Below are 72,089 nucleotides of genomic sequence, written 5' to 3'. Positions count from 1 at the left end.
ATCACATTATCCGCGACAGAATGGGAGGATTTCCTTGTTTAGGTCATCAATCACATTACAATCATAATTCAGTTCACAATCAAGTCATTCGTGATGTAAAGTACATTTTGGGTTCAATGTATATTGATTTCCAAAATATCCTTGACGAAAAAATTCAGGCCGGTCAGTGTGGTTAATAATGGAGAGGAGGAATATTGATGTAGCTAATGAAGTAACAGATGAACAGTCATGATATTGTAATTAATACTTCACAAGCATGGCCAATAAATGTCAGAATCAAGCCTGCTTCTTTAATTTTTATTATTATCAATCAAAAAATATTGACCACGACTCTACTGTTGCATGCATGTGTTTATGTAATGTGTGTACATACTGTGAATATGACATTCTAATCAGCAGCAGCAGCAGCAGCTAGGAAGATGCATTTGCGACCTTAGAAATCACTGCTGTGATGTGCAACTATGGTGATGATTTTGTGTATATGGACCATCATTAGAGTGGTCCTAGAAATCAATCTCTGCTGTAGGTTGCAGGCTGCAGCTTCTTTCTTCTATGCCAAAAGCTTTGACTATGTTTTGTCGCATTTTCTGTTCGTACTGATTGTTGGATAAGGCCATCCGGGAATCGACTTTCCTGATGAGTATTCAAGTGTGTCATCGATTAGTCACGTTACAGTGTTTTACCAAAACAAGACTAGTTTTTCAAAATTTATTACAGTGTTTTTCATTTTTACTTTTATTAATTGAAAGATTATTAGAGATGAAAAGGTTTCTACAGAGAGACCAAGAAAAACTCAATTTTACAATGTCTTTCCAATGAATTTAAACGTGAGAAATATAATTGTTTCCTAGCATCATGAGCTTGGCAGTTTCTCTTCGTCCATGTTTTTCACGTAATGGCATAAGATAAGAATTGACAAGTAACAGTGAGAATCATCAAGTAGTATGATGGTTCCCAAGCATCGTCCCATAGGGGGTCTAATGGTTCTCCAGCTTCCTCCCATTAGGGGAGGGTGGGGATCGAATCCGTGTAATAGCAGAAGTCCTAAGTTAATACCTTAGGTGTAGTTCTAGGGACCACTGTTCTAACCTATCGGGAAAAAAATAATATAAGAATTGACCAGACTGTTTTTTGACTGCCCGCCAATCTAATAACATGCAAGCTTCCGGTCGTTGTTTTACCTCACCAACTTAAACCTAATGAATATGAATAAAAAAAGAGGAGAATGGATGAGCTATCACAACCAAATTTTGAAAGCTAATTTTGCATAAGACGATATTATCGTAATACAGTGATAAAGTTTTTACCGATGATACAAATGATCTGAATTCGAAATTCGGTAACAATATGAAGCAACACCAAAAGTTATATCCATAAAATAAATAAATAAATAAATAAATAAATAGAATCTCTTTTTCTTTTGAAAGTGATAAACAAATACAATCAAATTTCTTTTATACCAAAGTTTACTAGCATATTTAGTTTAGTCTAAAATCAAATTTAGTGAAATTTAGAAGCGATTTGAAAACACTTTCATAAATAACTTGTTGCCTCCGGCAAACAAACAAGAAAACCAAAAAATATATTACGAATTTTTTTTAACTAGTGGCGGAGACAGTAAAAAGTAATGTAAAGAAAGGGTTAGCCAATAAGTCAGTGGCGGAGACGGTAAAAAGTAAAGTTTCAAATTTTGGGAGGCAGTTAACTGCACTCCCTGCCAAACTGACTCCAAACCCTAAATTTGTACAAATTTTGAGCTTATAAGCCCATTTTTACTATCTTGCACCCCTTAATGCTTCACCTTTATAGAATTTCGAGCTCCACCCCTGTTCATACTGATCGGATTAACGTCTGAGGCTCGAGTACAAGGTATCTCCTGCGACCATATCATCGTATCGGTGCCAGTATAACGGTTCCACTGGAGTTGGAACTAACAACTAGCCACCACGTGTCAAACAATGATTCGAATATCTCTTGAATATGCTAGCTAGCCCCACCCTAGTGGAACAAGATACTGTCTAGCTAGGCCTCTAGGGACTAGGAATAGGACGGCACTATTTCCACTTAAAGCCGTTAGATAAGGTTCTAATCATGGTAAGTCGACATCATTAGGGACCATCTAAACGTTCTAAATTACCCTTTGGATCCTCTTAATTACGTGCGCTGTATGTAATTACGAAAATCCGCACGTGCGTGTCGGCACAAGTAGTGGAGTCGTGTTTCCGGTCAACCAAACAAAAAGTATGAGAAATCACTTTCGGTCAAATGTACGAGGAGGAAAGAGGAGGAGGAGGATAAATGTAATGTATGTGGCTACTCTGAAAGAGCCAGGATGATGTTGATGATGAGAACAAATGGTATGTATAGTGAGCCTAATACAGTGAATTGGAGTGCAATAGTGATGACAGTGTGACCATTTTTGGTTTTGAAACTAGGAATTTTAGTTTTGTGTTTTGCCTCTTTTTTTTTTTTTTTTACTATTTTTTTTGTGACCGTACGCAGTAAAAACATAGAATATAAGAAAACAGTGGAAGTTTTAGTGGAATGTATTTTTAATTTATCTTTTGACTTGATAGAAACAATAATCGTATCCAATGTTGCTAAGAAAACATAAGTTTTACCATGCATAGGAAGATGGGTGGTGGTGTTTCTAATGCCGTTGGGTGATGGGGGAAGTATCTTCTACATTGTTTATCCCGCCAAGAAAGTGTCACAACTTTTTGTAATAGGGTAGTGTTTAACCGAGGATAAGATAATTTAGATTTGATAAGCACTTTTAAATATCTTAATTAGAATACTTTAGCGATAATGTAGAAAACTCTAACCCAAAACTTAATAAAATCTAGAGCCACCAATCAGAAACATTTTTTGGGTCTCCAGAAATCGTAGTTACATGATTTCCTACGACTACACCCCGATTTATCTAAAACCACAAATCAAGCAATCATAATGAATCTTGTATTAATTTTCAAAGATTATAATTGGATATATTGATTTTAGAATGACCTTACAATGACTTACTTGCTCTCCAAATAACTTTCTCTCTCTTAATTTCTTGTCTAACAGTTATTAAAAGATCTCTCTTTTTCGTGATGACTTCTTTCCTTTATATAGTGATTCCTCATAGTGGATGACAGCTAAGAGATCCACTATTTTCGGAATCACTGTGCGATACATTCGCTCATTTACAATCACTCACTCTCGCACAAACTATTCCTCGCATAGAACATCACAATTTACTCGTGATTTTGCTGACGTCAACCAATAGGTCACTTCAATCTTGCCATGTGCGATAATCCTCGCGTACATTGAATAATTCTTACTTCGCCTACTTATACATATGCGATATTCCGTTCCTACATTTTTTTCTCTTCTCATTTCGCTTACATTATGGAGTGAGCGATATGAGAAATTTCCATCCTATAATATCGCATATGTATATCTTTTCATATTCTTCTTTGCCGACATTCCTCCGGAATTCCAGTTCATTTATTCACACGCGTTGATTCTTCTCTTTTTTATTGTCTCAAACCGTTTATAACCAGTCATCTCTTTACCTATTTATTGATTTCTTTTTAAGAAGAGTAGAATTTTCCTTTATTCTCCACTAAAGTTTCTCTTTCCTCCGCTCGTTTGTTTCATTCCTGCTGTAATTGTTCTTCTTCTTCTTCTACCGCTGTCGTTCTTCTGCTACTGCTGCCATGGATAAAGATGCAAAGTTTGTTTTCCTCTTTTTATTCTTATGATAATCATGATTCTTGATTGTCACTGTTATCTTTTTAATTAACCCAATTCCCATACTTTTCCAGGAAAAATTCTTCTTTAAGCGCTTTAAGGATAATCGTTCCAAACCCTAATTCTTCCTCAGAAGATAAAGAATCTCACAAAAGGAAAGCTTCGCACAACAAAGAAGTAAGAAATATCCAATTTTAATTAAACGATATTGTTGCCTCTATTTCTTATCTACTTTGTTTTCGCAGGTTCCTGATTGTGAGATGGGTGGGGTCAAGAAACTGAAGGTTAAGAAATCTCGCAAGCCCCCAACAATAAAGTCAAATCTTTCTATTCTTGACTTTGATGTTGCAAACATCACCCCTCTAGCAACAATGCGAACTTCTGATACTAATGTCTCTATCACTCCGATTCAACCTTCGGATACAAATATGTTTGTCACCTTTGAAGAAATTTTTCCTGGTGAAAAAGAAACTGCTGTTAATCATGGGACAAATGATATCCTTACTAATGCCTCTGCAAATTCATCAGATGCAAACCAGATTTCTTCTTCATTCATCCATACTGAGTCTCAACCAAATTCTGCTAATGTATCCTTCCCTAAAGATTTTACTATTCCTTCTCCTCCTATATCCATCCCTTCTTCTTCATCTTCTTCTCTGTTATTAAATTCCCTTTCTCTTAGCAAAAAAGCTTTGGATAGTGTGAACTTTGCTTCCCAAACTCTGTCCGACATTATTAACTCTGCTCAATCCTCTACTAATGATCCTTTCAAACTTCACATTTGCTCTGCTTTAAGTAAACTTATGTGCGAATTTCCCTCTGATAGAGCTGCAAGAGATGAGATCCATTCTCAAATTGATCCCAGCTTCCATACTGCTCTAGATGTCTTGGTAAGTCCTTTTTTTCATGTTTTGCCTCAATTTTAATATCTTAACCTCTTATCCTTATCTTCTTTCTTCTTTAGGATTCTCATCGTCGAATGATTCTTGCCGAAAGGTGTTTTGAATCTAACTGCTCTCAATTGGAACTTTCGCAACAAAATGCTTCTTTGGAGAATGAAGTCAATAGGTTGAAAGTGGAACTTCAAGAGGTCCAGAAATTGAGGGGAGAACTTCATGTTGCAAATCTCGAGGCTGAAAACCTTCGCAACCAAAACCAAAAACCTAGAGGTAACTTTTTGTCCTTTACTTATTGTACCCTATGATATATTTCTTCGCTTACCAACATTCCTTAAATCTCTTCATGCATTTATTAAGATGTAAACCAGAAGCGAGTTTTGGAGAGATATACTTTTCAATTTCTTGCTGAGGATACTCAAGTGAATAACGAGAAGTTGCAGACTCAGTTAAACCAACTAAACAATTAACATTCATATCCACTTGATCAGATTAATAATCTAACCCATGAAAATAACCTTCTCATTCAAGAAATTAAATAGTCAAATATCCCATTTTTCTAAATTGTCACGTAATGCCGATATAATGTATGAAACATTTTGTCAGAAGAAAATCATACTCTTTCTAGGGAGAAACAATCTTTCTTAAGCAAAGAAGCAATGTTTTCGCACCAATATTCAATTCTTCAGAAAATAAACGAAGATCAAGCGCGAGCTCTTCGTTCACTTGAAGTACTGCATGAGGCATCGCTTAAGGAATTAAAGACCCAGAATGAAAAAATCATTCAAAGTATAAAATAAATTTGTATGTGAAGAAGAATCAGCTTCAAGAACGATATAATCAATTAAAGCAATCTCATGATGCTCTTAAGAAAAAGAATAAATCTCTCTCTACTGATGAAAAGAAGATTCGCTCCCGTCTTAATGATTCAGTTGGTGATGATTTTGATAAAGCTATGGAAAGTATGAAGAATAACAACCTTCTTTTTTCTAAATTCTACGAAGGTAGTCAGCTAGAGTTGACTGCCTTGTTGTTGTTTAACTATTTCTTTGAATTTCATTTATGCGAGTTTGATAGTTTATTATTTTTCGCAGATTCTGAAAAGTCACATCAATCTACTATGGCTCAGTTGAGATCTGATTTATCCAAAGTTCGCAAGGAGCATTTGAGTTTGGAAGTATCTCATACAAACCTTGAACTTTCTCTTTATACTTATAGAGACAGAGCGCGAAGAAGACTCGCACATCAACAATCTTTTTTAGAGATCAATTCTATCTAGAAACCTTGAAAAGGCAGCTATTCGCAAGGCTCATGCTAGTGCTCAATCTGTGGTTAATGGAATTCTTCCAAGTAACTCTCTTCTTGCAGTAAGGATTCCTCCTTTTAATATAAGCGAACATTAAGAGTACCCTGAACCAGATAGTGATTATGAGTTTGTAAGTGATGACGAGAAGGACCAAGAGGATGAAGAAGATCACATTGAGAAGGACAACCTGTTGATAAGACTGATGCTGAAAAGTCTTTGATTGAATAATATGCAGCTGCTGAACATGTTTAATTTTCTTTTCATCTAGTAACTCTCCTCTTTGTTTTGATACATTTTGAACTTGTTTGTTACAAGGAAGATAATATTTTATTATTTCAATTCCCATACTTTCCTTTTATTATATTTCTTGTATAAAACAAGTATGCGGTCTAATGAATTTTGAATTTCATTCAAAACAGTCATTAGTTTATATATATTCTTTCTCATGAGGTCTTATCTTGCCTTCCTATGTAAAGGTCTTACCTTGCCTTATTTCTGTGCGATGAGATTGCAGGCGGTCTTTACACTGTAGTGTATCAACCCATTGATCTCATCTTATCCTTTTCTTGTATTATTTCCTCTTCAGGTTTTATCGCATAAATATGATAAGTCTTAATACTCTCTGGAGTAAAAAGTTTTATGACATTTACGTCTTTTGACACAATTCAGCTCCCTAACGGAGGGTGCCGTCCTTATCTTCCCCCTGATTGCCCCTTCAAGGAAGCTTACCTCTACCGGGTTAAGGTTATGACTTTTCCCATCCAGTTAATGAAATAACCAGTTGATTTCGCAGTCTCACATCCCATTACCGATGAGTTTTATGGATGCGAAACCGCACCCTAGGTGGGGTATCTTTGGACCGAGTGCATCAAAGTCAGGACTTGTCAAGAGTGGCAAGGTACGCTCCAGAAGCCTCGGGCACTCTTGACTCAACCGTGTACCTCGGTGCCCTGATCGAGTTTCTGCACTCCTTAGGAGAGACTTTCTCACCTTAGTCTCTCAATCTAAGATTACTATCTTAGACTCAAAATTTAAGGTACCTCTCCCGAATGGGCATTTTCGTTTGTTCTCACCCCAAATGTTCATGACTCAAGTTCCAGGGTCGGTGTTGCTTTCCCTTGAGTCATGCTTTCTAGGTTTTTCCGACTATGACGTGTGATAGGTCTTACTTTTTTTCCTCTTGCATGTATGTGAACTAGGTTGTACGCCATATTCGAATTCCTAGTCTATCTGATTAAAAATCACTTCTGATGCCTTTTATTGAGGTCTTATTCTGAGGTCTTACATTTGCCTTTTTCTTAAAAAATAATTTCTTATGAGCGAACTTTTCAAACTTGTTTATTGAATCAAATACTAAATTCTTGTTCAAATATGAGGATTCATATTGATGAGTCCTAAAAAGTGCATATTTCTATATCTTTTTGTTGGCATTTAACTCATCGTTTGTGCATTAATTCTACATTTTATCCCATATTCTGTATTTTCTTTGTTTTCAAGAATAAATATTTTTCTTACTTAATCTTGCATTTTTAGGTAATAAATAAAGTCTGGATGACTTGCGGAGCGGAAAAGAGCTGAAGAGTGGTGAAAAGCCGGAAGAAATTACGCAAGGAAGCCGCAAAGAATGGAGCGCACGTCCAAAAAGCTAGGAATGGGCTCAAGAAGGAAGAATTGTTCTTAAAGAAGATATGGGCTTGGCATACCCAAGGCCCAAAACCCTTACCCAAACCCATTTTCTATATCCATACCCGCCTCCACTCTCAACCGTTAGATCGGATCCATCTCATCATCCAATGGTCGATCCTTCGTAGAGCATCAAAATCTGAAGTCTCTGCAAAACACCATAGTACCTAAATTCCAAGCCTTCAGATTAGATCACATTTAGATCCTACGGTCGCTTCTTTGCCTGCGCATCAAATCTCGATACTTCCGCTAAACACTACAGCACCTAACCTCGATCTCGCACCGTAGACTTCGTTGTATTTTACATCCTACGGTCGCTACAAGCTGCTTCTTCCTTATCCGTCCGATCCACCTACCATCTCCATATCCAGCGGCTTCAGATCGCGGTACACCCATCTTGATACACCCGCCTAACACACTAATACTCGAACCCTATACCCTAAACCAAACAGCACCTAATCTCTTCTCCATCGACTCCATCTTCCCCCCCCCCTCTCTGCAACAGAACCACCTCTCCCTGCCACCTTCCATACCTGCCACAGCCACCAAATGTCGCCATATTTACCACCATCACCTACCCTCCCTTTTTCCCCCTCTCTCTAGCCCCTTATTTCACTGATTTCTCACCATTCCTTTCTCTGAAACCCTAGGTGAGAAATCAGTAAAATAAGTGAGTCTATAGACGAATTCGAAGCGTGCAGGAAGGCTAGAAGGAGGCGAAGTACAAGCATGGGTCGAAGTGAGGGAGCAGTTATCAGAGAAATTAGGTAAAAAATTGTGTAACCCTAATTTTACTGTTTTGGGGATTTTTTGGGGAAGAACATATGGAACCCTAATTCATATTTTTGGGTATAAATAGAGGGGGTGTTGTATGTGTAGGGGGTGTTCTTGGTTAGCCGAGATACCCCCTAATTGGGTTAATTTCAGTTTAATTCCAACGTCAATTTACTGTTAATTTAGGGTTAATTTTTAATTTGCAATTTCAATTAATCTTTATGTTTATCATGTCATCAATTACTGTCAACATGTTCTAGATCATCAGTTGGGGCTTAGATGAAGCCTGAAGACCTTGTTGGGTAGAAAAAAAACTTAGTGAACACTCTTGTAGGTATAACTGAATTAGGATGTTAGTGTTCTTGGTGATCGAAGTCACCTGTGATTGAGTGTGCTGTAAGAAGACACTCAATGCTAGGGGTGAACTAGAGAATTTAGGGACTTAACCATCCACATTTAACTGAAATAGGGAAGTAATGAAGTTTAGGGATCAAACATCACCTGTGATTGAGTGTGCCTTAAACAGACACTCAATGCTAGGGGTGATGCTAGTGAATTAAGCTAATTATCTTCCACTAATGCAGCCCTGGACCATAGGCAGGCTTGAACCTTAACCTAGGTCCATTAGGGACAAGAGTTTAGTTCACAAGTAACACTGCCTAGATAGGTTAGATGGTGGAATCAAATCCCTAGTGTTCTTTAGTATTATACCTCATCTTTGTTTAATTCTCTTTCACTGCCTTTGATTATTTGCTCACTGTCCATGCCCTTGGCTCACTGCCTTGGTCTTTCTCTTTGCTTCATTTTTATTGCTTCTGTAAATACCATTTTCACTGCCCCTGTAAACACCATCTTATTCATGTTTCATTGCTTTACTTCATTGCTTTGTCTCTTAACTTCACTGCCTGTCACTAGCTCAGACTAGCTAGAAAACTTCAATAGCTCCCTCCGAGTCCCTGTGGACAAACCCTTTCTTACTCCACCTATCTACAACAACCCTGTATACTTGCAGGTGAAGTTGTAGGTTGTTTTCAAAACCCACCAAGTTTTTGGCGCCGCTGCCGGGGACTACCAAGTTTTTGGCGCCGCTGCCGGGGACTACCAAGTTTTTGGCGCCGCTGCCGGGGACTCGGTTAGCGGCGCTGTTGTTGTTTCTTTTTTGAATTTTGGTTTTTTCTTTGTTCTACCTTAGTTTGCTTGTTTTCTGCTTGTTTCCTGTTTTCTGTCTTGTTTTTGCTTCACTACCTTGCACTGCTGCAAGTGCTTGTTTGCTGCTGTTGGTGTGCAAGTGCTTGTTTGCTGCTGCTTGTTTTCTGCTGTTGGTGTGCACTACCTTGCACTGCTGCAAGTGCAAGTGCTGCTGCTGTGCTGCTGCAAGTGTTGCTGAAGCTGCTGTGAAGCTGCTGCTGTGAAGCTGCAGTTTCTGCTGGTGCTGTGCTGTGCAGCTGCTGCCAAAGCCAAAGCCTGCTTTCTCTGCTGCTGGGCTTGTGCCAACTCTCTGCTGCTGGACTTGTGCCAACTCTCTGCTGCTGGGCTCTGAACCAATTAAGCTGGGCTTGAACCAACTGAGCTGGGCTTCGCTGCAGATTCTGCTGGGCTCTGCTCCACCTTTGCTGCTGGGCTTGAACCAACTGAGCTGCTTAGGACGATCCTAAAGCCCAACTGGGCCTGTGCAACTAAAAAGGGATAAAAAGCCCAAATTTGGGCTCCCTCCAAAATCAAGTAAGCCTAACCCATGAGCTAACCCAACTGGGCCTCATTAAATTTATCTGGGCTTGTATTTAAGTGTTTATATTTGGGCCTGTAATAATTTTTATTTTTCTTTTTCTTTATTTTCTATTTGGGCTTGTAATAATTTTTATTTTTCTTTTTCTTTTTCTTTTTCTTTTTCTTTTATATGCTTGTAATTATTTGTTTGTTATTTTTCTTTTCTTTGTGGGCTTGCATTTTATTTTGGACTATAGGTTTATACCCCAATCATTGGGCTCCTAACCTTACAAAAAAAAAAAAAAAAAATTTACTTGCTCCCAAATTCAAAAAACCAAATTTTATTCTGCTCCCACATTAAAAACCAAAATTTTTCTTTTTCCCATTAAAACCAAATGTCTCCCGCCAAAACCAAATGTTACCCATAAAAACCAAATTCTTCCCAAAAATCCAAACCCATTAAAAACCAAATTCTGAGCTTTGTACATTCTTTACTTAGCTTTTGAGCCAATCATGTCTAGATCTTGGTCTACAGTTGGGGAATACAACAAATCCCTTAGAGAACTTGCGTGTGGACAAACTTCACGTTATGAACCTCCCATAGACCATGATGTCAATAGTCATAGGAATTATTATGGACATTTTCAAAGTCCCGAGCCTCAATACATGAACCCTAATGACTATTCACACATGCATCATTCGCCACAACGTGAAAATGAACATTTTGCTAATGCCTCACTCACACAATCATCTCTTGTGGATCAATTAGAAGCTCGAATCGCAGCTTTAGAAATGCAATCACATGAGGAATCTGTCACATCTAATTTTCTTAGGCAACCTAAAATCTATGCATGTCCCGCATGTGGTAGTTTAGACCACCCTGTTGAGAATTGTCATATTTTGCATAATTTTAGGCAATCTAGAGAAAATACAAGGTATGAAATGCCCATAAATTGTGAGAATGGTAGTCATTGGGACCATAATCAATCCTTTGAGGGTTGCGATCAATCTTTTATAAACCCTAATGACCATGCACACATGTACCAATCACCACAATTTGAACATGAAGAATTTTGTACTCCCATGAATTTAGACTCCACCACAGAAGCTTTCAGACTTAGTGAGCAAAACTTCGATAGATCTACATCACGAATTCAGGCATATTTAGATCAGATTTTGCTTCACCTACAAAAGGAGGAAATTCATGAGGAAATGGTCATGTTGTCCCTAATGAAGTGTCTAGACCCATTCATGTAAACGATGTTGAATATGAACCTAATTTAGAGGAACATGAATCGACTAATGACCACCACTGTTAATGAGGACCAATATGCATGCTACCATGATGATGATTATGATGATTATATGATATGGTTAGAAGAACATGAAAATATTGTGGAACCTGTTGGTTCAAAACATATGGCTTCTCGCCCTCGACCTTCATGAATGTTGTTTTTTCTAATACTCATTGTAATTCATATGATTTTGATATTGACATGGGATTCGTACAATTATTCTGTGAAGATGAACATGACATAGGAATAGTTGAATCTTCTGTAGACACTAATATGCATGAAAATATATTTGATGTGTCTGATTCTCTACCTAGGTCACATTGTGATATTTCTCCTGATTTGCCAATGCATGAGAATGAATCTGTTAATGATGTTGATGACTCTGATTGTGATCTTGCCAATTTGTTTGATGATTGTGAGCATGTTGTGACACTTGTAGAAGACTTAGGAGATGTTGATGTGATTAGTAATGATGTGCCTATCCTCCTACACGAGTCACAATCTGATGGCCTTCCACCCAACCTAGATTTGGTTTGTACCAATATTGTAAAACCAATTTTTCTGAGAATGCCCAACCTAGGTTTGGAACTGTGTGCTTCCCAAGTCCTCTTGGACTATTTTGCTTCTAAGTATAATACATTTGAGGAACCACAGTTGGAATTAGCATGTTTGCCCGTCCCTAGCACAGTTCACTTTGAGCTAGACCTTGTACATGATGAACCCCCAAAACTGCGAGATTTTGTTTCCAAAATTTTATCCGTTGAAAAATCCAGGTTTGGGGGTAGCTCATTTTGTTTCACAGTTTCACTTGCGTTTCTTCCTATTATTATGTGTGAAGCTGTTGAAACCTTTACACTTTGTCTTTTGGGTTGATCCTCAACTCTTTAGATTGTTAGTGTATGGTGAATTTTTTTGTATATAATCCAGTAGATAAAATTTTAAAAACCCTTTTGTTCCTTTTGTATATATTTTGCTAATCCAATATGATCTCGGCTGAAATATGTTGGATTTTTGCCTTGAATAACGGAGTTTTAATTCTGCTTTCGCCGAAATCGGGTATTCTCTCTCCTTTTACTCTACTCAGCATGTCCCTTTCCATATGTTGCATTTTAATTCTTTCCATATTTTGAAACATTGAGGACAATGTTTAGTTTAGGTTTGGGGGTATAGAGTAGATGCCACGATAAATGCATAAAAAAACAAACCTTCTTCTTTTTGAAAAAATTGAAAAAAAAAAAAAATTAAAAAAATCAAAATTCAAAAAACAATTAAAAAATGAAAAAATCATAAAAATGGAGCTCATTTACCGTGAAATGTTGACTCTTGTGCAAATATGTATTTTTATTAGGAGTCTTAGTCTAGATATTTAGGCACCCTGATTCTAGCACAATTCACATAGTGATAAGAAATTTGCACGCGCACGATCTACCAATACATGTATGGCCTCGATCTTCAAGGTGTTTGATAGGAAGTTACGATTGCCAATCACTTTAGAATACTGAACGAAACTTGACTAGCTTGTTCTTTGGTTGGTTGGGATAGAAGGTGGAGGTTACATTAAGAAAGACAACCATCGAATTTAACTGGGTGCATCAAAAAGGGCTACCTCTTGCAAAGTGTCATGTAATTTTTGTTTCCGTATATGTATCAAAAGTGTTGCTTAAAAAAAAAAAAAAAAAAAAAAAAAAAAAGTATCAAAAAAAAAAAAAAATATCAAAAAAAAAAATACAAAAAAAATCAAGTATTTATCAATTCCATCATCTCTTGTTCAAAAATAAAAAGAGAATAGTCAATGTAAATAAGAGTCATGTAAAGAGTCATTTTGTTGTTTCATTGTAATAAGCAAGGAGGGTGTATGCCATTGATGTACAACGCGAGTAATTGTGAAATACCTCCAACTCATTCACAATTCTCGTAAAGTCCGGACAGCTAGCTAGATTTCGACCTCAGTTCTTAGCCTGAGAAACTATCTCTTGGTGATTAGTAGTCATAACTTCAGATCTTTCTTTACACATGTGTAGATACACTTTACACTCTTATCACATGTCTTTTTTTTTATCAGTGCTAGGATTGTGCCTTCGATAGCTAGATTGACATCTCCATTTTGCTGTGAGCTTAAACTGTTTTGCACATGTCACGTTTGATGGAATCTGAGCTTATATTTTGACCTAGAACTTTGTAGGTACGTTCTAAGCAAACCTTCACGAGACTTCAACTCGTCCACTAGGGACACTTAGTGGTTTAAAAGGCTTAGTGCATACGCTAAATGCATTCGAGAGACCAGCGACAGTGGTATAGTTAGGATTTCCTTAGTTTTGTTTTACTTGAGGACAAGTAAAATTCAGGTTTGGGGGTATTTGATGAGTCCTAAAAAGTGCATATTTCTATATCTTTTTGTTGGCATTTAACTCATCTTTGTGCATTAATTCTACATTTTATCCCATATTCTGTATTTTCTTGTTTTCAAGAATAAATATTTTCTTACTTAATCTTGCATTTTTAGGTAATAAATAAAGTCTGGATGACTTGCGGAGCGGAAAAGAGCTGAAGAGTGGTGAAAAGCCGGAAGAAATTACGCAAGGAAGCCGCAAAGAATGGAGCGCACGTCCAAAAAGCTAGGAATGGGCTCAAGAAGGAAGAATTGTTCTTAAAGAAGATATGGGCTTGGCATACCCAAGGCCCAAAACCCTTACCCAAACCCATTTTCTATATCCATACCCGCCTCCACTCTCAACCGTTAGATCGGATCCATCTCATCATCCAATGGTCGATCCTTCGTAGAGCATCAAAATCTGAAGTCTCTGCAAAACACCATAGTACCTAAATTCCAAGCCTTCAGATTAGATCACATTTAGATCCTACGGTCGCTTCTTTGCCTGCGCATCAAATCTCGATACTTCCGCTAAACACTACAGCACCTAACCTCGATCTCGCACCGTAGACTTCGTTGTATTTTACATCCTACGGTCGCTACAAGCTGCTTCTTCCTTATCCGTCCGATCCACCTACCATCTCCATATCCAGCGGCTTCAGATCGCGGTACACCCATCTTGATACACCCGCCTAACACACTAATACTCGAACCCTATACCCTAAACCAAACAGCACCTAATCTCTTCTCCATCGACTCCATCTTCCCCCCCCCTCTTTGCAACAGAACCACCTCTCCCTGCCACCCTCTGCCCAGCCACCTTCCATACCTGCCACAGCCACCAAATGTCGCCATATCTACCACCATCACCTACCCTCCCTTTTCCCCCCTCTCTCTAGCCCCTTATTTCACTGATTTCTCACCATTCCTTTCTCTGAAACCCTAGGTGAGAAATCAGTAAAATAAGTGAGTCTACAGACGAATTCGAAGCGTGCAGGAAGGCTAGAAGGAGGCGAAGTACAAGCATGGGTCGAAGTGAGGGAGCAGTTATCAGAGAAATTAGGTAAAAAATTGTGTAACCCTAATTTTACTGTTTTGGGGATTTTTTGGGGAAGAACATATGGAACCCTAATTCATATTTTTGGGTATAAATAGAGGGGGTGTTGTATGTGTAGGGGGTGTTCTTGGTTAGCCGATATACCCCCTAATTGGGTTAATTTCAGTTTAATTCCAACGTCAATTTACTGTTAATTTAGGGTTAATTTTTAATTTGCAATTTCAATTAATCTTTATGTTTATCATGTCATCAATTACTGTCAACATGTTCTAGATCATCAGTTGGGGCTTAGATGAAGCCTGAAGACCTTGTTGGGTAGAAAAAAACTTAGTGAACACTCTTGTAGGTATAACTGAATTAGGATGTTAGTGTTCTTGGTGATCGAAGTCACCTGTGATTGAGTGTGCTGTAAGAAGACACTCAATGCTAGGGTGAACTAGAGAATTTAGGGACTTAACCATCCACATTTAACTGAAATAGGGAAGTAATGAAGTTTAGGGATCAAACATCACCTGTGATTGAGTGTGCCTTAAACAGACACTCAATGCTAGGGGTGATGCTAGTGAATTAAGCTAATTATCTTCCACTAATGCAGCCCTGGACCATAGGCAGGCTTGAACCTTAACCTAGGTCCATTAGGGACAAGAGTTTAGTTCACAAGTAACACTGCCTAGATAGGTTAGATGGTGGAATCAAATCCCTAGTGTTCTTTAGTATTATACCTCATCTTTGTTTAATTCTCTTTCACTGCCTTTGATTATTTGCTCACTGTCCATGCCCTTGGCTCACTGCCTTGGTCTTTCTCTTTGCTTCATTTTTATTGCTTCTGTAAATACCATTTTCACTGCCCCTGTAAACACCATCTTATTCATGTTTCATTGCTTTACTTCATTGCTTTGTCTCTTAACTTCACTGCCTGTCACTAGCTCAGACTAGCTAGAAAACTTCAATAGCTCCCTCCGAGTCCCTGTGGACAAACCCTTTCTTACTCCACCTATCTACAACAACCCTGTATACTTGCAGGTGAAGTTGTAGGTTGTTTTCAAAACCCACCACATATGCTTAACTTCGCACATGTGTTAACTTGTGCGAAGAAATTCACAAATTTCTATGGATAATATTTCTTCAAATATTGTCTATTCCAAGGGCGATCTAATCTTCGACCCATATCTCGCCCTTCTGGATCCATTAGCTCATAAGCTCCATTTCCAACTATCCTTTTTATTATATAGGATCCATCCCACTTCTTTTCCAATTTCCCATCTCCCCCTTTCTGATAAATTGGGATTTCTCGCAACACCAATTCCCCTGGTTGAAATTCTCTTATTTTAACACGCTTATTGTATTCTCGAGCTAGTCTCTGTTGGTAATTTTCCATATGTTTCAAAGCGACCTCTCTTACTTCTTCTAAGTCATCAAGTTTTGCTAGAATTAGATCTGCATTTAGATTCTTCTCCCAAGCTTCTTTCTTTGTTGTTGGGATGATAACTTCTGTTGGTAACACATCCTCTACCCCATATGTTAAACAGAAAGGTGACATCCCTGTTGCTTCTCTCCTTGTTGTCCTATAATCCCATACGACATTATGTACTTGTTCGCACCATCCTTTGTTGTGCCCTTCTAACTTCTTCTTCAAGTTGTCTGCGATCGTTTTATTTGTTGCTTCTACTTGTCCATTGCTTTGTGGATATAAAGGAGTAGATTTTTCACTTTGAATTTTGAACGCGTTCAGTAATATTTCTATGTTCTCACCCTCGAATGGCTTTCCGTTATCAGATACTAACTGTGCAGGAATACCAAATCTACATATAATATTCTCAAAGATGAATGTGAATATGTCTTTATCACGAATGTGTTGAACTGCTTTAACTTCTGCCCATTTTGTAAAATAGTCTGTTGCGACAATTAAATATCTCTTTTGCCCTGTTCCTGGTATAAATGGTCCAACAATGTCGATCCCCCATTTTCCAAAGGGCCACGCATTTTTTGATGAATTCAGCATCGCTCCGGGTGCGTGTATCTTTTTGCCATGACGTTGATATTCTTCACATCTTTTTGAGACTTTTTTCGCATCCTCATGCATGTATGGCCAATAGTAGCCTTGTATCTTTGCTCTATATCCGAGTGACCTTCCTCCGCTATGATTACCGGCATCTCCATAATGTAATGCCTTTAAGATTTTTATTCCTTCTTTTCGCGTAAGACATCTGAGTGAAGGTCCTAGTAATGATCTTCTATAAAGAATGCCCTCCCTCAATTCATAATTCGTCGCACGAATTTTTAATTTGTGTGCCTCCAACCTTTTTCTTGGTACTTTTCCCTTCTCTAGGTATAAATGGATTTCAGTTCTCCAATCTTTTTCTTCGCTCACATTTTCTTCTTCCATATTTTCTATTGTCATCACATCTGTTTGAGTTATTTCTTTTTTTTTTCTATATATGGTAAAAAGAGTGTTTGTATTTTTATGTCCCTTGCAACTAGATCTACTAACATGGAAGGTATGAAGGCCAATGCATCTGCGAGTCTATTGTCCTTTCTGCCTATATGTCTCCAACTTATTTTTGGAATTCCCGCTTCTAGATCCATAACCAACTGTTTGTATTTTTGCAAAGATGGTTCATTCGTACTATATGTACCTTCTATTTTTCGAATTACTAGTTGTGAATCACTAGTTATTCGTGCATCTTCTATCTTCATTTCAATTGATAGATTTAGTGCATGTACCACTGCTTCATATTCAGTCTCATTATTGGTGGATGCGAAATCCAGTCTGAATGAATAAGCCATTCTCGCTCCTGTTGGTGAAATGAATACAATACCAATTCAATTCCCTTCTCCATTGGATGATCCGTCTACTAATATTTCCCATCTATTTGAATTCCGATCAGTTAATAAGTCTTTAGGGTTTCCATGGTCTTCATCCACAGCCATCATTTCTTCTACATATTCATCTTCTTCTAATGGAAATTCTGCGAGGAATTCTGTGATAACTTGAGACTTTGGTGAAGATAAAATCGCATAATCAATATCATAATTTCCTAATTGTGCATTCCACCTTTCAAATCTCCCTGATCTTTTTGAATTCTTCATTGTTGGTTCAATTGGTACTTTTTTTAATACCTTAATCTTATGAGCTTGAAAGTAAATGCGAAGTTTGAATGATGCATACACCAGTGCGAGAATTATCTTTTCAATCTTTGAATAATTCTTCTCTGCTGAGTTGTATGTCTTACTTATGTAATATATTGGTTTTTCTATCCCTTCGTCCGAGCGTAACAATACTGCACTTAATGCATGCGATGTTGATGCTAAATAGAGTAACAGTTCTTCACCCGGTTTGGATTTTTGCATAATGGATAAATTCACCAAATAATTTTTTATGCTCTGCAATGCTTTATCACATTCTTCTGTCCATTCAAATTTCGCCCCCTTCTTTAATATGTTAAAAAAGTGTTTGGAACGTGAGATAAATCTTCCCAACGAAGCTATCAACCCATTTAGCTTTTGAACATCTTTTACTGTGGTAGGGGGCTGCATATCTCTAACTGCTTGTACTTTTTCTGGATCAACCTCTATTTCTTTCTTGGATATGATGTAACCCAAGAATTTTCCTGATGATACACCGAAGACACATTTTTCTGGATTCACCTTGATATTGAATTTTCGCATCTGCTCAAAGATTTCTCGCAAATCATCAACATGATCTTTCGCCTCTTTACTTTTAATTAACATGTCATCGACATATACTTCTAACGTTTTGTGTATCCACCATTCTCTGATATGTCGCACCCGCATTCTTCAATCCAAATGACATTTTCGTGTAACAGTATAAACCTCTTGTTGCGAATTAAGCAATATGTTCTTGATCTTCTTCGTCTAAAGAAATTTTATTATAGCCTTTGTATCCATCCAACATTGAGACTCTATCATTTCCTGATGCCGATTCTACCATTTGAGGTATATCAGGTAAAGGAAAACTATCTTTGGGACACGCTTTATTTAAATCAATGAAATCTATGCAGATCCGTATCCCTTTGTTCTTTTTTGGTACTACCACCATATTTGCTATCCATTCTGGATATTTCGCTTCTTTTATAATTCCTACATCCAACATCTTCTGCAACTCCGCTTCTATTTGTGGATGATAATCAATCGCAATCTTCCTTATCTTTGCTTAAATGGCTTTACATTCTTTTTAATGTTCAATTTATGACATACGATGGATGGATCTATCCCTGGCATTTCCTCCATACTCCATGTGAATATATCATTATATATTCTTGCAAGATATTTATCGTTTTGTCTTCTTCTTCTTTATCCATCTTAGTTCCGATTTTTAATATTTTTGGCTCTTCTTCAGATCCAACATTTACTTCTTTCGTTGGTTCCACTGCGGTAAAATTTTCTTTCGGTTATCCCATTGGTGTTGGTTCCTTAATCGTTTTAATCTGTTCACCTTCCTTCATTGGTGTTGCACTTGGTATTCCTTTTCCCTCCTTCGCTCTGATCATGTATATCCGAAACTCGTCCTCCTTTTTTAGTTCTTTTGCTTTTCTCCAGCGATCCTTTCGCTTCTTTGCTTCCCCTTTATAATTTCTTACATCTATCTGATTGCAAACCTTCGCACTCGTTGCATCTCCTTTGATTTCACCTATACCACTTGGGATTGGAAACTTGATGCACTGATGTAGTGTTGATGCTACAGCTTTTATCGCGTGCACCCATGATCTTCCCAATAACATGTTGTTTGGTGATTCTATATCAATCACACATAGCGTTATTTTTGTTATCACTTCTCCCAGTAATATTCGCATAACCATTTCTCCTTTTGGTTTTGTAATTATTTTATTGAATTCATGAACATTGTAAGTTGGATGTGTCATCTCTGCATCCTAATATCCCATTGCTTTGAATGTGCGATAAAATAAAACATCAACACCACTTCCTGTATCGATCGGTGTTTTATCAATCACCCATTTTTCTGATGTCTTCTTCAACATAATTTTTTCTTCTCGCTCAGCTGTAATTGTAATTACTAACGGATCTGTCCTCTTTAAATTTTCTGCTGGAATTTCTTCTGCTGCAAATGTAATCTCCACTTTTTCCCATTCTTTTAATGGAGATTCTTTTTCCACCGTTTTCACCTTACTTCCTTCATGATTTCGCTTATGAATTCTTCCTGTTATTGTTTCTTGAAAACCTGCACCAGAGATTGATGTTTTAGTTATAGAGTTACATTGTATATCTCTACCTCTTCCTTGTATTGTTACAATTCTTGCTTTCTCCATGGATTCTTTATTATACTTCTGTATTTTCCCCTAAAAGTTTCAGATCTATCTTTTATAGATCTGGTAACTTTTTGACAGGATTTATCACCCAAAGCTGTTTCTGGCGCCAAAAATGTAGTTATAGGATTTCCTACAACTACACCCCAATTTATCTAAAACCACAAATCAAGTAATCATAATGAATCTTGTATTTACTTTCAAAGATTATAATTGGATATATTGATTTTATAATGACCTTACAATGACTTACTTGCTCTCCAAATAACTTTCTCTCTCCTAATTTCTTGTCTAACACTTACTAAAAGATCTCTCCTTTTCGTGATGACTTCTTTTCTTTATATAGTGATTTCTCATAGTGGATGACAGCTAAGAGATCCACTATTTTCGGAATCACTGTGCGATACATTCGCTCATTTACAATCACTCACTCTCGCACAAACTATTCCTCGCATAGAACATCACACTTTACTCGTGATTTTGCTGACATCATCCAATACGTCACTTCAATATTTCCATGTGCGATAATCCTCGCGTACATTGAATAATTCTTACTTCGCCTACTTATACATATGCGATATTCCACTCCTACAGAAATAGAAGTCATTATCAGAAGTCAGAGGTCATTTTGAAATTTAGTTACAAGCTAAGTTTCGACTTTTCGATAAAATTTTGTTAAAATTAAAATTATTTACCAAGCAGGAATCCATAAAAATTCTCTTCTCTCCTTTCCTTTCGCCCAAAAGGAATAACTAAAATCATAGCCTGCCATTTTGTAGCCTATATGTATTTGCAGGAAAAAGACGAAGTGAGAATGAATTGTTAAAGGTAAATCAAGTATCATATAGATTTTTGGGGCTCTATCCAAAAATTTGAAGACATTTCTTATAATCATATGATTTTGAATTGGAAAGCGTTGTATTTCACCACCATATTAGTTTGTTTCTGATTTTTTCATTGATTTTTAGGTAAGGCTTTTTTCTTTCATGTACATTTCATTTTTCTGGGTGGTTCTATCCTTTGTATCCCTTTTTTCCTAGCAGTGAAATCTCTTTGCATTTCAAAAAAATAAAATAAAAAATTCTAGCCGCCTGAATTCGTATCTACTCAAATCGGCTCATATGGAGCAGGTCTGGGGCCTGGGCAGATCTACAACCTCTAAATCTTTCTCTAACTTAGTTTTATCTCCTAGCATCATTTTGATGATTTTTCTTGCCTTTATGAAGCGCTTTCTTCTTTGTTTTTTAGTTTCTCAAACTGGTTTTAGGCCTAGATATGTCCTTGACATTCTAATTATCTGGTTTGTCTAATGAAGGAGTTCAAGAGGTGGGATTTGAGTATTTTCAAAAGAAGATCATCTTCCACTATGCTGTGGCATCAATAGTAACAACCCCAGCAATACAAATTACTTTAATATCAACTCCACCAGACACCACAACTGCTGTGGCAAAGACATTGTTTTAGATTCCGCCGGACACAACAACAACAACCGAAGATACAAACACATAATTTTAGTTTCAGATTCAGACATATTCTTACCACTGATTCAGACCGTTCCAGAAATCTGATATTTGTTTAGCTTAGTGAGTTACTTTAGATTAGATAGTTTTATTATCCTACAAAATCTTGAGAAATGGTTGGATCACTTGATGAACTTAACACATTTATTGTGTGTAGTGTTGTTATTTCGTTTGGTTTTGTTCGTAAAAAGACTAGCTGGGCAATTTAAACTAGTTTGGTTACCTGGTTCTTGTTTTATTGGAATATTAGAACTGGGTTGGATTGAAATGGTAGAGTTGAAGAATCTTTACAATCACAAAATCTATGGTTCTTATGTTATAATTGTGAATCTTTATGTCTATTGAACTGCTTATCTAATGGTCTTTAACTCCGTTTTCTGTTTAAAAGACTTGCCTTGTTCGATCTTCACTCGGTGCTATCAACATAAATAGGATTTTCGGACAGAAAAAAACCAATAAAATTACTTTTTACGTGGTATTCAATTATGAAGGATGATCCATGGACACTCTTAGATGGACATTATCATACATGATTTATGCCATTTTCCTCGCAAAACCCAAACGACAATGAATTTAAATCCAATATTTTAATGATACGTTCCTCTTATAAGACTCTACATTCCTACCAAAAATGAGAACAATTCGAGATACCAAACCTCACTATCTACCGATCTTAATTTCAACCGTTAATTTTTAACGACTGATATTCAAAGGGGTAGATGGTAGTGTTATACGTTCGAAATGTGTTCATTTTAGGTAGGAATGTTGAGTCTTATAAAAGGAACGTATCATCAGAATATTAGATTTAAATTCATTGTCGTTTGGATTTTGTGGAGAAAAAACACAAATCATGTACGATAATGTCCATCTAAGAGTGTTTAGGGATCCTCTCTGTTCGAATATTACCATAGGGTTTTTCCTTTTGGAGATTGTCTTAATCTAAACCTATAAATGCCATGGGTCAGGTAGTCCCAAGTTTTCAAATTTTATTCAGCGGTTGAGATTTCATCTCTCATTCTTGTTCAAATTCAATCTGTCTTACCTTTTGGCTTCCGTTCTCTTTAACCCTCTCCTTTCTACCATAATCATTTGTTATTCCCATTTATAGTTAACAATAATATAACTAATTTGAACCAAGATTATTGAATAAAATCAACCCTTTTGATTACCTTTTAACTAATCAAAGTTGTGATACCATGTACTGAAACCACATTCAAAACTAGTACTAGCTTTGTGAGCTTTCACGTGCACCATGTGAACAGGATTTGTACGTAAGAACTTTAGCTTGATTTTTCCATATATTGCCAAATTTGGTTCTATGTTAATTATAGCTAGAAGTTTGAACAGAAAGTCATACTTCAAATTTTATATGCATGATTTTAATCGGATCAATGTGATCATTATGTATATATAATTGGGTTTAAGAAGAAGTTGAAACAAGAATTATAGAAAGTACTAATGAACAGGTAGTCTCATACTGATACTGATAATCAGTTCAAACAATCTTAATTAAACCCTTAATTATTGAATAAAAACAAGAGTCTCTTTTATATTAGGCTCTTTTTATTGAACAAAAATACTAATCAAATTGATGCAGCCTGAGCCACGTTAATGGATCTATGTAGCTAAAAAGTAGATTTGCAAAATGTAAAATGAATCAGAAACAGTTTAAAATCGGTCGTTTGGAGGCTTTGGAGCTCAGATAAAGATACATTTACTCATAAAGCAGTGGATCAAATTCGTTGAACTGAGAATCTATGAAGCACCGATACGGATACGATAATACAAACACGTAGATATAACAAAAAACAAATATACAAAGAAGCTTAAGATCGAACTTTAGGACCACAAATAATTGTTGAAACATAAAGAGTTGAACATGAATATTCTTGTTATAGATCAAGATTCAAGAGTTTGGATACTAATTATAGGTCTAGCACTTAGCATTTCCTTTAATTCTCTATCGCATGCATGTGATCTAACTACAATTTAGTTTAATTAATCCGAAACTAGAGAATTAATGGAGTTCATATGAATGTTTTCATTTGACTATTGAGTTTCGCAGTTCTTGGAGAGTATCTACATTAATGATGCTTATTTGTTTATTGAATAACTAATTAATTACACACATGTTACTTAGTGAGCTTGTAGTGATGGACTTGATATTCAGTCCAACTTAAAATCAATCCGTCTAAGCTCACAAATGTTGGATTACATACATAATTCTCGCAAAATGATCATTTTTCCCTTGTATATCTTGGGATTTGTTTCAAACCTTTGACTTTTTGCAGCACAATATATACAGAATCACCAAATTTATAGCTGCTTAGTAAGCCCTAACATTTGCTAGGAAAATCGACAGTTCGTTCTACCATGACTTTGAGACTAATTGCATTATATCTTGCCAACTAGAAGAGCATGTTGACATGCAACAACAACTAGTTGACACATCATTTCATCTTGTGAAATCATCGAGTTTAGTTGTACATTAATCTTGTATTATCATATTGTTATCAAACAAGATCAATAAATGATAGTACCCCTGCATTTCCATAATATATGTTTCTTGAAAACAATAAATAAAGATCAGTTGTTGATTAATTAATAAGGTTTAATTCCGTTGATTTGAGTTAACACACTGTTACGCTGCCCAGTTGCTGATCCTGATCACTTTCACGGTTTTAGATTCCATGGTCCCCTAAAAACTAATTGAAAATCTGAAAACACAGAACTAATATTCTTGTTAATACGTCACATCTTCATGGCATGGTGGGTACTAACTCAACAAACATCGCCCATTAATGACAGATTAATATAGATAATTATGCACAAATCAATGACACATTAATTATGCAACAATCGCCATCGAAAATGGTGACTCACTGTCATTAGTATGACCAAAACCACAATCAAGGAATAAACAAATTTCAACTTTTCATTTCAATCATCTTTTAGACTTTGCCAGGTTCATCCGAAAGCTTGCAACTTGTAAGAGATGGTAAAGTAGTTAAAAATTACAAAGTTCTTAGTTCCAAACAAAGGTATGCAAATCAAGAAGTTCAGCCCTTTAACAACGAGATATATAGTACGTTTTGCAGAGGAAAATACTTTGTTTAGTCTTCGATCCTAATGCATCAATAATTTATCCTGCGACCCAGACCCAGACCCTAACCAGATAATAAACTTACAGACCATTTGCAAAATATCTCTAGAAAATATGCAAATTCAAGAAGTTAGGCCCTTTAGCAACGAGATACTATGTTTTGCAAAGGAAAATACTTTCTGGCACCCGAGTGCAAAAAAAAATATGTTTGCAAGTAGTTTAACCCATTAATCGGATGCCATCCATACTTTCTGAACGTTCGTCGGCCATCCAAAGTGCACATTACAGCTTTGACTAATGGTTCCATAGAAATTCCTGCAAAATCCTCTAAAATTATGCAGAGAAGTGTACATTCTAAATTTTACATGTTACCGTTGTTATTATGTACAAAAAAGCAATATCATATTACAATTTTTTACTATTTAGCAGATAATTTTTTATTAAGCATGTGGGATGAGGAATATCGACACTAACATTCCACATGCCGCCATGTGACCTTCAGATGAAGGAAAAACAATGGGAGGACAGCGTAGGGCTTCGTCTGCCATGACATAAATTTCAGAGTTCACACAGAATCATGGTGGTACTACTAATTCTTTATAGGTCAAAGGTTCTCGAATTTGGTCAAAATATACTCTTCCATGGAGGTCAAACTAGGAACCACTACTATCAATTAATTAAAGATAATTAATCCAATTGATTAATTAATCTGTTAGGAAAACAAAATCAGCTGTTCAAATCAAGTTACAAAATTTGGGTTCAGAAACTGTTCTAAGTACATATTTTTAATATTATCTTTTTGGAGATTTGAGTTTCTTTTTGAGGTCGATATTTTGGAGATTTCTTGGTCGGTTTTTTGCTTCTAATTGATGATTTAATGACTGATCGAAAATTGATTAGTTAGAGAATCTGTGTGTTATCACTTCGTTTAGCTCAAAACGCATTCAATCAGTGACACTCTGTGACACCAAATTTGACGTACTTTTTAGGGAAAAAATATCCAGACATGTTTTTTTCTAAAAAAAAAATGTAGTATATCTGATCGGTAAAGAAGAAATATGAGGCATAACTGTAAAAGAGAGTTGAACCACCAAAATGAAAAGAATCAATTCAAGCTAGCGACAACAGCCGCAACAATGGTTTAAGTGTTCTAACTCTATGAAACGCTCTGTAGAGCAAGTAAACATAGTTAACATTTACATACCTGTCATTTGGTAGAAACAAAATTAAAACACATAATAGAACAGACACCGAATAATCAATCATGAACCGGTTAAAAATGCACACCAAAAGCTTATTAATTTGATAAGGGAGTTCCATAGAATGTGAACATTTTTTATTTAACTACAAGGAAGACGTCATTAGAGAGATGATAAATTACACGGAAACAAAGAAAGAACTAACAATTAGCTATTGCTAATTACAGACTCTCGGTTACAAACTAGCTTACTCAGAGAGTAGCCATCAAAGATCTTAACAGAGAGTTTGCTTGGCAGAAGACACACACTAATAAAACTTCTCTAGACCGCTCGGCTCCTCGATTGTTCTGTTAAACCGAATGACATTGTTGTGACTTTTGAGCTTTCAAAAGTCAGGCCCAGATAAATTCAGCCTGTCATAGATGTATTGGGCTTTCAGACACCATCGTGGAACTGTATTGAAAAGAGATCTAGGTTGTGCTAAAAATACTGATGCTTTCTGGTAGGATGCTAAAGTTTTCGTCTTTGATAATCAACTCCGGTCAGATTGATCCCAATTCTCATGATACATACACGAGGGAGACACGACAACCAGAAACAGAGGAAGCATGGTTTATAAGTGTAGTGGGTAAACTTGTTGTAGTATACTACAGAACCCTAAAGTATATGGGAGGCTCAATTTCTGATGAATATGTCTAATGTCTTTCACTTTACACCTAAAATCCTTCAGGCTATGTTTCTATTCATGCATATATTATCAATACACTACTTATACATTTTTGGAAGCTTGCATCAATCAGTTTTACATATTGATTTTTATGTGGACAGAAGGTTTAGTTGATCACGTATAGAATTCATTAACATTAAAATGGAATGTCCGAAGGGTATAGGCAGGTATTTTGATTGCATGTTCACATTTACATTTTATTGACCACTTTTTACATTTCACATCTTGATTGCATCAAATGGAAATAGGCGGGTAATTTGCAGTGTGATGATTATCTGAAGAGTCATATTGGAAAACCCCGTAGATAATGAGTTGGGCTGTTCCTCAACTGCGGTCAATCTCATGCAAGATGCAACAGGAGGTGAAAATGTAAAAAGTGATGAACGTCAAATTCTCATGCGTGATGAGTATAATATTTTGATTAACTAATCTTGCCATTTGTATATAAATAATTGTGAAACCTACCTTTTTACTGGAGAGATGAATTTCGAGCTTCATCATTTAAGAAAGAATTTTGAGACGCTGGGGAAAACTAGTTAAGTTCACACATAAAGTAAAAGATTGTAGAACAAGAAAAATTGATAAACAATAGTAATTTCAACAACATGTTCCTGCCAAACATAAACAGACTGTCTGTTAAAAGTTAGTCTATCGGGCTAATTATGGGATTTAATTGATTTTATTTAATTTTTGTAAAAAACATAGTATACGTTAGGTCAATACACTAGCTACCATTTTAATGGTATCGCTAAAAACCTGAGAAATGTAGAAATGTGATTGCCAATAATTCTAATTCTAAAACTACATTGAATCTAGACATTTGAAAAAAACCAAAAATTTACAGTTCTAACTCCATCAAACGCTTGATAGAGCATGTCATTTGGTAGAAATGAAATTTAAAATATAATACAACAAACACTGGATAATCCATCATCCACCGGTTTGCTCAGAAAGTAGCCATCATAAATTTTAGTTAAGAGTTTGCTCGGTAGAAGACACACTAATAATACTTCTCCACGGTCTTACGGTCGGTTCCTCTTCTGACTGCTGTGTTAAGCGGATCGACATGGTTATGACTTACCAATTACCAGCTTTCAAAAAGTCGGGCCCAAGACAGCCTGATCTCTATTGGGCTGGTTTGCTAAATTCAGCTTGTCATAGATGTATTGGGCTTTCAGATACCTTCATGGAACTGGTTTGCTTGCTTTGTGTCCCTAAAACTACCGATGTTTTCCGATAGAATCCTAAAGTTTCCGTCTTTGATAATCAACCCCGGTGAGATTCATTGATCCCAGTTTTCATGATACATACACGCGGGAGACACGACAACCAGATACAGAGGAAGCGTGGTTAATAAGTGGTTGGTAAAATTGCTAGTACAGAATCCCGAAGAATGTGACCCATGGCAGGCTCAGTTTCTGATGTTTATGTCTAATGTCTACTACTTTACACCTAAGACCCTTCACGCTATGTTTCTATCCATGCATATCTAATCAATACTAATGTACGAACCATGACAGTGTGTAATCACTTTGTCGATTCCGTAACCTTCAAACAACACTTACGGGGGCAAATGGTGCGAACCAACAATATTCTACTTTTCATGCAAAGTAGCAATTATGCTACTCCGTCTTCAAATTACGGAGTTTGAGTCTCATGAATAACGTCTCTACTGTCGAAAGGAATCAACTTTTATGGCCTGGTATTGTCCACTTAACATGACATGCAATTAGGAGAAATATACATGTAATTAGTGGCTAATTTTGCGCCTCGTGGAATAGTCGAGAATATGGCTCTAAGTATGAGAGAAAGGGCATGTTGAGATTATTAGTTCCACGTTGTTGGGCAATGTAAGATCCTTCAATTTATAATTCCTTAGGGCATCTCCACTCATTGCCAATTGGTTTTGAGTTGGATGTCTGTATTCGAACATGGTATCAGAGTAGGATATTTGCGACGAGTTTTTGACCGCGCCTTTACTCCGCATCACCCGATTTAATTGTCCACGTGTTAGACCCAACGAGACTACACGTGAGGGGCGTGCCTCTCCACTCATTGCCAATTGATTTTGAGTTGGATGCCCGTATTCTAACAGGTCAATTTGCTATACTGTCATGATGCATAGGTATAAATAGCTAAACACACTAACAAAATTTGAAGGATTAGTCTTTATTGTTATTCCTAAAACAGGATATGTAAGAAAATTTTACCACTAATCACTACATCTTGTCTCCAGCACCCATAGTTAATGGGATATATAGTACATCAACTGTGTGGTAAAGGAAAAAGGAGCAGCAGAGAGAAACTAATTTAAAAAAACTCAAAAAGGATTCTTTATTATGGTACCTATGGTCTTAATTAACACACACTCAGGATTTGTTCCCTAGCTAGCTCATGAGATATTCAAATTTTAATCCCTAAAGTTGTGTACCCATCTTCAATTCATTATACTCAACCGAACGGAGGCACTATTCGACCAACCAACACTCCCCTCGATTTTCGCATTTTACTGGACCTGAACCTTAAACCCTGGACCCTAGTACGCTGCCTGTTCTACCGCTCTACCTTCTTTTGACGGGGATGCTGAATAATGACAATCAAGCATGCTAGGACAAACATGTGTACAAGGACGGGTGGATGGAGACTAATGTTGTCCATTCAAAATCCTTACAAGAGAAAGCAATATATGCTTGATGTCCAAACCTAAACACCACTAACAAAATGAAATGGTAAAGATTTTCTGGTTGGTTTTGTTTTGATCAGCAAAAAGCAGGAGGAATTTTATGTTTTTTGGTAATTTTTTGCAATGATGTGGATTTTGGTGGACAACTACTAGCTAGTGTTTTTGCAGGTAAAACTTCATAAACATCTCATGACAAGCCTAGGCACCAACCAAAACCCTAGTCTATATAAAGCTAGCTCATCCTCCATCACTACTCAGTCCTCTTTTAAGGACTTGGCTATGAATCTCTCAACTTCCCTCTTCTTTATAACTTGCTCAGCATGAATAGTTTGTTGCACAACCTTTAATCCTTTGCTTATATATACATGTATTTCCATGATCTCTTCTATTCACCTGCTAACTAGATCTTCCTTTGAATATCGAACTTACTTTTTCCTAACTGTTGGATACAGGAGACTCTTTTACAATTTTCTATTCCATGTTGTGCTTTGGTAGGGTTAACTAACCACCTTAGCAGGATATTTTTTTCACACTTCTTTTTTTGCAGTTGCACATAATCACTTTTTCTTCATGGAGTATGATTTAGGGTTATGTTTTTGCTGGTGATGAGGAAGGAAAGAAGATCTAAAGAAAACAGTCAGTGTTTGCAGATGTTGCATCATCAAGATTCACATGAACTTGCAAGAGACTGGATCATCTCCAGGGTGTATAGTACTATTAGTGACATCCTCTCTAGCTACTTCAGTATACTGAAATTTTTCGGTTTGATAGATCGGATCGCCCTATGCTCTTTTACGGCTACTACCTAGTACTACTACCCTAAGACATGAGCTATCTTGCAAGATCTAGAGGTACATATGAGAATCTTGATGATGCTGCATCGGCAAGTAACGACTATAGTAGTACTCATCCAATTGAGAGATGCCATACCTACAGATTTAGGCATATTGTTACCTCCTGTGATCATAGCTTCTTCATATGGTAAGATTTCTCATTTTACACTTTTCTTTATTCTTTCACTATATGCAGTTTTCAATTTTAACATCGATCATATGAGCTGCATCTGTAGCAGCATACATAGATTCAGATCTGATGAGGCGATCTAGGCTTTAGCCGTGAATGATGGTATCCAATCATTTTGGAGCTAAGCGGGATGGCTAGACAAGCAAAGGGGTTGAAACTTGACTTAGGTACCTGAGTTTAGCTTTAGGAATTTCTTACTAGCAGCTTATGCCTTTGCGGCTTTTCCTATGGCATGTATAATGAGTAATTTTCATGTTACTAACTCTTTGTCTAGTAAATATTTTTCTTGCTTAGCAAATGAATGAAATTCTTTCTACTCCTCCATGGATCAGGAGAATTAAGGCCTGGCTTCCATCTGGATGTGCAAGCATTTTGCGTGCATCCTCTTCTTGCAGAGAACCCCAGTTTTTGCTGTATCAACTACCATTGGGGTTCAATCCGCATCCACTCCACACTAGGTTGTGTACTGTGAAGTAATTCTGCGAGCATGTGTGCCACTGTGCCGGCTGTAAGTTCGGTATTAACAAGCCCAATCTAAATGGGCCAACCGCCTCCGGCTTAAGATTGAACCATTTTTTTGGGATTACCCAAAAATGGTGGGGACTACTTTGTGATAGGAATGTCTACCCTATATTTATAAGGGGTGTCCTAAAATGTGGAAATGACTAACCTACCCTTCACCTATATATATAATCACCTCCTCCCAACACCACCACCAACTATATATATATATAACCATTTCTACCCATCACCACCACCGCTCACCACCACCAACCACCACCTAACACCACCAACCACCACCACCACCGACCACCTCAAATCACCACCACTGCCACCTCTATATATAGCTTAATTTAAATCATTAACAAAACAAAAATAAAATAAAAATTATAACAAACCCATTACTTTTCATTCGTTTTCCTTTTAAAAATGAGAAGCTATCATCAAAATGGGTTGAAAATGGAAGTTGCAGATAAATGTTCGGTTAGTAATTATCTGAAAAACTTTGTCGAACTAGCCGAACTCAACTTTAATGAAGGTTTTTTCTTTCAGAGAAAAGTTCGGTTACGTCGCAATTTTTTAGTTCGGTTACGCCGCAATTTTTTTCTCCTAACCGAACTTTTCTCTGAAAACCTATATATGGAGTTCGGTTACGTCGCAATTTTTTTCTCCTAACCGAACTTTTCTCTGAAAGAAAAAACTCCATTAAAGCTGAGTTCGGCTACCTGTGTTTTTAGAAACATTAACCGAACTACACTTGCAGAATGAGTTCGGCTACCTGTTCTTCAAATGTTGTAACCGAACTTTGTTAACGAAACCGAAATCAATTTGTAAATTGTTCATTTTTTGAATGTTTTGGCCAATTCAAGCACCATTAACTAAATTTGAAGTATCCGTGAGTACCCAAAACATCATACTATTGTTGTGCCTCTTAAAGAAAAAGATCTAAATTTTGTTCTTCCAAAACCCTCATCTTCATTATCATTTTCATCTTCTTCTTCTCCCTCTCTATAATTTTTTTTTTTTGAAAAAAATCAAATTATTAATTTAATCTCACTAATTATTAATTAACTCACTAATCATTACACTAATATAATTATCCAGGGCAAGTTTGGTATTAGAAGAAAAATTAGATAAGGGGTGACTCGTTATTACTTCTGATATCCACCCAAAAAAATGGAGAGTAGTCCCCACCATTTTTTAGTAGTCCCCAAACAAGGGTTCTTAAGATTCCCTCGTTTAATGGGAGCTGGATGAGAGAACATGGCTCTCGGACAGCTGATTCATCGTACAAATTTCAGAATTCAGATGTTAATTCGTGTTTGAGCATATTTTCATTTAAAACACTTTACCTGCCAAAATCTTGACAATCATGGTATGAGCCGGTGTGACCAGGTCATCCTCATGATAGCTTCAACAAGGGATCGCCTTCCGACTCTTGAGTATTATAACCTAGATTTATACAAATTTCAAGATAAAATTTGGAAAATAGAAAATGTATATTGTTTTTCGTTGTGGGAGGATTCCCTCACACTTTTATTCTCACATTATCTTACACATTGGAGGTCATTTATGTGAATAAAAAACAAAAAATGATGGTAATATTTTGGGATATGTTTTTCTTACAAAACGCACTGTTCTCATCACAATGGGCGTATTCTGAAATGTATAACATCCGTCTAACGATGTTTAAACAATTAAGATCGGTATATAATGGTGTTATACATTTCGGAGTGCTCTCATTTTCGGTAGGTATGTATTGTTCTGCAGTAGAACTATATCCTAATTATTTTAACTTCATATTTTCTACCGTTTAATTTTTATTCACAAAACAAGGTCTTAAAGTGTAAAGTTAAAGATCGATCAAGAAAGAGAGAGAGAAGAGCATAAACGCAGAAGTATAAAACGTCTACATTGATAATAATTCTGTATATTAATTCTCATGGATTAACAGCCTATTTATATTGTTCACAAACTTGAAGATCACTCAAAGTACTAACCTAATAAAATCAAACTCTAAATAAAGACACTTTCCTAACATAACACAAACTCTAAAGGGAAACCGTGTGCTATGTGTCACACGGTTTCTATGCCTTAACATGTAAGATAACGTTGAGAATTAAGCTTAAAAGGATCTTTAGTTCTTTACTGCTTTTTGCTAGGGATATCTTTACTGCGCCTCGTCAAAAATTGAATTCTTATTTTTTTCTCAAAGTATAATTATGTGACGACTATTATTAACTCAAAGATCTCTTGACGTTCCAAATTCCAAATGGAAAAAAAAACACTATGTTGCCAACAAGCAGAGCTAATAAGTTACCTGGATCCGGAAAACATAAAAATAAAACCTATAACCCTTAATAACTAAAATGAGGCTATGTAGTCGCCCACCCTTGTACCCTCAATTGCTGCTATGGCTTCCTGTATGAGTCTGGCAACGGACACTATTGTTGCTTTTAATCCGTGGAATGTATATCCTGTTTCATTAGGCCTATTTGGTGCTCCGCGAAGATATCTTCTGTGTGTCACGTATGATTTTTCCAACTGCAAATTCTCATAATTCTTTATTTTTGCGTGGATATCTCCATACGTCATGTCCATAACATCTGGTGGATGCGTGGGTAAACTAACTCCCAATTGTTGCAATGAAAGTTCACATTGATGTTCATATTTTCGAAAGTGATGAACCAAACGCGAAATGGTGCTTCTTTTGAATTCATGCAACTGTAGCTCCTTCATCCAAATTCTATCTTCGTCTCTGATTTCTCGAGAAGAATGTAAAACATCCCACAAATCACGTAGAATCTCGGTTAATCTTCTCTCCAACGAATTTGGAATTCGTCTATACAATTATCAACATTACCATCTTCAAATTCCTTCTTCATTTTGGCAAGGATGATCTTGCACAGCTCCAAATCTTTGGAGAGATCGTCTATTGTGGAATAGCCATTACTTGTTTTTAATTTAATTCGAACATCTTCTAAAAATCGACCAATGATACGTGCTTTCTCAAAATATTCATCACTTTCCTAGTCATTTCGAAGCATAGGCATTGTCATCTTATCAAAAAAAACTATAAACTAAACACACAAGGACGAGAACAAGCTATGGAAGATCCGTCAAAAAAACCAGCTCTTCTCAAACAACTTGTAGGTTTGTTCTTAGATGTTGAGTGGTATCGTGTGTTGAACGCTTATATAGCTTCGCTTCTCCTGCAATTTCCATATATAACACCAGCCCATATTTGTGTAACTTGAACTTTTGTCCCTACTTTTGATGGTCTATACAAATATCCTTATCACACAATAAATATGTCCCTCTTCATCCCTAAGCCCATCAGGGGTTTATTAATGTTTTTTTCCTTTCCATATTTATCCCTCCCTCTTTTAGATCGGGTTTTATTTCTTCTTCTTTCTCTTCTTCCCTTCAACGTCTGCAACTACCATCACTACCAACTCCTCCGTCGTCGTACCAACAGATCCGTTCTCCACTTTGACTCAGGTAAGAGAACGAGATTGAAACAGAAATTAGGTTTTGATTATGTGAAATCGAATTCATGGGTGTTGGTTCTTCTGCCATTAGATGATACCGTCGGTCTCTAGAAAAGGAAGATGAGATTAGGGTTCTGCTGGTTATGTTTGAAGACGAATCAGATTGAGAAGAAATTTACAGTTTGAATCTAGGGTTTATTGTTGTTGTTGAATAATTGATGATTGAATTGAGATCAAGAAGAGATGGAGATTCAAGAGGATGAAGGTGTTGCTGCTGATGTATGTCAGAATTAGGGGTTGAGATCTTGAAAGAAGCAGAGATGAGTTCGAACTAATGAGTTGCTGCTGTAATTGAAGCTAATGGATGAACGGGTTTTGATGATTTAGGGTTTTCCTATGAATTAAAGGGTCGATTATGGAATGGAGTGAAAGCAGGATGAGCTAATGACAATAATGCAAATTGAGGTCTTCTGAGATCAAAGAATATGAGATTGTTGTTGGTAAATGGTAGTGTTGATGTGGTAGTGAATGATGTCGTAGTGGAGGTGACGGTGGTGGTGGTTGTGGATGTTTTTTGTATGGCGGTTTTTTAATTTACATGATTTTTTTTGTTGAGATCGTTTTTGGAGATTTACATGGATCAACTTCTACTGTTGATCCGTTTTTTTTTTTAGATCAACTATTGTTGTTGATCCCTAAATTGGATCAACTTCTACTGTTGATCTTTTTTTTGGATAAACTACTGTTGTTGATCCCCTAAATGGATCAACTTCTACTGTTGATCCTTGTTTTTTTTGGATCAACTACTGTTGTTGATCCCCTAAATGGATCAACTTCTACTGTTGATTTTATTTTTATTTGGATCAACTACTGTTGTTGATACAAAAATATCTGAACCAATGGTGGCTGCAGCAGCGGCGGTGGCGGCGGCGGCGAACTAGTGGTGGTGGTGGTGGCAGCTACGGACTAGTGGTGGTGGCGGAGTGGTGGTGGTGACGGAGTGGTGGTGGAATATTAGTGGTGGTGGCGTTTGGTGGGTGGTGGTCGTTGGACGGTGGTGGTGGAATGGTAGTTGAATGTTGGCGGTGGTGGTGCTGGTGGTGGTGGTGAAGTGGTAGATGAAGATATTTGTTCCATTTTGAAATAAAGAAAAATATTATATGGGTGAGGGTATTAAGGTAATCTAATTTTAAATAGATAAAGTTATAAAAAAGAAGGGACATATTTATTGTTGTATAAGGATATATTTGTAGGATGTTAAAAGTAGGGACATATAATTAATATACCCATCATATTTCCTAAACATTCACAAACTCTGACATTCCAAGTTTAGGCCACATAACGGTGAAGACTACTAACTAGATTATTTTGAGTAACGGTGAAGACTACTAACTAGATTATTTTGAGTACATTTCTGTAAGTTTGTATCTAAATCACCTATCTCTTTAGGCCGACGTTCCTGACGATTTGCGTATGTATACTGCAACTGTAAGATTTCGGCAAAAATTGAAGAGGTTTGGCTGAGATTTAAAAGACTTTTTTTTTGATCGGTCAAAGTGAAAATTCATTAAAAGAAGAGGTATTTAAGAGGGGTACCTCAACCCAATGAATACAAACAAGAACAAAATAGCGAAAAACATCCCGGCAAACCCAAAATAACAAAAAAATAAGTTTAAAAACGCCGGAATAAAGAGTCCCATAATGCAATCACCATATTCGCCATTAGACCCATCATCCTTGTGTTCGACTCGTCCCAAAAGAATGCTTGTAGTTTAACATTTCTAAGGAGGCTTACCAAATTTTTCTTTTTGTTTTCAAAGACTCTTGCATTTCGTTCTCTCCATATACACCACCATATTGCAACCGGAATGTTGTTCCAAATTTGACTAAGTCTTTCGTCACCCCAATTAAACTTCCAAGACTTCACATTTTTAGTCACATTTGAATTGTAAGTCCATTCAAAGTGACACCTTCAATAAAGTAGTCCCAAATTCTCCGGATTCTCCAACAATCATAGAATAAATGCGAGCTAGTTTCATCGTCTTCGTCACAAAACAACATAAACTAGAAACATCCATACCTCTTCTTAATAGCTTATTCGCCATCATTATCCTATCATGAGAAAGGAGCCAAAGAAAAAAGTTGGTTTTGCAAGGATACTCCCGGCTCCAAACAACATCGATTGGAAAATTTGGCTCACCTTGATCTTCATCGCTCTTAATACCATCCTTAACCGTATATTGATCATGATTATTTCCGACCCAAACTCGGCTATCCAAAACACCTTCTTGAATAGAAATTGAAGAAAGATTTAATATAGTTGTTACGTCACGAGAAATGGTTCGAGAGTATCTTTGCCTAGACATAAATACCCACCTTAAACAATCTCCCCAACTTCATACATACTAGCCACCACAAACTCCTTGGTCCTAGAAGCTTCATATGCCAATGGAAACATATCACATAATCTTCCTTCACCTAGCCAGGAGTCTTCCTAAAATCGAGTTTCCTTGCCCGCTCCAATCTTGAATCTAATACCTTTGTTGAAATATTCAAGCTCTTTATATATATTAAACCACAAACTACCACCTTTTGGTCCTTTGGGTTGGAGAGTTTCTCAACCGGTAAAAGTTTCGCCAAATTTTTCAACCATGATCTTCCTCCACAATGCATCTTTCTCTACTCCAAAGCGCCACCACCATTTTTTTAGCAAAGCCAAGTTCACTTGTTTAGTTCTTCTTATACCAAGACCCCCTTTTTCTTTTGGTTTTGAAGCCAATTTCCAACCAATATTGTGAATTCTTTTGCTATTTTCATCATCCCATAAGAAATTTCTCATAACTTTATCAATTTTCTTAGTTATGGAACAAGGAGCAAGAAAAATCGAGAGATAATAAATGGGGAGACTAGCTAAAACGCTTTTGATGAGAGTTAACTTACATCTTCTTGCAATTGTTTTTCCGTTCCAAGAAGAAGCTCTTTTCCCACAAATTTCAAATATTTTTCCCCATTTTTGAGTACCTCCAACCTTATCGCCCAAAGAGAGGCCAAGATAAATACTAGGAGAACTCGCAAACTTGCACCCTAACATGTTAGCATAATTTTCAACTTCCTCTTCAACCGCGACTCCAAATAAGCTACTCTTAGAGAAATTTATCTTCAAACCCGACGTTAGCTCGAAACAAAGAAGTAGGTAACGAAGGGAATCAACTTGTTCTCTCTTAGCATCAAGAAATATGATAGTATCATCGGCAAATTACAAGTGATTAATTTTTGTTCCACCCTCCTTGACCGAAAAACCCGAGATTTGATCAAGTTCTTGTGCTTTTCTCAACATACAACTTAAGACTTCGCCAACAATAGTAAAAAGAAAAGGAGAAAGAGGGTCTCCTTGACGAAGTCCCTTTTCACTACCAAAGTATCCGGAAGACGATCCATTAACAAGAACCGAGAACTTTGAGAATGTTAAACAATTTATAATCCAAGCCCTCAAAACACCGTCAAACCCCATTTTGAACAAGACTTCATTTAAAAAATTCCAATTCACAATATCAAACGCCTTTTCAAAATCAAGCTTGCAAACCAACCCCGGTAATTTTTGACGAAGTCTAGAATCCACACATTCGTTTGCTATCAATACTCCATCAAGAATTTGTCTTCCTTAAATAAAACTAGATTGAGTTGTTGAGATTAGAGTAGAAAGGTATATCTTTAAACGCTCCGCCAAAACCTTTGAAATGATTTTGTACACACTCCCAATAAGACTAATAGGCCGAAAGTCTTTTACTTCCTCTACACACGCCTTCTTAGGAATAAGAGCGATAAAATTGTTTTTCAATGACGAATGAAGAACATTGTGGTCATGAAATTCTTCGAAAACATTCGTCAAATCTTCTTTTAGGAAATCCCAACAAACAATGAAGAACTTCATAGGAAATCCATCCGGACCAGGAGCACGATCAATTCCCAAATCTTTAATTGCATTCTTCACTTCTTCTTCACTAAAAGGCCTCTCCAACCAATTACTTGCATTCTCATCAATACGCTTTAGACACATATTTTTGATTTTAGGACGGTTGTTTGAAATTTCTTTAAACGCCATCTCAAAATGATTTGCAATACCCATCTTGATTTCCTCCTTTTTCCCGGTCCAACGTCCATTGATACGAAGGTTATTGATGTTGTTAAAATCTTTATGACATTTCACCACTCGATGAAAATGTTTTGTGTTACGATCGTCATCCCTAAAATATATAATTCTTGACTTTTGTCTCAACAATACGTTTTGTCGACGACGTGCCACCTAAAAATCCACTTTAGCCGTCACAAGCATGTTTTCTTCAACTTCGGTAAGATTCCTTTCATCATCTAGTTCATCTAACTCTTTCATATTGGTAAGCGCCGAGTCAATAGCTCTATCAATGTTCCCAAATACATCTCGATTCCACATCTTCAATTTCTCCTTCAAAGCATGTAAATTTTTTGAAAAACATTCACCCGCCGTGCCTACAAAAGAAAAAGATTCCCACCATCCTTTTATTAGAGAAATAATGTTAGTTCCTTCAAGCCAAGCTAATTGAAATCGGAAAGGGAAATCCCCCCAATCCTAGTCCTTTGAACATAACTCAATAGGAAAATGATCCGAAAAAGGTCTTGCAAGACGCTTGAAGTTGATATTTGGAAAATGATCTTCCCAATTTGAAGAGAAAAGAAAACAGTCAATTTTGCTCTTCTTGTTAGGTGGTCTACTCCAAGTGTACTTCGCACCGGAATGTGGCAAATCGACAAGGTCCAACTCATTACATAGGTCATCGAAGAATTTCATTGAGTTTGAAACTCTACGACAACCTCTTCTCTCCACCATGTATCTTGTCTCATTAAAATCTCCACCAAAGCACAAAAGCATTCCATCCCAATAACCATGCAAGGTAGCTAGCTCCATACAAAATATTTTTTTCTCGTTCAGATTGCAAGGACCATACACACCAATCAAAGCCCAACGAAAATTATCTTCCAAATTACGACAAGAAATACTTATAGTAAAAATACCTTCAAGAAAATTATCAACTTCATTCATATCCGAATTCCATATCAACAAAATTCCGCCCGATCTTCCATAAGAATTTAGCGCAATCCACGTACGCGGAGTTGCTCCCCAACATTGACGCACAATATGGTCGTTGCACGCACTAAGCTTCATCTCTTGAATCATAAGAATAGTAAACTTCCACCGTTTCACAAGATTTTTTTAGCTTCAATCTTTTATTGGGGTCGTTAAGACCGTTCACATTCCAAGATATTATTTTAAACATTAAGAAAAATGCAAGACCGAACAAACCAAACCAAAGAAGCAAAACCAATCAACTTCCTTCCATTTCTCCCACCACTCATTTTTAATAGAGTTAGCATGAGCTAGTATAGAGACTTTAACAAAAGAAATTTCTTGATCGGTGAATACAATACCCGAAGGATTACCGGAATTTTTAAGTTTACCGTAAAGGGTGTTAAATTTTTCCGATGTACCTTTTGCGGCATTTGAAGAATCACTGGATGCATCAATATTACTCCTCGCATTACTACTAGTCTGTGATGTCGCGTCATCATTTTCTTCACTTGAAGTGTTCACTGACTTACTAACCTCTCCTTTGGACAGTGACTTATGAGCTTCCTTACTAACTTCACCGTCACTTCCATTTCCACTATCAGCAAATTTATGTATTGAAACAGACAATGAGCTGGACGTCGTTTGCTCTTTAGACATCCCACTTTTGGACTTTAATTGTTTTCTTAAGCTTCTTATGGAAGAAACCTATTTTGAGGCATACTCATTTTTTTGAGGCATACTCATCCATTATATTATCTAGGGTGGATTTATAAGGGGTGTCTAAAGGTAGTGTAATTACCTATATATCCCTAAATAATTTCAATTTGTCATAATTCCCTTATCCTCAAAAACCTGAAATTAAAAATCAAAATAAACTTTAAACTTAAACATATAGGACTCCAATTCAATAAAGAAATTAATCAAACAAAGGAAACACGAATCGAAGTGAGCGATGTTGAAATGCGAAATCCAAATCCCAATTGCTCTTAAATGTATTTTAGAATGCGTGCGTAACAAACCCATCTTGTTTTTGATTGATTTTATTTTGTTTGATCGGTAGAATATGATTTCAAAGATGAAATTAGGGTTTTCAGAAGATCAGTTCGGCTGATCTTGCAGTATCAATTTTGAGCCGAACTTAGTGTATGATTTAGATAAACACTATGTTTGGCTAATGCGACTTTACAATATTTTCAGCCGAACCTCAATTTTTCAGCCGAACCTCAATTTTCCAGCCGAACCTCAAATTTTCAAGCCGAACCTAGTGGATGATTCAGTTTCTGAGTGAAGTTCGGCTTATAACTTTTGAGCCGAACCTCTATTTTTTGAAATTATACCTAGGTTCGGCTGTAAGTGTATATGAACAGTTCGGCATGAAATTTCAAGACGAATCTAGTCACAGATAGGGATGCATAGGGGTTCAGCGTATTTGATAATCATAATATGTGCCGAACCTAGCACATTTTCGAGGTTCGGCTATTATGATATTCACATTATGTGCCGAACCAATACAAAATTCTTACCCCAACAATTATCAGGAAAATAAGTGATTAGGTTCGGCTTATATAATACTTATGTAAATAGCCGAACCATGTACTACCAAAAGGTTCGGCGCTTACGATTTTCTCAATATAAGCCGGACCTCACATAATTTTTCTTCCATATCACACATGATTAGGTTCCGCTCATTATGACATTTTTAAACAAGCCGAACTAGGGGCTACAAAGTGGGTTCGGCTGATATATTAAGCCGAACATATTCCAGACTCGCCGAACCTTAGTGAAAAACACAAACTTTTTATGATTTTAAGCTACAAAAGTGAGATTAAACATAGGATAGAAGTGTACCCTCCTCGTCCATTGAATCAAATACAAGATTTTTCTCATTTTCCCCTTCTCCTTCTTCAAAAAAATCTAATTTTTTTTTTCTTACTCAAAAATTTTGATCTACACAAATTTATAACTAAATAATCTTAAAAATAATCACTAATCACTAATCATTAATCACTAATCAGAATTATTTTAACTAATGTGGTATTTGAAAAAAAAAGTCCAAGGATATGATGTGGTCGGGCCACATACTTCAAGTATGTGGCCCATCTTAGTTTTGTGACACCTATTATAACTAAAAACCTTCCTCCTCTAAATCCCTATCAACATTTCACTTTTTGAGAAAAAATAGGGAGTTAAGAAAAAGAATTAGTTACACTTTTTGGTATTTAACTGTTTTAAGACTTTATTTATTACTTTATAATAGGTGTCACAAAACTAAGAGGGGTCACATACTTAAAGTATGTGGCCCGACCACATCGTAGCCGCATCGTAAAAAAAAATTGTTTAAGGGGGCTTCTAATTTTGTTATTTCACATCCTTTTTATGTCTTTATTAGGTATGCCTAATAAGATTCATGTATGCCCAAAAACAACATTCTTTAAGAATGATTTTTTAGGGACCATGGTTTTTTTGAGGGGACCATGGTTTTATTAGGCCACTTTCCCTATAGTGATAAGGGGTGTCCTAAAACGTTGAAATGACTAACCTACCCTTAACCTAATTTAATTTAAAACCAACCTAATAACCACCTATATATATATAACCACCACCTCCTCCCACCGCCACCGCCCACCATCGCCGATTACCACCACCACCACCTCCGATTATCACCACCACCAACCACCGATTACAACCACCACCTCCTCCCACCACCACCACCACCGCATATTTAAGAAATGTAACAACATCAATGCAATCACAATTAAGTTCTGTTACATGATAATTTTATCGAGTATAAAAGACGCTAGCCGCAGCCTAATTCTGCCATGGGACCACTCCAGAGGTATTTTCCAACAAACCCTTCACTTTAATTTGATTTTGATTGCTTCAATCGAATAGAAATCATCAAAATAGGGTTTTAGTAGGAGTTACAGAGTCATGTTCGGTTAGGCCGATTTTCCAAAAAAAACCCTAGTTTACTAACCGAACTTCTTGAAAATGAAGAACACGAAGAACAGTTCGGTTCTATTAGATTTAAAACTAAGTCACCGAACTGTACGATCAAAACCTCCATTAACGAGCGAGTTCGGTAACCTGCGTGTTTGGAAAACATAACTGAACTACACTTTCAGGTGTGTTCGGTTACATGTTCTTGACATATGGTAACCGAACTGACCCAAATCTACATAAAATTTTTCATTTTTTTGAAAGTTTGGAGCAATTTAACCAACATTATCTAAGTTTGGAGCACACCTGGGTACCCAAATACCCTTCCTCCGGTTGTGGTTGGTAAAATCCATCGTTTTTCATGTTTTCCTTCTTCATCTTCTCTAACTTTACTCTCTCAATAATTCTACTTCTTTAAAAAAAATCATCTGATTTTTTAATCTCACTAATTATCTTTAACTTAATCATCTCACTAATCATTACACTAACTATTATTAACACTAACTAATCATCACCCAAAATTAATCAGGAGGGTAATTTAGGTATTAATATAAATATCCAGATAAGGAGTGATCTAGATTTACTTCTAATGTCTTTACCCAAAATAAAACCATGGTCCCAAAAAAACCATCGTCCCAAAAAATCGTTCTTCTTTAAGTTGGCACCTGACTTTGAAACTATATGGGCTTGACCACCCAAAGAAGGCCCATTTTTTATTATTTCGGGTGGAAATGAATTTGGACACATCACCATGGAGTGTATCTGTAGCATCATAGTGTATCTGTAGCATCATCCTCCCTAGCGACTTCTGCGTTTGAAGTAATGTTCTGAAACCCGGCCCGGCCCGGCCGGTCAGCCCAGTGAAACGGTGACCCAATCATCTTTCTGAGCCGTTCCAACAGTAACCCAGTAAATCCATTAAAAAAGGCTTCCTTTGTGAGAACCGGGTGACCCGGCCGTGTTAACCCGTGATTCGGCGTACCCAATACGATTTAATGAGTCGATAATCCTTCTTTAGTCTTCAACATTCCAACATTTCATTATATGATTCAAAGGAGCAGTTAATTTTACAAACACAATCCATACGAGTTTAGATTACAGATCTAGAGAAGAAAGAGATTAATCTTTAAAAAAAACAATTAACATAACTTTTCCGCCCTCTCCTAGATGTAGATTATAACAACTGATTTTAACATTAGCTTTTCAATCACATAAACACAAGTTTTAATTACTGGTAGCAGACCATGAGAAGAGATAAGTTAATCTCACAACAGAATGAACAAAAATTTCTTTTCTTTTTTCTTTGTTTGAACAAACCTTCAATTTATTCAAAAGCTGGGGTTATGCTTGAGATTTGGATTTTGTGGTAGGAATGATAGAGGCGCAGAGGAGATCTATCATCGAAAGCTTATGGAAAGAGAAGCAGCGAGTGTGATGGAGGAAATCACCGTGATTCTTTATGTGAATGGTGTGAATGGTGGACAAATATTCGTAATTAACAATGTAAGAAAGATAGTTGTCGCTATTCTCTTCACGTCCCATTCCCCACCCACCACTAGCACATTTGTAAGTTTCCCAGTGGCAAACGACGAAAGAAGTGGACACGTAGTAAATCAGGCTAAATAACATTTTATATATGCGACCCAGCGAATCCGGGTTGAATGACTGGTTAAACCAATGATCCTTGACTCAGTATTTTTTCCGGTTCGACGTCCGGGCCGGTTTTCAGAACATTGGATTGAAGTATTTAAATTCAAATTCTTATCAAACACATGTCCCCAAATTCTCTGCCAAACAGCTGTTGCTTTTGACCCACCCAATTGCGTACACCTATCTGCTACAAACACGTGATCAGAAACCCGTTGGTTCTTTTCAGCCACTGCCATGCTGCCACGTAATCTTAGATCATCTTTTTTGTCGCAGATCACCGGCATTGGTTTCCGATGCCAGAAAAAACCAGGAGGATGATGTGATCGATCAGAAGTGATGGAAACTGGTTTCATATCTTCTCTGGACGGTTCTAATGTCTCCCCAATAGATCTAATCTCAACTCACATTCCTCTATTATCAATAAAAAGTTCCTCCCACCAAACACCATTACTTACGGGGCTAGCAACCAAGATCCTTATTTCAGTCAAGTATGTTGCCATTGATGATTCCGGGCTAACATCAATCAAACCCCCAAATTTATCACCAATAATTTTGAATGTAGAAAAGTCCCAAAGATTATAGGGAATCCCTTTAATTCCAACCCACTGCTTCTTAATATTTTCTGAATTCGGTTTATGAATTGCATTGATAGCACCAAACCAAGGGTATATTTGAATATCAAAAGCTCCGACCTTCCAGTTACTAAATTTTCTGACCCTAGAGAATTCGGCAAAAGTATTAACAGTGAAGACAGCTTTGAGTTTGTAGTTGCAGAAAAACCTACAACCACACCCCAATGTATCTAACAATCAGTTAAGTAATCATAATGAATTCTTTTATTAATTATCAAGATTTATAGTTGGATACAAAGGATTACAATGACTTTAGTTGCTCTCCAAATAAACTTTCTCTCTCCTCATTTCTTGTCTAACACACACTAAAAGATCTCCCTCTTTACGTGATGACTTATTTCCTTTATATAGGATTCCTCATAGTGGATGACAGATAAGAGACCCATTATTTTCGGAATCACTGTGCGTTACATTCGCTCATGTATGCTCACTCATTCTCGCACAACTTATACTTCGCATAGATCATCACACTTTACTCGTGACTTTGCTGACATCATCCAATACGTCACTTCAACTTTGCCATGTGCGATAACCTTCGCTTACATCAGATAATCCTTACTTCGCATAGTTATTGATACGTGCGATATTTCATTCCTACATTTTTCCTCTTCTCATTTCGCTTACATTGTGAAGTGAGGGATATGAGAAATTTCCATCCTATAATATCGCATGTATGTATCTTTTCGTATTCTATCTTGCCGACATTCCTCCAGAATTCTAGTTTTCTTTAATTACGCGTGTGTTTTTAACCACTTGTTATCTGACACGTCCTTTTAACCGCCTGTTTTTATCCGTTCATTCCTCGCATTAATGAAATGGAATCTCGAAAAATGGGACTAACTTTTCCTTATATATCTTCTTTCGTCTTCTTTTTTCTATTTTCTTGTTTCATCTTCTCTGCTACTGCTTTCAATGATCTTGATTTTGTCAAAACTAAAACTTATTTCACCAAATAATTTACTTCTTTTACTCATCTTCATTCCCATTCTAAAAATGGCTCCTTCTGGTAAGAAGATGGAGACAGAATTCAACAAGTTAAAGGACGAACTCCATTCGAGAGGTTACTCACTTTCTCTTCCTTCATCATCTGGTTATTCATCCAAACTCAATCTTGATTTGATCAATTCCGAACAATGGAATAATCAAAGAGTTATTGTTTCATTGAGACAACTTTCTATTCTTCCAATTCCCTTGTTCAACCCAGAAATTCCATTATTCTATGAAATTCTTGCTGATGATCGATTCGCACGGGGAATATTCCAACTAAGTGGTGACGCGATCAAAATAGCTTTGGAATATTCTCGTCGTGCAGCTGGTTTAGAGACCTCTTATCTTTATGAGGTGCGAAATGAATCGCATCGTGATAAGGTCATCGATTCCACCGAATATACTCGTGATAACTTCTTCAAAAATTATTATGCTGCAATTATGAAAAGCAATTCAACTAAATGGGTCGTTAGGTTAAGAAGAAAAGATGGTATCGCTGAAGATAATAAGATCATGCGAGATGTTGATTGGAATGAAAAATCTAACAGTTCTGCTCGCAGATCTGATGACTCAAGCTGGCTTAATTTCCCTATCATTCAAGAGGGTCCTTATATTTCTGGTAAAGCTGAGGATGGCTCTGATATTCCTCTTCCCGAAAAGTTTTCTTCTTACCAACCTTGGAAATTTGTACTTTCCGAAGCTAAGACAAAGAAAGTGGTATAAGGGCTTCGCATAAATGTTCTCAATCTCGCATAATTTCCTTCCAATTTCTTATTTTCCATTTTTTTTTATTTGCAGGCTGCTAAGAGGGCCAAGACTTCACACAATGCATCAGCTTCGCAGAATAATAAAGTAAGAAACATTTTGTTTAACTTTAAAAATATTGTTTCCTCTGTTTCTTATCTTGATTATTCGTGTAGGTGAAACCTTTGTGTGACAAGACTTCGGGTAAAGGTAAGAATATTCCTAAAAGGCCTACGTTTAAGTCTTCGTAAAAAACGACATCTTCAATGGATGATCTCTCCAGGAAGCGTAAAAGATACGATTCTTCTTCAAGTTTGGAGTCTAGTAAGGAAGACATTCTTGCTCCTGAGGATTCATCAGTTTACTCTTCTTTGAAAGAGTTATCCAATCTTTTTGGTGGAGATCTTTTGACTGCTGTTGACAATGAAGAATTGAATCGTGACTTTGGAATGGTCTCTAAAATATGTGATGCTCCTATTTTAGATGATCCATCTCTTCGTGGAGCTGCCTCTGCGATAAATCCAAACCTCCAATTCACAATCGGCTCTTTGGTAATATTTGCAACTTTACCTTTTGTTTTTTCTTTAGTCTTGCTTTATTCCTAACTGTAATACTTCCTTTCGTTCTCGCAGGGATCCCGTTTACCTTATGTAATCTCCTCAAACTACCAAAGGAGACTTATTAAGCTTGAGAAAGAAAATGCTAAGCTTAAAACTGAGAATTCGACCAATTCTGAGTTGATTCGCAGCGCCCGAGAAAGAAATGATGAACTCATTGGTACGTAGCCTTTACTTTCCTTGTTCTTCTATTTTTATGCGATAATTCGCATTTCTTATTTTGTTATATTCGCAGACTTGTATAATCTTTCGGACGAGGCTTCCAATCTCCCTGATGATGAAACCCTTTTAGAACATCTTAACTCTTCTTTAAATAACTATCCCAACAAAGGATTTGAAAATCTAAGTTCGGAAGAATTTAGACTAAAATATGTTGCTCTTAATAACTTTAAACATCGTCTTCATGATAGCCAAGAAAAAATTCAATTTTTGGAAACGAAGAAGAATAAGCTTATTAATGAGACAGATGAGATTGCTCTTAAGGGTGCGAAAGCACTAAAAAATTCCAAGAATCCATTATTGAGGTTCAAAAAGCACGTGATTTAGCTTTGAGCGAAAATATCATACTTTTCGAAGAAAGAAATTTAATTCGCTCTCAGCTTCTCACAGAGAGCGAAGCTGAATTTAGTTGGGCTGCTAGGGTTCTGAATGATGCTAGAGATGATTTAGCTATAAACGTGAGTCTTCAAGCTGAACATTCCTCACTGGTTAAAGACATTGTTTCCAACTATGAAGGTCAAATGTTGCTCTTTTAGTACTTGTCTTTTCTTTGAAAATAACATCTTTTTTTTTAAACTTTAATGCACAAAAACAACCCCTTATGGAAATGGTCTTCCGAAAATGCCACCCTTAAATGAAACATACAGATAATACCCTTTTGGGATTTTGTAGACGTTTATGCCCTTATTTAGAAAAGGTCCACACCCTTTTGACTGAGTCAGCTACCACCTCAGCAAAAATTTCGACTGAGTCAGCAACCACCTTAGAAGAGATTTCAACCGACGTTAATCTCATGATTTATAAAGGGGGATACCAGCATTATTAATTGTTGATACCATTTTATCGATCCAACGGCCAGGATCGGTGGGATCTTTTTGTCCTATATGAAACAGTATCAACACTTAGTAACGTTGGTATCCCCCTTTGTAAATCATGGCTAATCTCTTCTTGATATTAACATATCTCTTGTTATTTCCGTCATTTTCAATTTCATCTCCTTCTTCTCAAACCCTTCTCTCGTTTCTCAGTTTTCATCTCCTTCCCTCTCAAACCCTTCTCTCACTTTTAGCAAAATCTGTGTAGCAAAATCTAAGTCAACACATAGATCCGCTGCCTTCAAGATTGAATTTTTCATTGATATTACAGGATAAACCAATACCTCATAACAAAAAAAACCAGAAAAACCCTATATTTTTAGATTTTTACATACCCTATTCGCAATCTATGAAAAACTAATAAATATGGATATAAATTAGGTATCTGGAAGAAGAGATTAGGGAATAAGATTTGGATAAAGGGAGATCCTAGAAATTGCAGGATACAAAGATATCAACCCAACTTCAAAACGGGCAGAAGAAAAAAAAAAGGGTATGATTTGGGGTTTAATATCATCTATAATCAATCTGAATCTAGAGAAACAAGAATCTATTACGGTAAGAATTTAGAACAGATATGTTTGATTATTTTTAAACAAATTTGTGGGATATGAAATGATAGTTTAATTGATTCTTGATCCATCTTCTTCAAAGTCGACAGTTTTAGTAGATAGGAACGTAGTTTTACTTAATCACTATATCTTTGTGTCGGGGGTTTACTGTGAGTAACTAAAGAATCTGAGTTACCACTATGTTATTACTAATTATGTTTGTAGGTTCAAGTTATGGGTGCGGGAGTGAAGAAGAAGAAGAAGAAGTGTGCTCAAAAAGTGAAATCTGATGATCATGTGGATACAAGAGTGTCGGATGCCACTGTGGAGGACAAAAGAGTGGTATCTAAGGATGGTGTTGAAAGGTAGATAGGTGACAGTTAGTCTATTAAGGCTAACCATTCATTTTATGTGCTATGTCAGGTCATTATATATTTTTGGAAGTGTTTGTATTGGTAGTATTGTTTTTTAACCTTCTTCTGGCATATGCTCATTCTCATATCTAGTTAAATACTGGACACATCTGGATTAGTTTTTGGTATGAGTTTGATCGATAGTTGACTTCAGATACAAACTTGATAGTAACTGACTTTCTTTGGTTGATAATGCTCATTGGAATGTTCATTTCTTCATGCAAGTAGCATCCTTGATGGCATCAACAGCTCCTTGTGCCTTTTCTTTCATCTGTTGACCAGCCTATACATACTTAAACTCTTCAATAAGAAACATGCAAATTAGATGCCTCTATGAAAATCCTCTTTTTTTCATGTTTCTGCATTATTCTTTTTAGGTGTATTTGGTATAAGCCGCTTGTAAGCGGAAACTAGACCGGTCGTCTGTTGGCCGCTTGTAAGAGGTAATAATCTAAGAGGTAATAAAAACTAGCGTTTGATGCTTCTTTACATTGTTGCTGCTACATATATATACTTATGGTTTATATGCAGGTGCATTTTTTTATTATAATCGTTATAAACATTAGGCTTTTGATCTTTTTGCTGTGTTAGTACTTATTTTGGGTATTGGTGTTGTCTTCTTTGGGCTGGTCAAGGTGCTATTATGGCTTCATATCCTCCTCAAGATGGGAAAGGAACTTGTACTATTATATTCTGGAGTATTTTCAACATCTGTGGTGATATCGGTGAGTACGTAATATGTATCTTCCTTTTATTAGTAATGTGTGAATAGACTAAATTTCATTCTTAAAAATTTTGGTTGGAAAATTATTAGTGTTAGTATCAACTGTTGATGATGAAGATATTGAAACCCTCCCAATTGAAATCTAATTGTGTTTTACTATTTGTTATCTTGCATATGTGGGTTAATTCCATTGATATTGAAATACAATAGAAAGGAGATTGTTTCAGTTACTGATGGGTGATATAGAAGAGGCATCACTGAGGTTGTTGTAGGTGATCATCTATCCATTCTCGTGTTAAAGCCTCTAAAGGAATGATCATCCATCCCTTCACAAAAACAGCTACTATCAAGAACAAGTACGTTATTCGTATTCACTTCTTTATTGTTTCTAATGTTATCTGTATTTTATGTAATGAATCCTGATCACCTTTTTTTGTTGTTGCCTATGTGGGTATATAACCAAGAACAGATTCCTCGAGTCATATTCATCGTTGGATGCCCATATGGAAGTGGATTGCAGAGGTCAGTGTTTCCTTTTTAGTGTGATGCACGGATGCCTTTCAGAAATTTAAAAAAAATATGTTAGGGAAAGTTAGGGACATGATAAAAGTTAAAATCCCTTGTGACAGCTATTGATGTTTAACCATTGCTTACATTGTTTTGTAGAACATCAAAAAAATAAAAAAAATCCCATTTATTTACTACAATTCCGTAGTTTAGTATCTTTCATCTTAGAGGTCTTAGCACTCATTTTTTATTTTTCAGGTTGCAAGGATTTTTTTGAGTATTAGTCATACATTGAAGAGATTGGAAAAAGTTGGAATTTTTTCCAGAGACCTGACAGAATGTAATAAAATCTTGGCAGGATCTACATAAAAATGCCAGTTTTGTAATGATTGATCCTCTCTAAATTCCTTGGTATATGAAATTTTGTTATTCGTCTTTGTTTGGTGCATTCGGAAAATGATAGCTGATTTGCAGAGACGTCTAGCAGATGGAACACCAAGATTTGTATCGTTAGACAAATTTTTGAATAGGTATGCTAAAAAAAATTTGAATACATCAAAGTTGGATAGTTCGAGGCTTGGTTCACTACTTTGGTCATTGGTTTCGAATCTCATTGCTAGTCATGTTATTTTTTATTAGATCATTTTATTTGTATAGTTTATTCCAGCGGATCACAAGTGCGTTTTATATTATATGAGAAAATGACGCCAAAATAATTATTTATGTTGGATTTTCTTCACATCTCAAAATAAAACGAAGTGACTATTATCATCCATTTGCGATTTACATATATCGAATTTAGAACAAGGCATCATCCGATTGTATTGATCCATCATCCGACTGTAAAAGTCATGCCTAAGAATGAAACTTAAAAATAAACAAATTAATTTTATTGAAATTAGAAAAAAAATAGCATAATTTGCTAAAATGTTTTGCCAAAAAAAAAGTAACATAAACTGAATTAATAAAAATAAATTGCAGATATTTTTTTAAAGAATTTACTTATAATTAATAAAATATGCACAATCTTGGAATGGATGTAGAAGTAGTAAAGATAATGAGTTATCGAACACGAAAAGAAAAAATATATAACTTTGAAAATAAGAAATCAAAATTTATGTTAACGAGGAAAACAATAAAGTAGAAAAATCTTGAGGCGTCGTCCAGTTTGAAGACATTATTCGAGATATAAGTCTACGTTGTTCGGATTCTTTTCATTCCTCAAATTCTTACTATTTTATTGGAATATGCTTTGAGATTAAACTATGTTGACGATAATTTCTCTAATTCTCTTTATTTCATTGGAAGATGTGTCATGTACATGTTATGAGAGAGGAGTGCCCATAGCAATTGAATGTCTGACTTTAGTAAAGGGTATAATATTGGTGTTTAACTTACTAACGGGTGTTGTTATCAAATGTAATAGGTGGGCCAGATGCAACCACCTGTGCTCTTACTAGCCGTAGATCCTAGGTTAGGCTTTAGAGTTTGTGTAGCTATTTAAGCTTAGAGTCTGTAAGAAAAAGGAATCAATGAATTAAGAAAAGAAGAAAGGCCGCGGGCTCTGCGGAGTAGCGGTGTAATCCAAGTTATCTATCAATCATCTCTATCATTAGTACTAAAATCATTACAATTGGTATCATCCAGTTCTTGTGCGTGCTATGAAATCAACGGAGGTCCAATGGAGGGTAGTGCTGCTACACATCAGAAGGTGACACTTGCAAGTTATTGGCTCAAAAGCTACAGCAAGCTAAGGTTCTCTGTACTATCTTGATACTTTCAATGCCTAATGAAAGTGATTGTGGGAATGTTCAAGAATTACCTCATGAGCTGCATCACACTGGAAAGTGGATTTCGGATGGTGAAACACAGTTTCTAATCTTGTTGCTGAAGTATGGTTTGCTTGAAGCGATTGCAGTATTATATCTGGGCTCATGGAATACTTTTCAACTTAAATTGTAGAGTTTTCGGTGTGTTCTTTATGGGTTCCTTGATTTGCAACAGTGGGTTCCCCTATATTACATGTCTTCATTTTTTTACTGATTTTGGTAATTGGTTGGATCGATTTGTTAACACCTATTATACATCAGCTAGAGAGAAACGTTCCCAACTGATAAACACTTTAAGTGCAACAAGTGATTTTGTTGAGTTTCACGACTATCCTCTTAAGGCGATTCTTATACGTGTTCAAAGTTGTGTTGGTCAGTTGAGCAAAAGTTATTTTTTACCGGAACTACTCAATGAATGGCCTGCTAGTGTTATGGGGGATTTAAATGGTGGTGTTTTTGTTCAGCTTCACTTTGGTTCTACATATTCTGTATTCGATCCAGGAAAGAGGAGTGGTGGGTCAGTTTTAATGGATGTTTACAATGATAAGTCGGTTTATGAGCTTGTTACAAAGGTCCTTTATGATGACTTTTTGCTGGTTATTGTGGGAAGACATGCACATGGAAATGTTCCACAACATGCTTTACTAAAATTTCTGCATCCAGTCATGCTTCTCTAGCCGAGTCTGATAAATGTGAGGACAATTGTTTATAATAGGAGATCGGTTTATCCAAGTCCCTCACATGAATTTTATAATGCTAATCAGACTCAAGTTCGACAAGAGAGTGTTAAGGTAATTATATATGCTTGTTTGATTAATTTTCCCATCTCTCTATATTTTACAACATATTATTGTCAATTATTGGGGGTTTTTAGTGAATCTACATACTTGGGGAGGAGGAAAAGAATTCAGGTTGAATCTGCCGTAGTTAACTTCACACCTTTATTGTTTTGGACATTTTTATTGATGTGGAAATTTACAACAAATGGTGTTTCTCAACTTGATGGTGTGCTTATGGGAATTCTTAGTCAGATCTATAACAAAGTTCCGGGGAAGTTCAAAGACACGTCTCCTATTTCTAAGCGCAACGGAGTCTTGGACACTACTGAAGTTTTAAGGTTTGTTGCTATCAATACACACTTACTTGAAGGTTTTGCACATCATATACATGTTTTCTTTAACGGATGGAACTCAGATTTAGGATCAGTGCTTGATTTTTAATGGAGGTAAGTTAAGGAGCTCAAGCAACATAATACTGAGAAGGTTGAAATTGTTACTTATAGTAGTAACTCCCAAATTGTTCGATATGGATATTGTGGCCATGTTTGCTGTTGGGAGACAAGCGTACGAGAGTTCATTTTCCTGGTTAATTTTCTAGGAATAGATGGACCTATGTACGCGCATTGAAGTTCGCATGAGAAGGGTCTGGTTATTACTGACCCTGACATTGAAGCGTACAAGTATCTTACATTGGTACTCCCCAGACGTGAGGCGGAGGTGCAGTCACACCATTCAATTTTAGCCGAGGACAAGCTGATGTTAAAAAGGGGTGCTGGTGTGTATGCCTCTCAAACTGGGAGTTTAAAATATAATATACATCCTTACCTTTGGGGAATGACCACAAGGAGGTGTTTACTGGTTGACTTTAAGGGGGTCACCACCACCGTGTATGGTCATTACATTCTGCCGGCAATGGGTCAACCGATTCTTGATCTGGGATTTGAAGTTTATAAAAACCTTAAACGGGGATATTTTAACCTTGGGGATAAATGTTTGCTCACGGTGATTTTCAACTTGTTAAGACATTGTTGTGGATTGATTACTGGAAATGGGAATTTAGTTTGTTTCGTATGGGCTTATGGAGTGTAGGAGGTTTGGCGGGTTACGTGAAGTTTCGTTGTGCAACATCTATCATCATTAGCTTGGAAGTTCATGTTTGCATGGGCAGAGCTGATTACAGATACCTAAGAGTTAGTGGTTCTTCGACAAATGAAATATTGGCATGGCACAGGACAACAACATGGCATCCAGTACCTGTTATGAGAGAGGAGTGGCCCATATCGTACATGACAAGAAGGCAACATCAACTTCCACCTTGCCAACTTAACAATCCTTTTTCCTTTACCCTCATCCTTGAGGACAATGATGTTATGAAGGGGATGGTATTGTCATGTAGTTGTTATGAGAGAGGAGTGCCCATATCAATTGAATGTCTGACTTTAGTAAAGGGTATAGTATTGGTGTTTAACTTACTAACGAGTGCTGCTATCAAATGTAATAGGTGGGCTAGATGCAACCACCTGTGCTCTTCCTAGCCGTAGATCCTAGGTTAGGCTTTAGAGTTTGTGTAGCTATTTAAGCTTAGAGTCTGTAAGAGAAAGGAATCAGTGAATTAAGAAAGAAGAAAGGTTGCGGGCTTTGCGGAGTAGAGGTGTAATCCAAGTTATCTATCAATCATCTCTATCATTAGTAATAAAATCATTACAAGATGCTATGAGATTGACTTGTGTTGATATTATTCCTCAATTATTTTTTTCTATTTCATTAGAATATATGCTAAAAGATTGATTATTTTAATAAAATTCCTTGAATTGTTTTTATTTTATTAAAATATACATTGAGATTGATCCAAGAAGGTATAATATTTCATTATTAGTTCTATTGATACTATGCATATGCGACAATATGAGATCGACCTAAGTCGATATATGATTTACATAAGGTAGTTCTAAGGAATAAGTACCCAAAGGAGCCAGAACCTGTTTGATATATCAGAAATCTAAATTTACCAATGAACCACAAAAATTTCTTATGTCTACATCTCTGATTAATCAGATTGTATACCAGGCGTCTATCTCTAGCAATGTGAACCGGATTATGCCTCGCGGCATCTTCAGATAATCGAAATATTTATACCAGGACTTTAAACCTATACCGATGAATTAGAAAATTTGTTTTCCTCCAAATGGATGATCACTATTCTTATCTTCATATCTTGAGTCCATAAATATATTTGAAATAGTCAATCCTTAAACAAACTTGATTAGCCTTGTATCGGAAAAGAATGTCTATAGAATAACCAAGTTTGATCTATCAAGGTTCAACTTTACTGATAGCAATCAAGTCAACAATGGAAAAATAATAATACGATTTAGTTTCACACCAACGGTACCATGTAATTAAACGTAATTTCTAGGTAGGGATTCAACCGGAGGTTCAACAAACTAAATAATAACGAAATACCAATTAGTGTTATGTCGATTTTACGAAGTCCAAAGATAAATTATACTTCAGAACTCCATATACCAAAATTGTATGAAACAACTAGTATATCTTTCCTTGACACTCTGACCACAATAAAATGATATAGTCACCAATATTAGAGATAAGTAAATAAACTTCGTATGTTAAGTTTTCAAGAATGTAAATTATATAGTCACCAATATTAGAGATAGGAATGAAACAAGTCAAGAATGTACACTACCTCGAACTAAATGATAGTGTGTGTTCGTTGATGCCGACACTTCTTCAGGTTCTTCAGAGAAAAATTGACATACCAATGCTTGGTGTATTCAACCGAGCAATAACACATGAGATTATTGGATATTACATGAGAGATTCACCTATAGGTTAAATCTAAAGAAGTTTATCCAGATCTATGATTCATTTTATCTCATCGGACATATATTTCATAAGAGATTCACCTAACTTTGTTCCAGGAAAGAGATTCATTCGAATTTAAGACTCGTTCGATCTCATCTAATATTCCACGAGAGATTCCCCTAGGTCTACTTCAAATAAGATATTTACTCGTATTTAGGCTTGTTGTAATTGAATGTGAGATTTACATAACTATTTTTCTATGAAAGAACAAGTCAACTCTTGAGTTCATTCTATCATAATATCGTCCTGCACATACTTTATCCCAAGACACTGAGATATTTGAATACTTTGTGTTGCAGGTTAACTGGGTCTTCAAGCCTCTTGAGAACATGAATGAGAAGGAAATGGATGTTCTGGAGAAGGTACCAAATACACGATGAGGGATTCAGATGTGAAATCCTGCACCAGAAAGGCGGATCGGCGATGTCAACTCAGTAGACCTAGTTTGTATTTCTCATCCTTGTTTCTTAATTTAATCTAGATGTCCATGATTTTTTAAGCAAATTGGTTTATTTATTAATGTGTCTTTAAGTTCATGATCCGTATTCCTCTTATATTTAAGATTTTACAATCAGATTTCAAAGGATAATTTTTTCATCTCTCCAAATGTCTTTCTAACTTTCCTCTTTTCTCCTCTAATGTGTTTACATATTGTTACCCCCTTAATGGCGTTTTCCTTTGTTATTGTTGTGATTACATCGTTTGCTCTTTTAGCTAAGTTGCTTGTTGAAGCCAAGTGGTCGCCATTGTTTCTTCATCATGAGAGTGTTCAACTCAGTCTGCACCGATTCACAAATCTTTTAATGGAAAGTCAAAGGCATAAAAGGAGGAAGAAAAAGAAAATTGAAATTCAAAAATCCAACTTCAACTTTAGTAACTACTTCCTGAAATTTCTCTATGGATTGATACTCTTGTATATTGCTACTGAAAATAGGTGGCTAGTCAATAACCACCAAATATCTTCTTTCCAAAAATCCTACACCAGAAAATCTTTGCATATACTAGTAAACCCTAAATCGAATGGGTTATATTTTTATATAAAACAAAACCAAATTATAGCAGAGGAACCAAAAGATAATTGTTTCATCAAGAATACAATGGCAGAAGAAAATGAGACACAAGTTATTGATGAAGCTGAAAAATTCAAGCAAGCAGCGCTGGAACTTGACAAGGAAGATGATATTCCTGAAGAACCGACTGATGAAGGAAATAATGAAACAATTGAGGATTGGGATAATTTTCTTATTGGAATGCTTATTATGGAAGAAGGATCTATGGGGTTTAAAGCAGTGCAGCATCACATTAAGTTTGTATGGGACCATATTCCAGAAGGAGAAGTGAAGGTTGTGGAGATTGATAAGAACATAATGGTTTTTAAGTTCAAAGATGAAGAAAGAAAAATAACATCTTCATTACTAGACCATGGAGCATCAATAGGAACTTGGTCATCCTTCATCACTACAACTCTGAGGTAATCTACAAAGATGTTGATTGGAATCATCAGTGTTTTTGGATTCAACTTAAGAAGCTACTGCCTGAACATCTAAACACCATATCTGTGACCAAGATTGGTAAACTAATGGGAGAGGTCATTGCAATTGAACCAAAGGATGCCATCCCAGTTGACAAAGATGGAGTAAAAGTTTGTGTCATCATAGACATAAATAATCCACTGAGAAGAGGAGCAATTGAAAAAACTATTGCAAGGTATACAAGATGGATCAAATTCTACTATGAAAAAAAGCCCCATAACATCTGTCCTAGTTGTTACATCATCAAGCATACCAAAAAGTCTTGTAAGGCAGCAACTGATTTCTTGCAAAAAGCACATAATAAGCCATACTGGTTTGGAAAGTCTAACATTACAATCAAGAAGACTCTGGTGGAAGGAAAAGATGATGATGCTGCTCCAAGTTGCCAAAAGAAAAAGGAGACTGTTAGAACTACTTTCATCCATCCTAAAGACGGTATTCTCTTATCACCTAGAATGGATATTGCATCTCAAATGGAGGATGATAATGAGTCAGCAAGATTGGGAAAGAGACTCGGGATAATTGCATCACAGGAAAGTGAAACCAACTGCTCATCTAGTCACTCTCATGATGGGAAAACAATGGAAACACAAGCTAAAGATAGGGTCACATCTAAGGGGAAAAAACTAACAACACAGTAGGGGAGCTTAAGGTAATATACAAAAACCACTATACAAATTTGAAATTCCTTCATAAAGCTTGCTTTTTTGCTACCATCCTTAAATTACATTATCCTACTCATATATTCTGCACTGATTTTTTGGATGCTTTAAACATGAAAATCATATCATGGAATGTCTGTGGATTTGGGAACAAGGATACCAGAAATCATCTTAACATGCTTATAAAATCACAAAAACCTGATATAATCTTCCTATCTGAAACCAAGAATCAATCCAAAAGGATGAACAACCTTTTGAAAAGATTCAAATACCCAAATATCACTCTTCTTAATCCTATTGGTCTCTCTGGTGGATTATGCATGCTTTGTAAAGATGGAATTGATCTACAGATCATTGATTCTCAATTGAACATGATAAACTGCATTGTTAAGCTTGATAATCAGAAGAATTATACTCTTTTGACCTATTTATATGGTGCTCTAAATGATAGTGATAAGAAAAATCAATGTGATCATCTTAATAATATAAGGATGACTTATAACAATCCTTGGATAGTTATAGGAGACCTTAATTTCATCTTACATACTAGTGAAAAAGAAGGTGGTAACACTCATAGTCAAAGTGACATAGATGCTAATAACCTTCTTATAGATAATAATAATAATCTTACTAGTATGCCCTATATAGGTAACCCTTTTACCTGAACAAATAGGAGAATTGGTGATGATCTTATACTAGAAAGACTAAATAGAGCTCTCATTTCATATGACTGGTCTAATATATATCCTAAGGCTGCTCTATATCACTTAACTGTAGTTGCTAGTGATCACTGCCTCATAATGCTTATCACTAGTAAAGTGGAATGCAACACTAAAAAGCCTTTTAGAGTGAATAAATCTTGGTTCAGAGACTCAACCTGTTCTGAATTAATCAAAAACGGATGGAAAAGTAATGCTTCTGGTTCTGCTGGGTTTGTCCTTGTTAATTGTCTGCATAATACTAAGAACTTTCTTAGGAATTGGAATTATCAACACTTTGGCAATATTAATTCTCAAATTTCTAATCTTGAACTTCAGTTATCCAATCTTACTAGAAATGTTAGAGACCTTAATGACAGCAGGATTGTGGATCTAACAAAAAACCTTAAGTATTGGTACGATGCAGAAAAAGATTTCTGGAGGCAAAGAGGTATGGATGATTCTATGCTTTTAGATGATAGGAACACTGCCTACTTTCATCAAAAATCTAACTTTAGAAGGCAAAAAAACTCAGATAGATTCTTTACAGAACAATATAGGTATTTGGTTAGATGATAGGCAGGATATTGAAAATGAGATTCTAAGACATTTTAGTAACATGAGTAGAACCTCCAATCCTCATAACTCTGATGCCTATCTGAGCAATATTGATAGTTGCATTACTGATCAGGATAACACCTTGCTTACTGCAATGCCTTCAAATAATGAAATTAAAAAGATTGTTTTTGAAATGAAACCATGGACAACTCCAGGACCAGATGGTTTCCCACCTGGTTTTTATCAACTAATGTGGGATACTGTTGGCCCTGAAGTTATTAAGATGGTTCAGTCTTTCTTTCATTCCCACTATATTTTGAAACAATTGAACCATAATTTCACCATTCTAATACCTAAGAATAATTGTCCTAAAAATGCTGCTGATTTTAGACCTATTAGCCTCTGTAATGTATCCTATAAAATAATATCTAAATTGCTAGCCTCTAGACTTAAGAAAGTTCTTCACAAAATCATTTCACCTTCTCAAACAACTTTCATCTCTGGTAGGCTCATTCATGATAATATTATTGTTGCACATGAATTGATTCACTCTATGAAACAAACTAAGGCTAAAGATGGTTGTGTAGCAATCAAATTGGATATGTCAAAGGCTTTTGACATGATAAAATGGTGTTTCCTTCTTAACAGTCTCAAAAAGCTTGGTTTTTCTGAAGTTTGGTGTGATATGATTAACCAATGCATCTCTACTGTGTCCACTAGCATTCTTCTTAATGGTGCTCCAGGTAAAATTTACTTTCCCCAAAGAGGGTTGAGACAAGGAGATCCGTTGTCTCCATATCTCTTCATTCTTTGCATGGAAGCTTTATCTAGAGGTTTGATTTAGGCTGAAAAGGATAACCTCATTCATGGATATAAATCTAACAAATATTGCCCCTCTATATCACATTTATTCTTTGCTGATGATTGCTTAATCTTCATTAAGGCTAGAACTAGAGATGCAAGAAACCTAGCTACCCTTATTGAATAATTTAGTAAATTTTCTGGTCAGGCTGTGAATGCTGAGAAATCTGCCCTAGCTTTTAATAAGAAAGTACCTAATAATGTAAAGAATGAGATATCCAACATCCTTAGAATAAGAAGAATGTCCTTAAACGAAAAATACTTGGGAGTTCCTCTTATCTTACAAAAGAGAAAATTTGACTCCTTCAGTCACTTACTAGAAAGTTCAAAAGGTAGACTTGTTCATTGGAAACCTACTTACCTTTCCCCTCCTGGTAGAACTGTTATGAATCAATCAGTTTTAGGCAGCCTAGCAAAACATCACCTACCTGTGTTTCCCATGCCAAAATAACTTACAGACAAACTAGATAGTTTATGAATGAGATTTTGGTTGGGGGAAAAAGGATGAGGAAAAAGGTTGTTGTACTAAGGGATGGCAAGACATTGTTCTTCCCAAAGAATTAGGAGGCTTAAACATTAGGAAAACTGATGTGTTAAATCTTGCTATCTTAACTAAACTAGCCTGGAGACTAGTTGAAAATCCTGATGACAACTGGACTGCTATTCTTAGAGGAAAATATTTTTTTGGTTCTAACCCATTATGTGATAGTGTTTCTAAACAGGGCTCTTGGATCTGGAATGGAATCTGCAAAGGTTTGGAAATAGTTAAGAAATTTTATGTTTGGAAAATTGGTAATGGTAGATATGTGCATATTTGGAAAGACAATTGGATTCCCAATATGCATAGACCTCCTCCCACTCAGTTTTACTCCTCTATTATGGTTTATGTGAGTCAGTTGATATATCATAATTTGAAATGATGGAATATGGATACTATCTCTGCGTTGTTTGATAACAATACATTTAAAGAAATCCTAAAGATTAGAATACCATTTGATGGAGAAGATAAATTGAGTTGGGAACCAAGCAGCAATGGTTACTTCACATTTAAATATGCTTATAGAGTTATTTTGAATGACAAACTCTTGTCCAGTCCTAGCAAAAATGATATGAGTATCAATTGGAAATCCTTTTGGAAGCATAAACTACCACCTAGAATTAAACACTTTATGTGGAAGTTTTTACATAGATGCTTGCCAACTAGATCCAAGTTCGCTAGAATCACTAAGTATCAATGCACTGATTGTCCTCTTTGTGATCAAGGCCCTGAATGCCCTCAGCATCTCTTCCTTACTTGCTCTGTTGCTAGAAATATTTAGATTAAGTTTAATGATAGACTATATAACTCTCTCAGTAATACTGATCTACATCAATGGGTAACTCATTTCTTTCAGGCAGGTAACATCTCAGCTGCTTTAGATTTCAGTCAATATGAGTCTGCTGCTATTTGTATGTGGTCAATTTGGAAACCAAGATGTGCTAAATCCTTTGATAATGTTAATCCTAATGCTGACACTATTGCTGCTTCTATTACTATGCAACTGAATGATTGGAGAAGTACCATTTTGGTTCCGTCAAATATCAACCAGGCCATAATACAATCTCAGCACTACTGGTCTCCCCCAGATAGTGATTGCATAAAAATAAACTTTGATGCATCATATGTGGATAGTAACAGCTTGTGTGGATGGTCTCTAATATCAAGGAATTTTGCAGGTGACTGCAATGGATTGCGAGGAGGCGCAGCCCAAGCAATAGATCCTGAGCAAGCAGAGGCGTATGCACTCTTAGAGAAAGTTCTGTGGGCTAAACAAAAAGGCTTAACAAGGTTGCAGCTGGAGGGTGATTGCTTAAACGTCATCAATATTGTTAATGGTCACCACACAGCTGTGAAATGGACTACTCACAGCTTAATAAAAGATACTTTAAACATTTTAAGTTCCTTTTCCTTTTGGTCTTGCACTTATGTGCACAGGGATGCAAACCACATAGCAGACTCTCTAGCTAAATTTGCAAGATCCCATATTATCTGTTTTCAGTATTCTAATTCTTTCCCTGACTGGATTCAAACTTTGATACACCAGGATAAAATTCTCGATTTTTATTAAAGGGAGAGCAAAATATGATCCGAGAAATGCAAAAATCGTAGTCAACTCACTGACTAGAGATAACTCAGTATATTTTTCTAAATTAGCCTAAAATATCCTTACTAATCCCACCTCCCCTTCGCACATGTAAAAAAAAAACACATCTGATTTCTATTGTCGTCTTCCTCTTTCGTGAAAAGAAGAATCAAAAGAAGAAGAATCCCTAACTAATCACGGTGTGTCGATTTCTTATGCAAGTGTGGAGGACTTTTGGGGGATTTATTACGACATGATAGGCTACTTCGTAACAGGAAAAATATCTCCGCAAGAGGACGTTTGACTCATTTGAGTTCTTCTCATTACTTACTGCTCTTTAGTATTGTTGATGTTAAGTTAGTTCGTGGACATGTTAGTGTTAATCGGAAATGTGAGAATAGTCACAAGGTTGACCGATTGAGAGTTTTGATTTTAGCATATCTGTTCACAATTCACATATTATTAAAAAAAAAAATCATTACCATTTAGAGGCATTGGAGTTTAGGATCAGTATCTGTACAAGCTTCCTCAAAGGCTCAAACTTGTTTCCGTTATGTGGAGCGATGTCCAGATTTTTAAACCCACGCTTCCATTACCACATGAATTGTGTAGGTGGGAGAAACAGTGCAAAGTTAATTCTTAATCCACATTTGTGCGCTATTTTCATGTATAATAACATAGATCACGACATCACGTTTTCCCTTTTCTTATTATCCTGTTTGGCGAAGGCGAGATTTTTAAAAGCCTAATGTAATTTTTTAAGGTTCATGACTATTATCGAAAAAGAAGACGAACGTGGAGTTTTAGTTGTTTTTGAACATGTGTGAGAAATTTGTGCGCCGAGCAAGGGTAAGTTAGACCCAGTTAGAAATAAATATAGGATTGAGCCTAGTTACCGAATCAACCACGATTTTTGCGTTCCTCGGATCACTTTTTACTCTCCCTTTAACTAAAATCAAAACTCTCATGTAGTTTCTTTCAATCAATATTATCCGTCTTTCCTATTAAAAAAAAGAAAAAAAGAGAAGGTACCAAATAGGGCCTACACTTGTTCATATGAGTGTGCCTCAGTTAGGAACAAGGAGTCATGGTGCAAAGATGAAAGATCGCCTACTTTACATTTTTTGTTTTAGCTTGTACTTTTTTATGGGATAAAAACTGATGACCTTTTGGTGGATTTTACAAATAGAAAGACATGTTCTCGAAGCAATATATTTCTTACTTTTTATGGGATAAAAACCGATGCCCTCTTGGGATAAATTTGAGGTACATGAGTATTTCAGGTTATTCCAATTTCTTTAAGAAATTTCACAAATTCTGTAAAACAAGTTTTTAAAGCTTCAAATTTGTTCAACCAGATTGTGGGCTTAAATTTATTTCAACCAGATTGTGTTCTACTGTAAAATAATATGTAGAAAAGTAACTATTCATTCATGTATAACAAGTTGATGAAAACTGTTGTCGATTGTGGTTAGCTGGACTCGTGGCAAGAGATTTTCCAAAATGAGAAATGAAATCAAAAAGAGAAACACACACTTTACTGGACACAATTCACCCTATGCCCCCTAAAAAATGCTCATCTCTGAACTTGTGAAGCAAAATCTCAACGAGCCAGCGTACTGGACTAACAAATATCCCTGCAATATGCACTCATTGCAGTGGGGTACTTAAAGATGTCGCCCCTGCAGGTAGTGACTGAAGCTGGTTCACACTTATTCCAATAAGCAAACAGGTGAAGGCCTCCCAGTGGCGCAGAGAAAAGACAACAGATATATCAACTAACCATTGAAAAGATAATCAAAATAAGTTTCACATGAGGCGCAAAATGACAACATCTAAAAACCAATTACCAGGATCTTTCATCACATGGTACAAAAGGTAAAATCCCATAAGACGTATGGAAGAAATTAGAGGCAAATTTCTCCTGCACATACTTAACAAAGGTGCTTTGTATTACTTCTGAAGGCACTTGATGCTAAACATATTTTTCAATTTCTTCTACTAGTGCAGCTTCAATGTGTGTTGTTTAACTCATGAACCTAAAGTAAGGAAAAACTGAATATAAATGCTAATGGCAAGAGCTTAATCTACTTCCACTGTATGTATATACATGACTGCAGAACACGATACTCCTACTGAAATTAGTCGGAGGACTTCAAAGCCAGAACACTAAACAAAAGCCTCAAAAGAAGATAACTATTCAAACCATCCAATTAATAGACGCACCTTACAAGTTCCAGCAAGTATTTTTACTCTCAACAGATTTCAACAAGGCAAACCTAAGGTTATGAAAAATAAGTTATGTAATAGAATCGGTTTAAGAATACGTAGAGTAGGCTAAGAAGTACTCATTGCACATTAGTATCGTAGGTAAGAGTTTGAGCATGACCACTCTCTACCCATATATAGATTCCACACAAGTCTTGTAAAACTGATCTAATACAACTCCAGCCAAGCAAAATTGTTTATCCTTGTGCATGATCATAAACAGTGAGTAAAGACCAACTAATTATTTTGAAGATAGTTGACATAGAAAAGAGATTGTCTATTAAGTAATGAGATAAGAGTTGTTCACTCTCGCGCATGAGACAAAATTAGAGCATCAGGCTCAATTTGCTGCAATGTTGAGAGAACAAAGACAAACCGTTTTTCACATCCCAGATTTTGCTTGGAAGATAATATCCATACATTTGCATAAGTTTACCCAAAATTAAATCAAATCGAGGAAGAGGAAAGACGTAGTTTACGAAATACATACCAAATGCAACCTTTTGCTATCGAAATAAATCCTCTACAAATGATGTTGTCTGGGACAGTGAGGATGATCAGCTGAAACCTACCAATAAAGTTATTAAACCACAAAATTAAAGATAACCGAAACACTATATCACTGTAAACTGAATTCATAAACATCCAATTAGATAAAAACCCAATACATATGTAAAACCCTAACTTTGAGTTTGAAATCCAAATTAACCAAAATTTTATCTCGAATTCGAGAGAGCCAAAATTAAGCTCACCTATTGAACTCTATAGCTCCTGCTTTCCATATAGTTGGATATTAGTCAATCGGTAAATATAAAACCCTAGCTTTCATGGTGCAGCAGCTGACATTTTATGAATTTGTGCTTAACCAGATGACCACATGATAGTCCCTTTTTATGTCCTTAACCAGTTGTTTGGGCGTAAAGGCCGCATCCAATTCTTTGAATTTGTGCTTGAAAAGCTCTGCAATTCCAGCAGACACCGCTTTGGTTCTTAATTCAGGGTCAGTCCTTTTGTTACTACCACAAGTGCGCACATCGTTTGCGACTGTGAGTCTCCACCACCCACAAGAATCTAAGGGAACTGCTCGCAGACGCCACTTGCATGTCTTGTCTTTGCATTTGGCAATAAACCTCTGACTGTCGGATTTAAAAGCTGTGTACTCAAAATTTCTTTCTACTTTGGCTATTGCAAGTATAAGTTTCAGCTCCCCTTGCTTTTGAAAGTGTTTCCCACACATAGATCATCGTACTTCATTTCCTCCGGGGGTTTAGGAATATCGAGAATCGGCGCTAGAGTTGACGGCGCATCATGAAGACACCAGACTTTCTTGGCTGATGGAGTCATTACTGGTTCAAGACATCTCCTAGCCTTTGGACCGCAAGTACTCGCTGAAAAAAATAAAACATTCAACATTAGTGTGACTATTTAGTCGGGACAAACATAATTCAAAAGTACAATCATAAAAGGGAGAAATTAACGTACCTTTAACACCACCATCTCCCTTGGCAGTCTCATTCTTGGACTGATAATCCACATCGGAACTCGACTCCAGATTGTTAAGAGGGGTCAACAGAGTGTGGGGAAGCATCTTGGATCCGCTGTCATCTCCAGTTGTTGTTTTGGGAGTTAGGGGAGGAATATCTACTTTTACTTTTACTTCTTCTCCATATATGATTGTGAAAAAGCTTGGGACTCCAGAAACCCCAACTGAACATAAAGTGAAAAATTCTTTGGAGACTCAAAACCAAAGAGAGACCAAGAATATCCCAACCCCCCAAAATATAATCTTATTAAACTTCCCACCACACCATTAAAAATGTTTTATTCTAGCCCCCCAATATTTACTGTATTCTACATTTTCATTATCCCAGCATGATTTGATAACTGCAAGTAATTCATACAAGCAACATTTAGATTGAAATCTAGACATAAATTATCTTCAACTAGTACATCTAAGCCTACCAAACCAAAAATGAAAAAATCAAACCCAGAAAGCTTAAAACACAGTATATCCAAATGGTGCTCGACTGCCTGTATGTAAAAAGGGTGTCACCTTCTCATTTAAATCTTCACTCAGCAATACAGGCATCATCATAAAGTAAGCTGAAACAATTGTTCAATCAATTCATAAACTCCAAAAAAAAAAAATCTGGAGACGAGGCCTTACCATTGATCAAAAGGTTTAAAAACAACAAATTTACAGATGAACATTTAATTCAAACAATGATCATTTCAAATCAAGCAATCCCCAAAATTCAAACCCTCATAATTATGGTTCCATTCTGTAACTTCAATTATGAAAGTATTATCTTCTAATTCTAGCCCCCCAATAGGGTTACTGAAACCCATCAAACAATAACCAATTGAAATCCTGCAGTCAATCATTTTTAATTTCAATTATAATCAAACATCAAGCCCCAATCGATTTGGGAAAAAAAACAAAACCATAATTTCAAAGCATCAATCATGTCAATCAACAAAAACATCATGCATTAGACGATTTTAACAAAAGTAAACAAAGGGTTTAGGTTACTTACTTGTTTTTTGATAATAAGAAGAGGTGTTCCTGATAGAGCACCTCAAGAAGATGAAAGAACAGGCAGAAGAAGAATAAGCAAATGAGGGTAAAGAATCCTCGCGTTTTCAGGGGCCACACGAAAGGATATAGAGGCCATCAATTTATACCCAGCCAAAGACTCTAGTTAAGGGGTATCCTATATGATATTGAAGTTACATAAATGCCCTTTTGGTAAAATTGTATAAAAACCAAATCAAAAAAAATTCTACTCATTTCAACTCTTTTTCTTCCGGTTTCATATTATCTTCCGATTGTGGAAGAAAAAAAACTTTCCCTCGTTCTTGTGTTCAACCGAAACATCGCCGCGAGTCGTAAAATCAAAACATCGTCGATTCGTTTATAAAACAATGGATAAGGGAAATGAAACCCACAGACCTAGAACCAAAAACGTTGCTCGGGGTATCGATCCAAAGATTGGGATTTTAGCAAGAAGTAAAGAAATTGTTGCTGCAAATGAAGAAGAACGCGAAGAACGCGAAGAAGAAGTACCCGTCGATGTAGTCGGTGGTGGCGATTCCGATAGTCAAACACTTCGTCAACTTCAAATGGCCCTAATTAGGTAATAATCTATCATTTTTGGGGTTTATTTCGCTTTAATTCGACGAATCGAGAAAAAAAATTTCTAGGGTTTTCGGTTATTTATCCAGATTCGGGCGATATTCATGCTTATTGACTTCCGAATGTAGTCGTGTTCTTCATTTCTCAAGAACATCGACAGTATTCGAGAGAAATATTTGTTGGTTATCTGCCGAATATTGTTGGCCATATCTTCCTGGATACCAATTGGTAATAATCGGTAGTTTAATGAATTTTTTGGATCCCGAATATATTTAAGTAGACACACAGTATTCGGAAGTACACTCACTACCGAATATATATATATATATATTGAAAAAATCTCAAAATTTCTGATATAGGAAAAATCCCATTTTGGGGCCAGTATTTATTCGGAAGACGATATAATGTTTTATACCTCCGATTGTGTAGGATAAAATTTTAGAGTTTCTGAACTCCAGTTGATGAATATTCGGCTGTAAACATGTTTAAATATATTCCGATTGTTTTTCATTTGGGAAAAATATGTGTCTTCTTACTTCCGAATTTGTTTATTCGGGTTACAGTTGTGTACTTTGTCTTCCGATTGAGTAGGATGAAAAATTTAGAGCTTCTGAACTCCAATTGATGAATATTCGGTTGTAAATATGTTTAGATAGCTTTCGATTGTTTTGTATTCGGGAACAGTATGTGTCTTCTTACGTCTGAATGTGTACATTCGGGTTATATTTCCATACTTTGTCTTCCGATTGTATAGTTTGTAAATATTGTTCCTTTCTTTGTTGTTTAGACAAAGTCGAGAAAGGAGGAAGAAAGTGAAATCTAGTTCTAGGAGGGAAAGGAGTGCCAAAAATAATTCAAGTGCTCAACAAAGCTTACAAGAACAAAGCAGTCAACAAGGAGTGCAACCAAGTGCTGAACAAAGTGTAGAACAACAAGGCAGTGAACAAGGGGTACAACCAAGTGTTGAACAAGCCGCTCAACAAAGTGCAGAACCAAGTGTTGAACCAGATGATCCAGTGCCAAGAGTAGAAGAAGAAGGACAACCAAGTGGTACCCATAAAGCCAAAAAAGGAAAAGATGGTGTAAAGAAGGATATTGCTAAGAAAGCATCATATCATGTCCCTCAGCACTTGAAGAAGAAGGGTATTCCAGCAGGCACAATCCTTGGGCAAGATAAAACTCCATATGAGTTATGGAAAGGTAAACAACCATATTATGATTACTTCAAAGTGTGGGGTGCTTGGAAAAGGTGGCCATCCATCCTCCTAAGACAAATACGATAGGACCCAAAACCCTTGATTGTGTTTTTATAGGGTATCCTGAGCATTCTAGTGCTCATAGGTTTATGGTTGTGAGTTCTGAAATCTCTGACATAGGGTTGAATATTATCATGGAGTCTAGGGATGCTGAGTTCTTTGAGAATGTTTTTCCTATGAAACGTGATTCTCGAAAGAGATGTTTAGATGATCCCCTAGAATTTCCATCATCCAGTCAGTCATTACCTTTAGAGGAAGATGAACCATAAATAGAACCTAGAAGAGGTAAAAGGGTTAAAACTAAGAAAACCTATCCTGGTTGCATTACATACCTAGCCGAGTCTGATCTTCAGACTTATAAAGAAGCCATGACTTGTCCTGAAGATCCGTGGTGGAAAGAAGCTTCAATTAGTGAAATGGATTCCATTCGAGAAAACGGTACTTTTGAACTTGTAGATTTACCTCCAGGGTCTAAGGCCATAGGTTGTAAATGGATTTTCAAGAGAAAACGTAATATAAATGGAACTATTGAAAAATACAAGGCTAGATTGGTAGCGAAAGGCTATAAACAGATAGAAGGTATAGACTTCTTTGATACATATTCACCACTAAGTAGAATTAGCTCCATTAGGATGTTAATTTCTATAGCTTCTGTCCATAACCTACAGATACATCAAATGGATGTAAAGACAACATTTTTGAATGGTGAATTAGATGAAGAAATTTATATGGAACAACCCGAAGGCTTTGTAGTTAAAGGTTGTGAGAAGAAGGTTTGTAAACTGAAGAAATCTTTGTATGGATTGAAATAAGCACCTAAACAGTGGCATGAGAAGTTTGATCATGTGATGATTTCTAGTGGTTTTAGAATTAATGAATCTGATAAGTGTGTTTATACTAAACTTGTAAAGGATGCCTGTGTGATTGTATGCTTGTATGTTGATGATATGCTTATACTAGGTACAAACATGGATGTTATTAATACCACTAAGAAAATGTTGAATGAGAACTTTGACATGAAAGACTTAGGCCTCGCTGATGTCATATTAGGGATGAATATTAGAAAAACTTCTAATGGCTATAGTCTGAGTCAGTCTCATTATGTTGAATCCATACTTAAGAAATATAATCAGTTTGACTGTAAACCTGTTTGCACTCCATATGATTCTTCTTGCAAACTTATGAAGAATAAGGGTGTAGGTGTTAACCAACTTGAATACTCGAGAGTCATAGGAAGTCTGATGTATTTGATGAATTGTACGAGACCAGACATTGCTTATGTTGTGAGTAGGTTAGGCAGGTATACTTGTAATCCAGGGCAGAAACATTGGGATGCACTTAATAGAGTGCTAAAGTACTTGAAGTACACAATGACCTTTTGTTTGAATTACGAAGGGTATCCGGCCGTCCTTGAGGGATTTTGCGATGCGAACTGGATAGCAGACTCAAAGGAGTCTAAGTCTATGAGTGGATATGTATTCACTCTAGCAGGTGCGTCTGTATCTTGGAAAAGTTCCAAACAGACATGTATAGCTCGCTCAACTATGGAGTCGGAGTTTATTGCGTTAGATAAAGCAGGAGAGGAGGAAGAATAGCTAAGAAACTTTTTAGAAGATATTCCTCTCTGGCATAGGCCTGTGCCAACTATATCTATACATCGTGACAGCAAATCTGCAATAGGTAGAGCTAAGAATAGCTTTTACAATGGAAAGTCTATACATATGCGTAGAAGACATGATTCTTTGAAATTACTAATCTCCACAGGCGTTATTTCCATAGATTGGACAAGGTCCAAGGAGAATATCGCGGACCCTTTGACAAAAGGTTTGCCCAAGGATATAGTTAGTAAAGCATCGAAGGGGATGGGGCTTAGGCTCAAATAATTAAACTTTCCATGAAGGATACTCAACCTTGCTGACTGGATATTCCAATAACAAGGTCTCGAATGAGACAACTAATTTATGGTGGGTAAAGGTAAACACTATCAGAAAATTTCATTCTCTATCTCTTCCCTATGGTGTTGATGTGATAGTGTGACTGCATGTGGAGGATGACTTTTAATTAAGTCTTAATGAGTTTTATAGTTTCAATTTAAGATTGAAGTGGGGTGTAGCAGTAAACACTCTTGATGGAACTCACCTATCTAAATGAGGAAGTGGGTCGCTTCCAATGAGAATGGAGCCGATTCTCTAAAGCATTTTGAGAAACAGGATATGTCCAGGGCCAAAATCGACAAAACAGCACGAACTTAGCAACACTTGGAGGATATCATGCATGGATGTTATTAGAATTACACCAAACGCTAGCAGTTCAAGACATAGTTCACTGTCTAGCTAATAGTTCCGGTAACTTCTCACTAAGCAAGGTTCAAGACCTCATGGACACCTTTGCCTAAATGGTATTTTCCGTACTCTGATTTTTCGTTTTTTACCGAGATTTCATTCATGTGGGGGATTGTTGGAGAAAATGAGTTATTTAATAAATGATTTTTTGGTCTTGGTGTGGTTTGATCTCATGACCTAAGGGTCTAAGGATACTCACTCATTTGTGAGTGAATGAAATGGAACCTTTAGTCCCACATTGTGGAAAACTAAACAGGTGCTCCACTATATTACCATGTTCTCATGGATATGTTGTAAAACAATGTGGGTGGAGCGGTGGGGAGAAAAATACATGTTTCGACCCATGCCCATGCGCGTGTACCAAGCACCAAGTCTGTGTCTACTTGAAATTATTTTTTGCAAGTTTTTAACTTGATAAATAATTTATTTAAGAGTTTTATTTATGGAAAAAATTCCTTTTTTGTGTTTAATTGTTTTACAAGAAACAAAACTCATTTTATAAGAAAAAACCTAAACCTAACTTGATTTGCAAGTTAATTTTTCTATAAATACAACTCGAAAATATCTTTTCAAACACACAAGCAGCGACCATCTCTAGGTCTACTTTTCTTCATCTTCTTGCTTTTATTTTCGTGCGGCGTTTTACTTCCATCCCCGTTGCTGAGTTTAAGAGTGGGTAACTTGTATTGTGCTAATACAAGTTATATCAGGCCATCTTATCCTGGACACATCTTCGCACGTTGGGGTTTAGCATTACTTTAGAGTATACCCGCGAACTAATGTGTTAAGGACAGCTTGTTGAACCTGTGATTCTGCCCTCATCAATTTGTTCGTGGTAGAGTT

The 72,089-nt window shown here is 36.3% G+C and overlaps 1 long non-coding RNA gene across 4 annotated transcripts; it reads right to left on the bottom strand.

Annotated features, from left to right (window-relative positions):
• Window positions 1-63,606: 63,606 nt before the first annotated feature.
• On the bottom strand, window positions 63,607-67,155 carry LOC113309287. Of its 4 annotated transcripts, none has more exons than XR_003340493.1 (5): window positions 67,050-67,155; window positions 65,995-66,396; window positions 65,265-65,900; window positions 65,003-65,080; window positions 63,607-64,022 (listed from the first exon to the last, which is right to left on the bottom strand). It is a non-coding gene; the product is annotated as an uncharacterized LOC113309287 (long non-coding RNA). The 4 variants fall into 4 exon arrangements; XR_003340494.1 differs by having other exon boundaries at window positions 63,607-63,984; XR_003340492.1 differs by having other exon boundaries at window positions 63,607-65,080.
• Window positions 67,156-72,089: the final 4,934 nt, after the last annotated feature.

Source organism: Papaver somniferum, chromosome 9, assembly GCF_003573695.1.
Source record: "Papaver somniferum cultivar HN1 chromosome 9, ASM357369v1, whole genome shotgun sequence".
Lineage (NCBI taxonomy): Eukaryota > Viridiplantae > Streptophyta > Magnoliopsida > Ranunculales > Papaveraceae > Papaver > Papaver somniferum.
The sequence above is the reverse complement of the archived record's forward strand: the minus strand, read 5'-3'. Positions and strand labels throughout refer to the sequence as shown.